Genomic DNA, 72,089 nt, shown 5'->3' on the forward strand with positions numbered 1-72,089 from the left:
GTACTACAGCTGTAGTTGCCAGAGGTTTCATTTTCAGGGTGGCAATTTACCCCTGTGAATTTTGTGGTGGGTCTAAGAAAAGTCAATGGTTTTCTGTTTGTCAGCTCTATTTAAAAAAATATATTTTTATTGATTTCAGGGAGGAAGGGAGAGGGAGAGAGAGATAGAAACATCAATGATGTAAGAGAATCATTGATTAGCTGCCTCCTGCTTTTCCCACACTGGAAGTTGAGCCCACAACCCAACCATGAATCAAACCATGACCTCCTCATTATAGGTCAACACTAAACCACTGAGCAACACCAGCCAGTATGGTCAGCTTTTTTAAAGAGTGAGGATGGAAGTGATGATTTCCAAGCTTTTTACATGATAGAGCTGAAAGCAGATATCTCTAAATCTATGTTTCTTAGAAACCAACAACTGTGCTCTTAACTACCTTGCCATCTTCCTGTCTATCCTCTCCTATGGACTTTCTGCTCTATTGATTAAATTGTTAACATTTTAAAATGTATACCAATACCTAATATCTCCCACTTATGTCTTCTCTATTAATATTTTAAAAAATATATTAAAAACTTTATTGTTTAGGAATGCTTTTAATCATTTTGTCACTCTTACAGAAACATATGACTCATCATTGATTAAACCTTCTAATGCCCTTCACAAATTTTATATCTTTATATGGTACTTTGATGCTGTCATGTTGAATTTATTAATTGTACTACATATACAAATGCCCAATTCCTTTTTAAATTTTCAAGTACTTAGGTTGATAAAGCTTGAGAGTAGTGTGTTAAGTTTCTCCATTAAAGTTTTAAAATATTCCAATTTGGAATTTAAATTTGTTACTGTATTTTAAACTTTTTTTGGAGGTTTTACATAAAACCAACCAGTTTTCTTTTTTAGGTAACTCATGATTTATTTTCATGTTTTTTATTACTTTGTGTTTTTATTTTATAGAGACATTGTCTCTTATCATACTGAGAGCATGAACTGATATGGTACAGAATAGTTTTTCACGCATTTTATAAGATATACTTTTTTATGAATTTTCAAAGTAATGCCCTTTTTCTTAGGATAAATTTTCTCCTTGATCTTTCTATAAAAATTTGACTCATATATTGTTTCTTTAACAAACATGTGCTGAGGTGAAATTATGTTCAGTCTCTGAATTATGTGCTCAAGTTACAGTCTCCTGAGACTTTGACCCAGCAGTCAGGATGCAGAGAGTATCATAGTAAAGACAAAGAATTAAAAAAATTTATAATGTGATAAATACTGTGATTGAGATATACCAAAAATTGGCTGTTAAATCTCAATTATTTGATCTATCTAAATGTCACTCCTTGTGTGTTCTAATGGGGATAAGATCAACACTTATCTCCTGGGCTTCTTGATAAAAGCAAATGAGGGTGCCTGGTTCAGAGCAATTACTTAAACATTGTTAGCTATTATTTTGGTCATGAATAGTTCATTACCAGCCCCATATCTAAAATTCTACCATCAGTAATTTTCTGCCTCAGTCCCCTTTATTATTTCTTCAAAGTACCTATTAATGTGTGAAATTTTCTTATTTGATTACTAATTTATTGATATTTCTTCCCACAAGAATGTAAATTCAAGCAGATAAAGATTATATTTTTATTATTGTCATTGCTTGCTTTATGGCCAGGGTCTGGAAAAATTATGAATAAATAATTCAACTATTTATTTCTCTAATAACTTTATTTTCTCAATTCATGCTACCTATAAAAATATGGACACTACAGAACTGTATAAAAATTAACTCTCACTTGGTTCAATTTCCAGTCAGGGTACATGCCCATGTTGAGAGGTGAGTGAAGGGGGGAACTGATCAATGTTTCTCTCAATGTTTCTCTCTCTCTCTCTCTCTCTCTCTCTCTCTCTCTCTTTCTCTCTAAAATCAATAAAACTTTTAAAAAAGATGATTTATTTAAAAAGAATTAACTCGTTTTTGAGCATTAGAGAAAAAAAATACTTTGAGCATTTGTATGAATTTTCTTCCTAATTTTCCTATTCATACACCAATTAGGTCTTATTGTGCTGCGTCCTGCTTTTTCTTACTTAACTTTGCAATCTATATATTTTCCTTATATTTCAAATTCATTTTTCATGGATTTCTACTACATGCTCATTTACCAAAACCCTAATTGCTAGATGTTAGGTGTAACCTACAAGTATAAGAAGAGTGTAATTATAGTTATCCAATCTATAAATACTAATTAAACACTTGTATATTCTGGGACCACATGAAAGAACAAGAAAACTCTGTCCTTGTGCTCAGTGAGTTTACATTCTAATTGAGAAAACACACAGTTTATTGCCAATCTCTGATTTTTTTTCTGTCATAATTGTGATGTTTCACAAAGCAGGTGTGTAAGGTTTTAAGAGTTCCTATCAAACCAGGGTGGAGAAAATATCAGAGTAAATGTGAGGAAATGACATTCACATTGAGATTGCATTGTTGATTAGAAATTGGCCAGGTGAAGAGAGGGGAGGGAGGAAAGGGAGTGGAAAGAGGAGACTTCTGAACTGAAAAGAAAACTTGAGTGAAGGCCATGATGTGGAAATGAGAAATGGATAAGAAAAAACCAACAACAAATAAACAAACAAAGAAGCAGAACATGGAGAATAAAGGAGAGTGAGGATGTTACCTGTGTATCTGTATCAATTTGATGTATTCTACATACTTACATAATGCCCAGAACAGTATCAGAGAGGTCCTGGGGAATGGATAATAAACTATAGAGTATGGATTTACTGAATGTGGGGCTGACACTTTGAACTGTTTTCTAATAGGGATGATGAGCACTGATCCATCAATCACCCCATCCTTTGACCAGTGGTAGAACATGTATGTACCAGCCTGCTTCTCATGCTAAGTAGAGCCACTCGTGGTCATAAAGCCAACCCATTTTGTATTAATCCATGCACGTAGCCATAGAGATTGCAATCTCTAATCAACTGAATACACCTATCTCAACACCTATATCTATTTATCTATCTATATTTCTTTTTAGTGAATTTCAAAGAAAGGTGATAAGTAGCCTCCACATTTTTCTTAAAGCGCTGAGAGAGATGGAGTGTGAATTGTGTCCTCCAAGAAAACTGTAGTGCTGCTGGTAAATAAAAATTAAAAAATTTAATTAAATATTTATAATGAATATTTATCACTTAGAAATTAAGGTCAATAGGAAAATACTGAAGGAAAGAGTCATTTAACATTTATATTTGATGCTTAATCATTAACAAAGTCCTCCAGAAAAACTGACCTAAAAAGAAATATTAATTAAATTCATCTTTCCATCTAGTCCTGTGGGAATTATACACATCAAAGCCATATGAAAAAATAGCAAACTCCAATTTTTCCATGAATCTCATACTTATTTAACCATGTAAATTTGAAACTAAGTTATAGCATCCAGTATAATACAGGGTGTGGCAAAAGTAAGTTTATGGTTGTGAGTATAGGAAACAGAGTTACTCTTGTGTTTTTATTTATTAATTACTAGAGGCCCAGTGCACAAAAATTTGTGCACTCAGGGGGTTGGGGGGGGGCAGGTATCTCAGCCTGGCCTGTGCCCTCTCCCAGTCTGGGACCCCTTGGGAGATAATGACCTGCTGGCTTAGGCCTGCTCCCGGGTGGCAGAGGGCACGCCCTATCCCTAGGTGCAGCCCCGGGTCGGGCTCAGAGCAGGGCCGATCGGGGAGTTAGGGCGCTGCCCCCTGTCATGCACAGAGCAGGGAAGATCGGGAGGTTGTGATGCCACCCTCAGTCACGCTCAGGGTAGGGCTGATTGGGGTTTGGGGCACCGCCCCCTGTCACACTCAAGGCAGGGTCGATAGGGAGGTTGCGGCGCCACCCACTGTCACTCACAGAGCAGGGCCAATCAGGGGGTTGAGGAGCTCCCCCTTGTCACGCACAGAGCAGGGCCCATCAGGGGGTTGGGGAGCTCCCCCCTGTCATTCACAGAGCAGGGCCGATCAGGGGGTTGAGGAGCTCCCCCCTGAAACTCACAGAGTAGGGCTGATAGGGGAGTTGGGGCACCTCCCCCTGTCACCCACAGAGCAGGGCCGATCAGAGGCTTGGGGCGCTGCCACTGTCACACTCAGGGCTGGGCCGATGGGGAGGTTTTGGCTCTACCCCGTCACACACAGAGCAGGGCCTGTGTGTGTGTGTGTGTGTGGGGGGGGGGGGGTTGGGGCGCCGCACTTTGTCACACACAGAGCGCAGGGCGATCAGGGGTTGGGGAGCTCCTCCCTATCAGGCACAGAGCAGGGCTGATCAGGGGTTTGGGGCGCCTTCCCCTGTCACGAACAGAGCAGGGCAGATGGGGAGGTTGTGGCCCTGCCCCTTGTCACACACAGAGCCGCAGGGCAATCAGAGGGTTTGGTTGCTGCCCCCTGTCATGCTGATCTCAGTGCCGGGAGGCATATTACCCTTTTACTATATAGGATAGAGGCCTGGTGCATGAGTGGGGGCCGGCTGGTTTGCACTGAAGGGTGTCCTGGATCAGGGTGTGGGTCCCCACTGGGGTGTCTGGCCAGCCTGGATGAGAGGATAATGGCTGTTTGCAGCTGGTCATACTCCCTTCAGGGTAGGGTCCCCATTGGGGTGCCTGGCGAGCCTGGCTGAGGGGATGATGGCTGTTTGCAGCTGGTCACACCCCCTTCAGGGTGGGGGTCCCCATTGGGGTGCCTGACCAGTCTGGGTGAGGGGCTGAGGGCTGTTTTCAGACTGGCAGGTGACTGAAGCTCCCAACCGCTCCTTTTTTTCTTTTTTTTTTTTTCTGGGCCAGCTTTAGCTCTGAGGCTTGGCTCCAGCTCTGAGGCCTCGGCTGCTGAAAGCAGGTATCTGGTTTGTTTGGGTTCTATAATTGTAACACTGTTGCAGTCCTGCTCACTCCAGCTCTGAGATCCCGGCTGGCTGAAAGCAGGGATCTGCGTTTGTTCTATAATTGAAACAATGTTGCTGTCCTGCTGGCTGAAGCCTGGCTGGCTGAAAGCAGGTTTCTGGGGTTTTGTTTATCTTCTATATTTGTAACAATGTTTCTTAAACTGCAAGCTCAGAGGCTGGCAAGGCAGGCGAGGAACGTTGGCTTCCTCCGTCACTGAAGCAAGCAAGCCTCCTGTTCGCTTCAAGCTGCCTTGCTGCCGGCAGCCATCTTGGTTGGCAGTTAATTTGCATATTGCCCTGATTAGCCAATGGGAAGATGTAGTGGAGGTACGGCTAATTACCATATTACTCTATTATTATATAAGGATAGAGGCCCCCGTGCATGGGTGGGGGCCAGCCAGTTTGCCCTAAAGGGTGTCCCAGATCAGGGTGGTGGTCCCGTTGGGGTGCCTGGCCAGCCTGGGTGAGGGGTTGATGGCTGTGTGCAGGCTGGTCACACCCCCTTTAGGGTGGGGGTCCCCACTGGGGTGCCTGGCCAGCCTGGGTGAGGGGCTGATGGCTGTTTGCAGGCTGGTCAAGCCCCCCCAGTGGGGACCCTCACCCCATGGAGGTTTGGCCAGCCTGGGTGAGGGGCTGATGGCTGTTTTCAGGCTGCCCACACCCCCTTTATGGTGGGGGGTCCCCACTGTGGTGCCTGGCCACTCTGGGTGAGGGGCTGAGGGCCGTTTGCAGGCTGACCAAGGTCCCGGCGACGGAAGCTCCCAGCCTCTCCTTTTTTTTCTTTTTTCTTTTTTTTATTCTGGGATTTATTTACCTTCTATAATTGAAACTTTGTTGCCTTCAGTGGAGCTCAGAGCTCGCTGGGAAGCTTGGCTTCCTCCATCACTGGAGCAACCAAGCCTCCTGCTCACTCCAGCTCCGTGGCTGCCGGCCGCCATCTTGGTTGGGTTAATTTGCATATAGTCACTCTGATTGGCTGGTGGGCGTGGCTTAATACATAGCGAAGGTATGGTCAATTTGCTTGTTTGTCTTTTATTAGATTAGATTATATTTTCAATACAAACAACTGTAAATCTACTTTGCCCAATCCTGGATTCCTTTAATTATATAAGCCATCAACAAGTATTTCTAAAGAAATCATTAATACCACTAATACATCCTTTGAGCATTTATTAGGAATCTTGAATATGGAAAGCATTGTACAGGCACTGATAGAAATACAAAGATAAATAAGTTACAGTCTTTGCTTTCAAGGAATATACAACCTGTGCCATAAAATGGGTGGCTGTAGAATAATGGTGGTAGCTTTTCATTCAGTAGAATCCAAGTTGATCATAAAATAAGGCAAAATAAAAATACTCCGGCATGGCTCAGTGCTTGAGCATTGGTTACGGTTTGATTCCTGGTTATGGCATATGTCTGGGCTGTGGGCTCCATCCCCAGTGTGGGTCATGCAGGAAGCAGCTGATCAATGATTCTCTCTCATCATTGATGTTTCTATCTTTCTTTCCTTCCTTCCTCTCTGAAACAAAAAATATATATATTAATAATCCACTTTTAGTGCTACCAGAACCAGGTGTACTCAATGCTATGATGTCATAGGATTTATATAAGAGGCAAATTGTTATACCCCAGAGTAGGTATCTTTTCATGTCACTATGATGACCCTTTGTACCTGACATGAAATCCCCCTAAACAGGGTTCCTGATAAGTGAAACAATAAGGACTGGGGGTGGAGTAAAAAAAACCCAAGTTATACTTATTTATGTAAAAAGCATTTGATTGAAAAGATGACATTTAAACTGCTTTCACTCCAAGGTTCCTGATGTCACTACTATTAACATTGTTTAATTTATCTAATTAGTCTTCAAGTCTGTCTAGACCATTATTTTTGCCTTAAGGCATGAAGTAGAACTTTAAAAGGGCTATGATGAATGCCTGCAAATGGCTCTGAAAACACTTAATTTTTTTTATAACCTTCTGACTGAGACACATAAAATGAAGCTTTTAACTGGCTTTCCTACTCCATCTTTATATCTGTACTTATACTGGTAAAAACATTATGTAATATTTATTCTATAAGATGTCATTATCCATCATATAGAGCTGGTTAAATTGAAACCCAGATAGAAATATACATGACTTTCTAGTGGTAAATGTGCATATGTATATTCTAATGATACATGTCTATATACTATGCACCTCTATCACTGGGATACAGTTTTTTTGTTTTGTTTTGTTTTTTGTTTTACCATTTTATGACATTTGTTGTAAACTTCCAGACTATATATTATGTATCAGAACAGTTTATATAATGACAGATGGTCTATCCACTCTGATACATTTAATAATCTGAGGCTTGCTTGTACAGTAGATTATTTAGTTTTACGTTCATTAGAGATAACATTTCATCACTGTGGTCTCCCCACGGACTTAGAACAGATTGAAACTGAAACCAAGTAGCACCTTATATCTCAGAAGTCTATAATGAAATAGCCAGGGCTCCAGAGATGCAGCTCGGGCAGCAGAATTCCACTTAATGGCACTCAAATAAGTTACCATCATGGTCTCTCCATTTATTCTTAGGCACTGAACTCAGACAGCAGGGAGGCAGCTTAAGGTCATCTGTCTTTTAGCAAATTGTATAAAGGCCCTTTACCAGAAGGTTTGTAGATAGCAAGGGCAGCAGCAAGCAAGAACTTAATTTGAATTATTATTGTAGTAAAATATAATTTACCAAATGAACATTTAATGATATTGGGATAAGGGGGAAAAGCAAAGCTTTCATCAGTAACATCTGGGACAGCTGCTGCCTCTCTCAAGAAGATCTCTGGTGAATTGTCAGGCTTTTGTAACATGTGACCTTGTACTTAGAGTCTTTCTCTAAGAGTCAAGATCTAAGACGTAGAGATTGGAGAGAGTATAATGAACCTCTGAAGTTAGAAAATGCTACCAATTATGACCTTTAAGCCCTGGAATGGAATCTGGTAATGGATGAGGTAGACATTTTCCAAAAAAATTAACCTAAGCCTTCCCTTCAATATAAATATCTTGCATTAATTCTAGGAATTTGTCTTTGGATTGCTATTTTTTCTCCCCTTCTTTACTGTGTGCTAGATGTCTGTGAGGTGGGTCATGATGACATATTAAGAGAAAAAATAATGACACCTACTTAATCAGCACCTGCTTCTATTTGCTTGGCACTGTGCAAGAGGCATCTCATTATTCTCTCAGCACCCCATGCGCCTGGCATTGAGCTGACTGGGGCGAGAAAACTGAGACATAGGGATGTAAGCAGTTTGTGGAGCAGGGATGTGGCCTTGGGTTATCTGGTTCTAAGGCTCATGTTTAATCACCGCCCTGTACTAATTCAAAACTTGGAAACAATCTGTCACCTTACGACTTTTTAGTCTTCCTTTTAACAAGGATTAAATGTCTGAAACTTTAATTTGGTGGCTGCTCTCCAAGTTAACATAAAAAGCAGCAGGTCATACATAATACTTCCCTGGGGACAGTGGAAAAATAAAGAAGACATATACAAGGGCTTCAAGTTGCTTATGGACTAATAGAATAAGACATTATTGATGACTACAAGAGCTGCATAAAAACAGTAAGTGGAAAAAACTGTTGGTTATAACTAACACTTACAAGGCACTTTCTAAGTGGCACGCAATCTCCTAAATACTCTTGTGGACACTCAGAGGTAGGTAATGTTATCTGAGGAGGTGATCTTAATTTTAGAGCAATGAAAGACAGTTTCTAAAGGTGGAATCTGCACTCGTGCCCTGCAGGCTCCCCCAGAGTCTGGGATCTCCACACTCTCCTGCCTGAAAATAATGACCTGACTTGACTTTCTATTCAAAGGGATTGGTTCTAGCTCTCTTTAAAAGTAAAGAATAGTATACTGGCTGCTCTGAACCTGATTGATGGGAAGAAAAATAATTCAGCTAGGAGGCCACTCTCTTATTTCCTTAGAACATCAAAGCAGGGTGTGACCAAAAATCAGAGGAGGGTGTGACATTAGCCGAGGTATGAGAAAAATTGTTCAGGAGGAGGTTTACCACCCCGTGACCAGGGCATGCCCTGAGGGATGCCATCTATATTCTCACATCAGAAATGTGACATTACAGGAATTTTCACCAAGTTTATTACTTGTCCTAGTTCCTTGTTTTGGAAACAGATACTGCTGGATTGCTTTCATTTGACTAGTTTTGATATGGTAATATATTTACATTGTTCAACATAAAAATAATTTAAACAAACAGAAATATATACATCTTTCTTCTACCTCTGATCCCCATTTATTAGTTTCAACCTGTATTTATCAGTTTCAGCCTGAAAAAACCCACATCCCCAGCAAAGCAGTGTCCTTGACCAGAATTAAACCCAGGACCCTTGAGTCCACAGGCCAATGTTCTATCCACTGAGCCAAACCAGCTAGGGAATGTTTTTGCTATTTTAAATGTTTTTCCCATTTTGTGTTCTAACTGCTTGCTTTTTGTACATAATGAATTTATTACTTTTTATTTGTAATGTTTTATCCTATTGCTTCCTTGAGTTCTCTTACTCTTTGTGGTGTTTTCAGTGATTGTATCATATTTGCAAATGTACTTTATCATCTCCACGCTGTTACAGTATAGAATGTTTATGTTTTAAGTTTTTCTTTAACTTGTCAAATTTTATTAATTAGTAATGCCAGTAACTGGTGAGATAATAGAGGTGATAGTTCTTTTGTCTTGATCTGATTTTAGTAGGAATGCCTCTAGTATATCTCCTCTGAACATAATGCTGATTTCTGGGCTGAGATGAATAAATATTTATTATGTTTAAAGGTCCACCCAATCTTATTGAACTGAATGTATTTTTGAAGAATGGCTATTGAATTTTCTTAAATGACTTTTCAGCATATATGAAAATGACTAGTTTTCACTGATATGATAAGCTTTATATTAATGTATATTCTAATAAACTTCTAGAATAAATTCTTATATGCTATTGGATTGCATTTGCTAACATTTTCTTTTGAGTGGTTCCATCATTATTTATTACTGAGATTAATCTATAGTTTTATTTCTATATGCAATATCTTTATCAGGTTTCATTATTAATGTTATAGCTCCTTGCCACAAAGATTTGAAGGTTTTCTTTTGTCTAATATTCACATAGCCTTGATGTTATTGGCTTTTAAATTTCCCTAAAGTGTCTAAACCTGCTTCTTTGCTGGGTGTACCTTTTTAATAATTATATCTAATGCTTTTATTAAAATAGTTCTATTTACATTTTCTATATTTCTTGATGTCATTTTGTGTAAATTATATTATCTTTAAAAAACTATTTTATTCAATTTTTTAAAATCAGTCTTCTTATGAATCTCTAATTTTCTTTGTTCCTATATAGGCCCCCTTTCCTGTTTACTTAAGTTTCATTGTTTTTCACTGCAGTTACTTTAAATATTCAGATTTTATCTTTACCCATTAAATTTATCATTTGTTTAATTCACTAGAATCATAAAATACAGGCCATAGTGTCTCTGTTGTAATTAATCAACTCTGCCAGTACAACACAAAAGCAGCCATACACAAAAATATAGATGAATACATATGTCTGTCTTCCAATAAAACTTTTTTATGGATACTGAATTTTAAATTTCGTGAATATTCATGTCGTGAACTATTATTTTTATTTTCATTTTTTTCAAACATTAAATAAAATGTAAATTCCGGTTTTTGTTTTTTTTAGGCCATACCAAAACACACATTAAATCAGATTTGGCCCCATGAGCCAAGGTTTGCTGGTCTCTGCTTCATCTGATATCTTTAGATATATACTTCTTTACACTGTATTTATTAGTTCCCTAAAATTGTTAACAATAATAACAATTTTTCTGTGCTTCTTCCTGTTCTTTTCTTTTCTCCACCTTATTTACTTTATCAATATTTTTTCTCATGGTTTTACTGTATATTATTAAATAAACCAATATTTTCATTATGTGAGTTATGAACATTTATTGATAAGCTTTGACCCTGAGCTATCATAGATGAGTCAACTCAGAAATGTATCTTCCTGCTTTCACTTCTCCAATTTTTTCAATATATAGTAGCTACATTGTTAAGGTTACAATAATAATTGCTTTTGCCATGCTCTATGTTTTATCCTCAAGTCTATGGGTAAATAAATTCAATGCTGACTACCATTGTCATATACTTCCCATTTGTTTCTTAGTTCACTGAAGATTATCCTCTGGTAGTTATCTTAAAAAAGTTTAGATTTTATGCATTTAAACTTGAAGGTATGTCCATCTCGATATGAAATACTGGTTTATTTTTTTCTTTAATTTAATACATTTTTTATGTTGCTCTACTGATGCTTAACTTTATATGTTGTTGTAAAGAAATAAGTAGGAGCCTGGTTGTTTTATCTTATTCTTATATATCTTAATCTTTTTATTATATTTTATCTTTATTGTTGAAAGTATTACAGATGTTCTCTTTGTTTGTTTGTGTCTCTTTTTTCCTATTGACCCCCTCCATCCCGCCCTCACTCCTCACAGGCCTTCCCCACACTATTGTCTGTAAGCATGGGTTATGCATATAGGCATATAAGTTTCCTGGTTAATCACTCCCCTCCAACCCTACTCCTTCCCCTGTCTTCCCTTTGAAATTTGTCAGTCTGTTCCACGCTTCTATTGTCTCTGGTTCTACTTTATTCAACAGTTTATTTTGTTCATTAGATTCCACATATGAGTGAGGTCATGTGATACTTGTCTTTCTCTGACTGGATTATTTTGCTTGGCATAATACTCTCCAAGTCCATCCATGCTGTTGCAAATGGTAAGAGTTCTTTCTTTTTTACTGCTGTGTAGTATTCCATTGTGTAAATGTGCCACAACTTTTTTATCCACTAATCTGCTATTAGGAACTTGGGTTGTTTCAAAATCTTAGCTATTGTAAATTGCACTATTATGAACATAGGGGTGTGTATATTCTTTCTGATTGGTGTTTCTTATTTCTTAGGATGTTTTCCTAGAAGTGGGATTGCTGGGTCAAATGGGAGTTCCATTTTTAACTTTTTGAGGAAACTCTATACTCTTTTGACAGTGGCTGCATCAGTCTGCATTCTCACAAGCAGTGTACTAGAGCTCCCTTTCCTCCACATCCTCGCCAACACTTGTCATTTGTTGATTTTTTGATGATAGCCATTCTGACAGATGTGAAATGGTACCTCATTGTCATTTTAATTTGCATCTCTCAGATGATTAATGACTTTGAAAATTTTTTCATATGTCTCTTGGCCTTCTGTGTGTCCACTTTTAGAGATATATCCCAAGAAATCAGAAACACCAACCAGAAAAAATATATGCATCCCTATGTTCATAGCAACCCAATTTATAATAGCTAAGATTTGGAAACAGCCTAAGTACCCATCAGCAGATAAGTGGATTAGAAAACTGTGGTACATCTACACAATGGGGTCTTTTTTTATTCCAGATGAATTTTTGGAGAGTTTATTCTAGGTCTGTGAAATATGCCATTGGTATTTTAATGGGGATTTCATTAAATATATAGATTGCTTTGGATAGTATGGACATTTTAATGATGTTGATTCTAGCAATCCATGTACATGGTATATTCATAATTGATTGATTTTCCTTCTGGAAACTTACAAAAGCCTTTGGCAAAGACAAATAACAGAGTAATTTCCCTTAACCTCACCCTAGTGTGCTTTTTTATTAGGTTTAGGGAAGTGAAAACAACCCAACTTATTGTTCTTGGAATGAAAAGTTTGAATTGTAGGTTGATTTTGAATATGTGACAATCCAACTTTAAGAGAGCACTTATAATCAGACTGGAGACCCGGTGTAGGAATTCATGAACTAGTGGAGTCCCTCAGCCTGGTCTGTGGGATCGGGTCAAAACCAGCTCTCCAACATCCCCCAAGGGGTAACAGATTGTAAGAAGGTGCAGGCCAGGCTGAGGGACTACACCAGTGCATGATCGGGGCTGGGGAGGGATGCAGATGTTAGCCAGCTGAGGAGGGACAGAGGGAGTGGTTCCAGGAGTGTCCGGCCCATCTTACTCAGTCCAGATGGGCCAGACCCCAGCAGCAAGCTAACCTACCGGTCGGAGCATCTGCCCCCTGGTGGTCAGTGCATGTCACAGGGAGTGGTTGAGTGGCCTTAGCATATCATTAGCATATTATGCTTTGATTGGCTGAATGGATGACTGAACACTTCACATATTAGGCTTTTATTATATAGGATTTGCTGTGTGGTGATTGTTGGGGAGCAGTGGAGAAGGATATAGAGGGGGATTAATGGTGATGGACAGAGACTTGATTTGGGGTGTTGAACACACAATATAGCATACAGGTGATGTGTTAAAGAATTATTTACCTGAAACCTGTATAATTTTGTTAACAGTGTCACCCCAATCAATTTAATAAAAAGGGGAAAAACTAAAATAAAATAAAATTTAAAAAAAGAGCCCTAACTGGATTGGCTCAGTGGATAGAGCATTGGCCTGCGGACTGAAGGGTCCCAGGTTTGATTCCGGTCAAGGGCATGTACCCTGGTTGCGGGCACATCCCCAGTAGGAGGTGTGCAGGAGGCAGCTGATTGATGTTTCTCTCTCATCGATGTTTCTAACTCTCTATTCCTCTCCCTTCCTCTTTGTAAAAACCAATAAAATATATTTTAAAAAATAAAAATAATAAGAAACCTGAAAGGAATGTACTGAGGTAATTATTTTGCCCCTACCATCACTCTTCTCCTCCAAAACAGACTAATAAAATTAAAAAAATTAAATAATTGGTTGAGTTTTTTCTAAGTTTTAAAGGTGGAAGCAATTTGTTATCTCTTAGAAAGTGTTCTTAAAATTTGATCTAACTTTATGCAACTTTCTTGACAGATAATGGATTTCCAGAGCTGTGGAAAGGATGGTTTTGTACATGATAAGCAGCAGGCTGTGGAGATGCTAGTATTAGTAAAGGGGGCTTGTAGCATCACTCTCTCCTGTCCTTCAGCCACCTGATTCCTTCATAACCACCTGACACTCTTCTGGTGGGATTTTGACTGGTTGCTGTGGTTAGCAAGAAGAGAGAATGCAATTCTTTTGGTCAGCCCCATACTGCTAACCAAGTAGAAGACTGATGAAAATGAAAGGAGAAGAGATAAAAGAGTTGTTTCTTGAAGCCTTGCTATACAGGCTTTCATCTCATCTGTAGGCTGTATTTACCTGCTTTCTTGCTGTACCCACCTGTTCCTAATCTCTTTGCATTGTGCTTAGGTCTGCAAACTTTCAGAGAATGGAGATATGGCTTCCAATTAGAAAAGGTTTTAGAGCAGCAGTTCTCAACCTGTGGGTCGCCAACCTGTGAGTCGCGACCCCTTTGGGGGTCGAATGACCCTTTCACAGTAGTCGCCTAAGACCATCGGAAAACACATATATAATTACATATTGTTTTTGTGATTAATCACTATGCTTTAATTATGTTCCATTTGTAACAATAAATATACATCCTGCCTATCAGATATTTACATTACGATTCATAACAGTAGCAAAATTACAGTTATGAAGTAGCATTGAAAATAATTTTGTGGTTGGGGGTCACCACAAATGAGGAACTGTATTAAAGGGTCGTGGCATTAGGAAGGTTGAGAACCACTGTTTAGAGAAAGGCTCTTCTCACCAAAGAGGAAAGGTCCTTGTAAGTCCCAGTCTTGTCCTAGTCTATGCTATGTTCACAGGTACTAAGGGGACTGGTTGAGATAACACAGCTGCAAGGTGCATATGGACCCTGTTGAGGAGTAGCAGGTTGAGCTGTTATTCCTATAAAAAGAAAAGGATGTTTTCTTATTCACTTCAGAACTGTATGAAAGAAAAAAAAATCACGAAGACAACAGGCTGAATACAAAAACTGCAGTTATCTTCTATTCATGCATGTCCTGTTTGGTAAAAGAAAAATTATATGCTGTTGGACTCGGTACCCTTTAAAGAATTGAAAAATCAATCAATCAATCTATCAAACAGATTAGGTACTTTGAAATTTTACAGCCGATGCCAAGGATTGCTTATAAATTCAGAACTGTTTTTCTAAAATATATTGCATTAACAACATTTTGAATTGATTTAAAGAAATACAACATAATAAAAATAAATGTGGAAGGAGAAAAACACATGCAAATCTTTACCCAATTAAATTTCAAATATGGCCCTGGTCCGTGTGGCTCAGTTGCTTGGATCATCATCTGGTGCACCAAAAGGTTGCTGATTCGATTGCTGGTCAGGGCACAGGCCCGGGTTGAGGGCTTGGATCTCTGGTCAGGGAGAGGGATACAGGAGGCAGCCAATCGATGTTTCTAATGTTTTTCTTTCTCTCTTCCTCTTCCTTCCTCTTTCTCTGAAAATCAATACAAATATTAAGAAAAATATTTCAAATGTAGTATCAGGGCTTTTTCTTTCAAAAGGAATTTCAAATAGAGGCAAGTCTGCTAACACCCCTGGGTAGCCTTGTACAGTGTGGGGGAAGTCTCTGCCACATGCTTCTTGGCTGAGAATTCCTTGTGCAGTCAATCACTACTCTCCAGGCGGTGCCCTGGCAATTCTACTGTTGGTTCCTGTATAAAGCCAAGGGTAAATGTTCCATGGACTTAGCTATCTTTGTGAAGGTAACATCTACATCCTGTGTATTTTTGTCTATCTATCCAGCGACCTAGACATGCAACTATTTGATTGTATGATGATTGTCTTTGGTGGCCATTTGCACGCATATTGTAACCCTCACATTTATCACTTGCTTTGTATACTTTCTGTTATCAGAGCTTTAGCATCTACAGATATTTATTCATTGACACTTTTTTGTACTCTTCTAGTGCAAAGCCCAACATATATAAAATAGAAGTGCTATACTATGCTGAAATACTGGCTAGCTTTGCAAGAATAAACAGGTTCTATTCAGCATAATTTTTTTTAAATATATTTTATTGATTTTTTACAGAGAGGAAGGGAGAGAGATAGAGAGTTAGAAACATCGATGAGAGAGAAACATCGATCAGCTGCCTCCCGCACATCTCCCACTGGGGATGTGCCCGCAAGCCAGGTACATGCCCTTGACCGGAATCGAACCTGGGACCTATCAGTCCGCAGACCGACGCTCTATCCACTGAGCCAAACTGGTTTCGGCTTCAGCATAATTTTAATGAAGACAGTTTTTTAGTTATATTCTAACTAGAGGGCTGGTGTGTAAAATTTGTGCACAGTGGGGGGTCCCTCAGCCCTGCCTTCACCCTCTCCAATCCAGGATCCCTCTTGCAATCCAGAACCACTGGCTCCTAACCACTCACCTGCCTGTCTGCTTGATGCCTCTAACTGCTCTCCCCTGCTTGTCTGATGGCCCTAACTGCTCTCCCCTGATGGCCTGATCCCCCTAACTGCCTATCTGCTCTCCCCTCCTGGTCTGATCCCCCTAACTGCCTATCTGCTCTCCCTTCCTCTCTGCGCCCTTCGGACCCCAGTGCAGGTGTGCTGAGAGCTCTCTGCCATGGCCCTGCCCCTGTCCTGATTGGTCATTACATGACAGCGTTAATCTATATATATATTATATTTGGAAATTCTCTTTATCAGATATTTGATTATTCCTAACATATTTTCTTAACTCTCATAATAGAGTTTATTTTACACTAACATAACATCTACTTATTTAAATAGTCATGTTTTATATGTGTCATCTGTCAAACAATATTAAGATATTTAAAAAATGTTCCTGGGTTCTGTAAGGACGTAACACAAGGGCTCTCTATGTTAATGTAAGCAGGAACATTCTGGTTCTGGGAAAATCACCATCAGAAAAAGAGAGAGAAGAGAACAGGAACTCTAAGAGAAAGGGGGAGCCCATCATCGTGGTAAAACACTGACTCCAAGAAGATGAGGATAATGGAAAAATTTCCTAGAGGCCAGAATGTGGGATTGGCAATAAATTATAAAGGAAGGGTAGCTTTCTTGATTGTTCTACAATGTAACAGCATTAAGTGCCTTCAATGATGTCTGCTGCACAGTTATCTTTCGTCAGTGGTACTCTGGGAACTGAAGGCATCATGAATTTTTCCAGTGATAAGCGAGAATGTTGAGAGGAAGAACATATTTAAGGAGTCAAGCATGAATACTGAGAACAGAAGCAGGATAAAAAGCCAGATAATTAGGAGAAATACTGTTCCTTAAAGAACCCTCCGCAGTAGTGGCTGGAATGCTGGGTTTCCCATTCTACATGAGGTTTACATTACGTTATCTCAAAATCTTTAGTAAAATTGTATTCAGGGTAATAGAAAAATGTATCCATGTAGAAAGAGATTAATTGTAACTAAAGTAAAACCTCAGTGTCATGATCATACTAATCCCAATACAAGGGGAGGTGGGTCAGAGGTCACTGAATCTAGGAACTATGGAAAAGAAGGTTGAAGTTGAAATGAAAGGGACAAGTTGTTGGTGAGACTCTGGGACCACTTTGTTCCTGTAAATGTCATTATGCATTCATTTTAACTTGAAGATGTGGGAGAATCCAACCTTCCTGCTATTATACTTCTGCCAAAATTTAAAGCACTAGTTACTTGGGGGTATGAAATGGCTGTTTTCTGATTAAATTTCAAATATGTTAGCAAACTGCAATGGATTGACTTTTGTGAGGCCAGCCTACCTGGAACTAGTAGCTGGTGACAGAGGACAAGTTACTTGCCAATCTGAGCCTCAGTTTCTTCATATGCTAAATGGTATATTGACAAGCCACACAAAGAACTGTTGATAGGATTACATGTCAGAAGTACCTAATCTTAAACCTGATTTAACAGTGATACATTTTAATCCCCTTCCTCTTTTCTCCAGGAATCTTCACCAAAAGTTCCCAAGAAGGAGGGGTTAGAATCCATAGCCCAGGCAGGAAATGATCGACTGTGCCATTTATAACTCACAGGGTATTAACTACTACAGCTGGGATAAAGATGTGAGGGCCAGGGGAGATATGGTAGGTACAAAGTAGTAATAGAAAGTAATCAATCTGTCCTATAATATGGCTGGATGTGAGGGTTCATAGTCAAGAAAGGTCTTAGAGACGTTCTGGCCAAATAATCAACGTATGTGAATCTGATGGCCAGAAATCTGAGCATGGTGGGCTCTGTGCAAGAGGGAGTGAAAGAATTTATTTAGGCTACAGAGATTGAATGCTTACAAAAATTTAAAACTTTATTCCTTAGCTGGTCTGAGGAGTATATCTCATTAGAGCTAGTTCTCTGGAAAGCAGCTACCAACTGGTTGATCAATGGAGGAAATGCACATGAACATTTTCTGAGTCGTTATCAGGACTAAATTTTATCACTTATCATGAACTCCTTAGGTAACCATTAGTATCCAATGGTTTTCATTAAATCTTCAGAATTACTCTCCAGAACCAATGGCATCCATCATGAAGTTAGAGGGCACTGGAAGGCATTTACATAAATCTATACAGGTTGGCCATAAATTTACATGCCAATAATATTTTAGCATCATTACAAAAATTTTGCTATGTGATATTTCATTGTTTAGCTCTAAATACTTTGCAAGTTCTAGTACCACTTTTTGACCCAATGATTATTTACAAGTGAATTCCTAAATGTTCAAATTTGTAACTTTATGGCTATATTTCATAATTGAATACCAATTTTTTTTTTTGCTTTAAAATAAAAAATCATGGTTTCCATTATGTGGATATTTTGTTATTTCTTGAGTCTTTTGTGACTTCATAGATGGTCAGTTTAAAAATGTTCAGTATAGGTTGGGTAAGTTTGTATAGTCACTAATTGTTGATTACAGAATTCAATATATGTCCATTAGATCTAGCTTATTAATTCTTGCATATTCTGACTTATTTTTTGTTTTACTTAGAATTTTAGAGTTTTATTTGCTTGGGATTTTTTTTGTGTGAGTTTGGTCAACATTTCTAACTTTGGATTTTTTAGTTTCTTTTTGCAATTCTGTCAATATATATATTTCTATCTTATCTAATAAAAGAGTAATATGCAAATTAACCATCACTTCATGATAAAGATGGAGGTGCTCACAGCCAATAAGGAGGGAATATGCAAATTGATGTGACAAAGATGGTGGCACCGGCTGGAGCCACAGTGCCGGCCAGAGCAGGCGGGAGGCTTGGCTTCCTTGGTTGCCCCAGTGACCAAGAAAGCCAAGCCGGCTGGAGAGTGGGCAGGAGATGGAGGCTTGGATTCCTTGGTCGCTGGGGAGACTAAGGATCTTAAGCCGGCCAGAGAGCTGGCAGGAGGCGGAGGCTTGGCTTCCTTGGTCACCACAGCCAGCTCCATGGTTGCCGCCCAGACAAAGCCATTGTGGAAGGGCCGAGGCAGAGGTGGTTAGGGGCAATGAGGCCAGGAAGGGAGGGCAGTTGGAGGTGTGCAGGCTGGCGGGGGGCAGTTGGGGGTGAGCAGGCCAGCAGGGGGGTGTCAGTTGGGGCCAAGCAGGCTTGTGGGGGTGGCAGTAGGGGGAGACCAGACCAGAAAGGGGGGCCAGTTTGGGGCAAGCAGGCCAGCAGGGGTGGCAGTTGGGGGCAAGCAGGCTGGTGGGGGGGGGGCAGTTGGGGCTGATCCCTGTGGGATCAGCCCTAAACCAGCAGTTGGACATCCCCCAAGGGTTCCAGATTGGAGAGGGTGCAGGCTGGGCTGAGGGACACCCCCCCCCCCCGTGCACGAATTTCATGCACCTGGCCACTAGTAATATATAATTATCTAATTAAAATTAGGCTGTTTTGTGCCCAAAGAACTTTACATTGTTATGTAAATCTTGTAAACATTTTCTTTTATCATTAAAATAATTCTCTCTGTCCTTAATAAGTTTTTCCAGGAATTCTATTACATCTGCTATTAACAGGGCTAAACAGGCTTTATTTATGACAATGTTTTCTCAGATATATTTTTCATCCTTTAATTTTCAAACCACATGTATACTTATGTTTTAGGTATCTCATAAAAAGCATATAGCTGGATTTTATTCTGTATTTTGGTTATTGATAAAAATAGCAAGCAATTTAAATCTATATACTTTTATGACATTACTAATATTTTTGGAATCTTTTTTCTTCAGCTATGTTTTTCTTTGCTTTACTCTTCTCTTTTTCTGCCTTTCATTAAATTAACCAAACTTCCTTCTTTCCTTCCTTCTTACCTTTTTCTCTTTTTATACTGGGTTGGAGTTTATACATTTATTGATGTTATTTCTATTTTCTTATTATTTTAAATTCAACAATTTCTAAGTTTAAACAATTTCTTTACTGTACTCCAACAGAAAAAAGACATTAATATGCTTAAAAATTTCCACTTTCTATTTTGTTATAACTATTTTGTGCTTTATTTCCACCTTGTTGACAAACCCCGCCAATATTATTTATTTGAATTGCTATGGCTATTTAGAACTGATGTACCTTTAGTTTTAAACATGTTTTTTGCTAATTTTTGCTTTGTGATCACTTTTGCTTCTTGAACTTTTGCTTCTTTCTTTGGACTGGATTTCCCTTCTACTGATATTCATTATTCTATAGTTTTTACAGAGTCCATGGATGGTAAATTTTCCCAATAATTTTTTTCTAAAATTACGATCTCACTTTTACTTTTTGAAAACTTTGGTTAGTGTTGAAATTTAAGTCCACAATTACTTTCCCTCAGTCCTTTGAAAAATCTATTTATTTGTCTTTTGGCATCTTTGTTGCTAATTTTTGTTTATTGTAAGTAATCTAATCTGCTTCATTTCTATGTTTGCTTTTATGATGTTAGAAGACTTGTTTCTTCAATTTTTTCACATATGTTTAGATGTAGGATTATTTTAAAACATTTTTTATTATGCTTCTTCAGTCTGGGAACTCATGACTTTCTTCAATACCAGAAAAATCTCAGTCATTCCTGTTTCAAATAATATCTTTGTTCCGTTCTTTCCAAACTTCTTTTTTTTGGAAAACCTTTCATTTGTAATTTGGTCATTCTCCTTCTGTCATCTATATATTTTGGCCTCTCTTTGCTGTTTATTTTTATTATTTGTTGTTATATACAATAGTCTGTGCAATTTACTCCTATTTATCATCCATTTCACTAATTTTCTCTGCAATTGTGTTTTTCTGCTGTTTTACCATTGACTGATATATTTTATTTCAGTGACTGATATTTTACTTGGATACTTTACAAAAATATTTCCCTCTCCCCCATGGAATTATATTCTTTTACTACAGTGTTTATGTTCTTTTTTTGTGTCTTTAATCATTATGCTCAATGTATTTGTTGTATTACCTCTTTTATTTATTTATGTATTTATTTAAAATATATTTTTATTGATTTCAGAGAGGAAAGGAGGGGGAGAGAGAGATAGAAATATCAATGATGAGAGAGAATCATTGATCGGCTGCCTCCTGCATGCTCCACACTGGGGATCGAGCCCACAACCCGGGGATGTGCCCTGATTGGGAATTGAACCATGACCTCCTGGTTCATAGGTCTATGCTCAACCATTGAGTCATGCTGGCTGGACTTATCTCTTTTAGATATTCTATTATTTAAAGTGCTAAATTTCCTGTCTGTTTTGGCTAACACTTTCTCATAGCTTACCATTTCCTTGGGTGATTGCTAATTTAAAAAAATTTGGAACTCATCTTCCATGAAGCTGTTTAATCTGTTAAAGATTCATTCACATTGGGTTATGTCTTCATAGAACAGTTTTATTTTCTTCTCTTATAGATGGAGTTATATTCAACTTAAGATACATTTTTAGGCATTAATTTATCATTTGTGATTCTTGTATTGGTTGGTAGCAGAAATTCAGATACTTCCCCACTCCCTCCTCCGGTAGAGTCGCAGGATGAACTTTTCTAGTCTAGTTTCCATAGAAGAAGCAACTCTTCCAAGGACAGGTCTTTACATTGAGGTCTCAGTGATAGGTCTTCACCTTCTGTGAGCTCAAGGCCACATCTCCTAACTCCAACAGGGGCATGATAACTCTTTTAGCTAGCTCTGTTGTGTGTATTCTTAAATAATGTTTCTTAGGCCTCCTTAGTATTATCTGAACTTGAAACTTTGGCTTTGACATTCTTATTTATTTCAATAGCATGAAGATTTTCCTCCCTTTCATTTTGAGCTTTATTAAACTAAAAGAATCACTTTGCTATATTATATCCTGTATTTCTGTGTGTTTGAAGGAAAAGACAGGCGCACATTCCAGCTCAGGCAAACGTAATGCTTGATATTAATATATTTGACAACTTTGTGAGGCAGTGATATATATATATATTTAAAATTGATTTTAAGAGAGGAAAGGAGAGAGAGAAAAAAAATATTGATGTGAGAGAGAAAGATCCATCAGTTGTCTCCCATATTCTCCCTGACCAGGGATCACACCCACAATCTAGGTATGTGCTCTGACCCAAAATCGAACCTGCCACCTTTTGGTGGAAGGGAAGTCGCTCCAACCAACTGAGCCACCCTGTCAGGGTGAGGCAGTGATATTATTACTGCCTTTTATAAAACCTCATGGAACATCTATAATATGCAATGTTCTAAATTCTGGGAATATAGAGGTATGCAGAGGTAACTAAGATGCAATCCATAATCTCAGTGACATGCAAATAATCATAATTATGGGTGAGAATTTTTGAAATAGAGGTATGAATAAAACAATACTTGAGCACAGAAAGAAAATCTGACTTTTCATTTTTTAAGAAGAGGAGAATTGAATTTCAAAATACTGATAATTGCCCAAGTTCAAATAGCTATGAAAAGTAGAACTAGAATATCCATTCCACTTTTTTAACCCAAAATTCCATGCTTTAAAAGCAGCAAGAGCAGCTACAGCTTCAAGATAAGAATTAAATTGTGAGCAGTGGGAAAGCTAACTTAAAGTACTGGTTACATGTCAGATTTATAAATAAACGTTTATTAATTAAACACTCTTCAGAAGGTCTCGCACACCTCACTCTCACCCACATTTTAGAAAAATATGTTTTGCTCTAAGCCTGGGCTTTCTTCTGCCACTGCTTACTGAGCACCGAAGACAAGAAATCGGGCTAAATGAAGGTGGTTGTGAACTAGAAATTGAGGTTCTAGAAAGTCTGAAATCATAGACATAAGCAGAAAAGAAGGCCTAGTCTGATGAGAATCTAATTCCAGAGTAGAGACTTGGTATAGTTTTATGCTCAGTGGGAGGGAAGGAGGTAATATCTGGGACAGCTTATAGCCTCACTAAACAAAGCCTTTCTATGAAAACCATCTAGGGAACTGCAGCCAAGCCTCCTGCTGTTCCTCCTACTGATGAGACTTTTCAGAGACCTCACCTTCATTTCCTGCCCAGTTGGCAGCCTTTGAGTTTTTCAATAAGTTTTATGTTAAATAAAGTTTTTTTTCTCCTTTAAATGCCAATTTTGTCATGTGATTATGTTTTTGAGCTGAAAAATGCTCGGAAAGGCATTAATTGTTCCATCTGATATTAACTAGAAATGAGAAAAACAAACAAAAGGGGGGGGCAGCAGATTTGCTACACTGGCCATGTTTTGTAGCTAATTTGGTTTATTGGGTAAGAAGTTATACCAGGAAAAATTTTAAGTTTTCACTTTAGCAGCTATGTCCAAAGCCTCCTATTTACTCACTACCATTTTCTTTTCAGAAAACAACATACGTATAGAAATATTTCTGCTTAGCAACCTATGGCTTTCTGTGTGTCCGGCTAACTTAGTTCAATAATTCAATGTAGTTGACCGTGAGATTTCACAAACCTGCCCATTGGTGCCCTGTTTCTTAGGGTCTTAAAGAATTTCAGTTTTCTTAACATTTACAATTCCCTTGCCTTTAAATGACAATTCATCAGCAGCTAATAATTTAGGAGTTGACACCTATGGGTGAAAGAAACATGGAACAAACAAAAGGAATTTTTCAGAATAACGCGGGACAATGAAAAGAGAAGCGGGGGGCCTTATTTTTATATCGTATATGCATTAAGTTGAAAATATATATTCAGCCCTGATCTCTCTCCTTCAACCTGCAACTGCTCCATTTTTGAGGCAAGGAAACTGCAACTGCTCCATTTTTGAGGCTGGGAGAGGTTCATTACCATGCTCATGATCACACAGCCAGTAAGTGGCAGAGTCTTAATGCATTACTTTCAGTTTCCTGACATGCTTTACATGGTGGCCTGGACTTCCCTTCTCCATCTCTTTGTCTGACTAACCCTTTCTCAGTTTACTGGCACGACTCAGCTTAAGAGGCATTTCCTCCATCATTCCTGATCTTCCAAGCCTGGACTTGATGTCTCTCCCATTTCCATGTCATCTCTCTTCCTCTGTGATTGTGCTTACTGACTGCATTATAGCTTTGTTCAATTACCTCAACCTACCATTATATTGTAAACCTTATGGGGGTGGACAAGGGGCTATTACCCTTGCCATCAAATTTCTAAGCATAGCATGAAGCAGATGCTGAGTATTGATTTTGTTTTCTTTTTTATTTTAAAGAGAAAGAGAAAGGGAGAGCAAGAGAGATAAGACACGTAGGTTTTTTTGTTCCACTCATTTATACATTCATTGGTTGCTTCTGGTATGTTCCCTGACCAGGGATTGAACCCACAACCTTGGCGTATCAGGATAATGCCCCAACCAACTTAGCTACCTGGACAGAGCAGTATTAATTTAAAGAATGGAAGAATGATGAGGAAATGAGAAACACAAATTGTGTTGATTTCTGAATAATTGCCTAAGGCTGGCCTTTAATATTTTCCATTTTCTAGAATTCCTGGTTCTAGAGCCATTCTATCTTAGTTCTCATATTTTAAATTCATTGCCAGATTTTACAAGTTGGTCACTTGCAGAGAGCAAGTGCAGGTATTTACATTGTTTATTCAACAAAGCAAATGTTTTGCTTTTTGATGTTTTATCATGTAAGTTTAGAAGGGACATGGCTTTCTTGTTTATCCTTCCTTTATGGTACCACTTCACAGGATCATAGTGTGTCAATGTTCAAACGGAGCTTAGAGACCATGTAATTAAATCCCCCAGAGGAAACAGAGTCCCAGAAAGATAAAGCAATTTCCCTAAGATCCTGCTGCTAGCCAGGAGTAGTCTATTTCTCTTTTATGTACTCTGTGTCTCTCCATCGCTTTGTCTTTCTTGGGGTCAGGCTGAAATGAGAAGGTAGCTACACCAACTAGTCCTGCTTTACCAACCTGCCTCTGGACACTCAGAGGACTTCAACAGTGTGCTTCAGCACCTCAAGGTCAGCCAAAATGCTGACTGCAGGAGTAAAAGGCCTTCCCTTTATCCAGTGTTATAACCTTAGAGCAGCCAGCAGAGTGACACGCTAAGAAGCAAAACACTGAACAGAACAACAGCCAATTCTGTCACCCGTCCAAGGATTTGCAGCTCAGCCATGACATCTGGCAAAAGTATTTGCAGAGTCCAGCATCACACCCGCCGAAGTCATGTACTCACATCTGGAGTCTAGACTAAGTGGCTCTCTATTTGGGCTCCAGCCTCTTCACACCTCCTGTACCTCTCTCTGGCTCTCTCACTCTACCCCTTTACACTTTGCCAAAGCTTTTTTCTCTTTTTCCCTATCTGCCTCTCTCTTTTGATTTTTTTTCCCTCAAATCACTTCTTGATTAAGTTTTTTTCCAGATACTTCTGACAAACATCTTAGAGAAAAGATTTTCTGGACAGTGAGGGATATAATGTCTAAGAGGATGGTTTCTTAGCAAGATGCTGGTACCAGGTTTTTTACTAACAAGCTGCATGATCTTAAAACTTTTTATCACTGGAATTGATCTTTCTTATTTTTTATAACTTTTAAAAAATATATTTTATTGATTTTTTACAGAGCGGAAGGGAGAGAGATAGTCAGAAACATCGATGAGAGAGAAACATCGACCAGCTGCCTCCTGCACATCTCCCACTGGGGATGTGCCCGCAACCCAGGTACATGCCCTTGACCTGAATCGAACCCAGGACCCTCCAGTACGCAGGCCGACGCTCTATCCGCTGAGCCAAACCGGTTTCAGCATAACTTTTTTTTAAAGCTACAGAATTCTTTCTTCAAACAAAATCTAATGAGGACATAACATGAGAAAATATTGAAGAAAAGCTTTAGTTAATATGGAAAGGACACGGCATAACCGTTCTATCCCCAGGAGTTCCTAATGGATGCTGAAAGCACTAGAGTTCCTGCAGTACACAGCTGGAAAGCCCCTGGCCTGGATGACCTATTTGATAGGTATTGCAAAAACAATAATGATCATCACATAGTCTTTTTGCCCTCTTATACTCCTCTGCCTCTTGCAGTTAGCAATGCATTGTGAGTGGTTCTGGCCAACCTGGGAGAACCATGTTGAGGCAAAGAAAACTTCTGTATGATTTTTCATAATCTTTCCTTCCTCCTGTAACAAAAGAGGCTGCCTATTGTACAAGGTGTAGCTATAACATGGCTGATCCCTTGTCATCCCAGGTTCTTGAATGACTATGTGGAGCAGAGATTCTTGTGCTGGTATAAGGGACATGGTGTGATTAAAATATAAGCCTTCAGTATGTTAAATCATTGGGATGTTAGGGTTAATTTTATGCTGGAATAAAGCTAGTTTATATCGATTAAGGTAGCAGGCAGGGGAACAAAATTAGGAGAACAAGAACAAACACTTTCATATTAGGTCTTATTCAAGTATCTGCTGCATACAGCCATTTCTTTTTACTGGGTTGACCCATTAGACAAAAACAACAGTCCCCATACTGGTTTATTTAAGTGAAATTCAGCAGAAAAGGACCTCCTGAACAACATAAAAAAGGAACAATTTGAATATAATTTAATTTGAGAGAGAGAGAAAAGGAGAGCAAGAGAGATAGTGAGACGTCGATATGTTGTTCCACTCATTAATGCAATCTTTGGTTGCTTCTTGTATGTGCAACCAAACATTAATCTAGAGCTCTTTGAATCCAAATAACAATCTTTAAACAAAACTTTTTCTCAAAATAGAAGCCCATACATTTTTACAGAATCCTATACCTTGAAGGTAAGTTGTTAGGGCTACCTGGGCATCTTTGGGGAGGAGGGCATCAGAAGAGGCTGGAGCAGAGGCTGCCTTCCCGTTGTAATGTGTGACACTCTTCTGAGCCCTTCTCTGTCTCTCCACCCCTTGTTGCTCCCCATCTGCTACCACCGGGAGGGGGGCACTCCTAGGTGAGGATTACTAATAGCAGATATAAATACTCTAGCTCTTTCCTGGGGCAAAAGGGAAGGGGGTATAACTCTGAGTCACATGATCTACACTGAATCTCTGAATTCCTCAGTAGGATTAAGCTCCAGTTACTCAATGAGGTAATTGGTATAATAGCACACTCTTCATTGGCTGACTTCCATTCTCCGTCTCAACCCTTTTTTCCTATTGTTATTTCTTGGTATCACACCCAAATAAACCACTTGAACTTGATTCCTTATCTGAAGAGTTTGAGGGAACTCAAACTAAGACAACATCCACTGAGCTCAACCACTCTGGCTTCCTTAGTTAGGTTCAGATGATATCTCTCTATGAGATTTCTAAATGTCATGGACTCATTGGATAAATGGCAATTTCAAGCAAGTGGGTAGGCTTTTTTTATGGCCATCACAAGAGGGTAGAGAGTTTTTAACAAATATTCTGTTACACCTTCCATTGTGGAGCCATCGATGTACCTCCTGATGTGTTTTGCAGTTAAAGAGGTTGCTTGAATTTATCTCTCACTTGTTGGAAAAAATCTTAAAAGAAGAGAATGCACTTGTTTTTATGCGGATTCTAGCATTTCTGTTGGTTTATAAGTAGGGTATTGTCACATGGCCAAGACCCCCAATGTGGGCCAATTTGTTCAAGGTTCTTGGGAGAATGTTGGACTTTGGAGTGGAAAGAACTAATGGCTAGAAAAAAAGGGATCAATGTATCGAGGGACTCAACATCAAATAGTTTTTTGAACTGGAAACATTTGAGTGTGTGAGATGGGAGAAATGATATTAATGTCACTGAACATAACATTAGACTTTATGATTTCAGGAGGGGCACAGTAACAGTTTATAAGAAATTACAAGGTATGACCACAGAAGGCAGCAGCTAAAATTAAGTGGTGACAATGGAGATAAGAGATCAAAGAAGTGTATGGTTTTGAGTAGGGTTATATTTCTAATCTGTTTTAGTAATAAACTTCATGTTTCTAAATGCAATGTGCACATTTCAGCCTTTAATTCAACTGAAATCTCAGAAGGATTATCATTGTCTATTTTCTTTTTCTGGCAATACACTTCCTTTGGCTCCACAGAGTTTCTGCCCCCCCCCCCCATTTTCTCTTTCCATACTCCTTGGAAATACATTGTTCCTTAAGTATAAGTTCTACACTCTCAGTATTTCTCAGTCAGCATTTTCCCCTGGGTGGTTACAGCTACTCCCATGATGTTTGCTCCCATCTGTATACTGATCAGTCCCAATTCAATGTCTCTGGTCCAAACATATTTCCTGAGCAATTTCAGTAAATCTCTACTTGGATATCTCAGTGGAACCTCAATCCCAACATATTCAAAGCAGAATTTTATACAACTCCATTTTCCTTCCCCCACCGAACCCCATACAACACTGTTTCTATTCTTCTTTTCTGTATCTTAATAAATGAAAATGCTAGGACTCAAGTTCCATGAAGCTAGGGGCTTCTTAAATTTTGTCTACTGAGGTGTCCTCAATAGAAACATGCCTAAAAATATGTAGTCATTAAAAAATTACTGGAATGAATGAATTCTTTACTCCTCCATCCTCTATAAAATCTATTAAAAAGTTCTATTTAGCTCTGGATCTGATTGGTTACTTGATAAATTTCTGTCTCCTCATTAGAGTGCAAGAACTTAGTAGGAATCAAATAATAGGAAATAAGTTTACCACATCATTATTAGTAGCACAAAATTTGGTTTAAATATATATTACTTTCAATAGGAAAATAATTAAACACATAATCATGGTATGACTATGCAACATCATTCCATGATTAATGATAGTACTTGAAAGTAACTGAATATTATGGGGAAAAGAACAATATGTAAGGTTACATTTTTAAAAAGAAGCATGATTTATTTCAAATGTAAGATATCCTTATATGTATAGTTATGTGTTTAATGTGTAAACTATTGATTAGGAGTAAATGTAACAAAATTTTAATACTGATGATCTCTAGACTAATCAGTGATTTTTATTTTATTCTTTATATTTTGGCTCTTTCCAAGTTTGTCTAAAAATAAACATGCTTTACTCTTATAATAAGAAAAATACATAATCTAAAATGTTTTTATGTAATGTACAGGCAGTCCTCGGGTTATGTTGGACTTGACGTATGTCGTTTCATGGTTACGTCGCCATCTCCCATTTATTTATTAAAAAAAAAAGTTCCGTTATTTCATCGTATGTACATATGTGCTTTATGTTTTTTATTATTTATTTACCACAAGTAAAGGTCAGGAATTATTTTTCTTTTAATTTTTTTTACTGTTTCACTTCATTACTGCTGTGTATGTGCTCCATGTGAGTGACGTAGGTGCTTATGTAGGTGGGTTCCAACTTACGGCAAAAATAGTGTTACATTGTGCTGTAGGAATGGATCTTCGACGTAACCTGAAAACCTACTGTAATCAAGTCTAAACATTTTGTTCTCCATAATTTTCTTTTATTAGTCAGTGAATTTTACTGAAAATACTTTCTTTTGATTTCTAATATTGGAGGAAAAGGTTTATTTTGCTATAGCAGTGTTAATAGTTTGTTTTATTTCCTGCGTCTCATTGTTTTTTAAAGCACTAATATATAATGGAGAATGGTATGTTTTTTATTTTGTATAACTAGTTACAAAATACCTAAGTCCTAAATGCTTCTGTAAAAATTATAGAGCCAGTCAATAGATCAATCTTTATTTTTATATTAATGAAGACATGGATGAAGTATCATTATCCTGAATTTTAACAGCCATTTATGGACTTTAAGATACTTGGGCATAAGTAAACACCGGAGACTGCCGCCGTGGACAACCAGAAATACAACTAAAAGTCGGAGCGGACATCAACCAGAACCACGGGAAGGCTGGCTGAGGAGAGTCTCTTCAACTAGAAGCAAAAACAACAGCATTCCTACGCTCAGCGGAGGCGCAGTGTGGAAAATTTAAAGGTAAGGCGGTGCGGTGGTGAGGGTGCGCGCGCAAAGCGGGCTGGCGGCTGAGGGCGCGGTTGTCGTTTTCAATCAGGAGCGAGTCTCAGACTCTGGGCTACAGATCCGGGCGAGTCTCTAGGGACCCAGACTCAAACGGGAGAAGCGGGACTGTCTGGCTACGGCCCCTCCGAGGTTTGCAGCGATTGCTGGGACAGAGAGGCAGAGCCCCTGGGGACGGACTGAGAGCGGCCATAGCTGCTCCCTCCCCCGCCCTGTTGAGCCCGCCCCGCCCAAACCCTGCGCACAGCCATTTGCCGATCGCCTCAGGCAAGGGCTGGACTAGCGCCTCCCCAGAGGACTGAAGTTTTCCCACAGCTGATTTCCACAGCCAGTCGGCCTGGTGGTCAAATCCCTTTAGTGTTAACTACAACAATTAAGGCTTGGCTAGAACAAGACTGCGCACAGAGACCACAAGGGGGTGCACCAAGAAAGCATAAAAGATGCGGAGACAAAAAAACATGACAGAAATGGAGGATATGGAGCTAAGAATCGCAATTTTGAGGGCTTGCCATAAATTTGTGCAGAGCCTCACGAAAACTAATGAGACCCTCGATGCTACGATAAAGAAATTAGAAAGTAAGCATACACGGACTGAAATAAAGAATATTATACCCAATAGCAGACCAGAGGAGCACAAGAATCAACCAAAGATTCGACAAAAAACACCCAATTGGAAAAGCAAAATGAAAAAAGAATCCGAAAGTGTGAAGATAGTGTAAGGAGCCTCTGGGACAGCTTTAAGCGGACTAATATCAGAGTCATTGGAGTGCCAGAAGATGAGAGACAGCAAGATATTGAAAACCTATTTCAAGAAATAATGGCAGAAAACTTCCCCCACCTGGAGAAAGAAGTGGACTTACAGGTCCAAGAAGCGCAGAGAACCCCAAACAAAAGGAATCCAAAGAGGACCACACCAAGACACATCATCATTAAAATGCCAAGAGCAAAAGACAAAGAGAAAATCTTAAAAGCAGCAAGAGAAAGAGGCTCAATTACCTACAAGGGAATACCCATACGACTGTCAGCTGATTTCTCAACAGAAACTTTGCAGGCCAGAAGGGAATGGCAAGAAATATTCAAAGTGCTGAATACCAAGAACCTACAACCAAGATTACTTTATCCAGCAAAGCTATCATTCAGAATTGAAGGTCAGATAAAGAGCTTCACAGATAAGGAAAAACTAAAGGAGTTCATCACCGCCAAACCAGTATTATATGAAATGCTGAAAGGTATCCTTTAAGAAGAGGAAGAAGAAGAAAAAGGTAAAGATACAAATTATGAACAACAAATATGCATCTATCAACAAATGAATCTAAGAATCAAGTGAATAAATAACCTGATGCACAGAATGAACTGGTGACTATAATGAATCAGGGACATAGAAAGGGAATGGACTGACTATTCTTGGGGGAAAAGGGGTGTGGGAGATACGGGAAGTGACTGGACAAAAATCATGCACCTATGGATGAACTCAGTAGGTGGGGAGTGAGGGTGGAGGGTGGGGTGGGAGCTGGAAGGAGGGGAGTTATGAGGGGAAAAAAGAGGAACAAATGTAATAATCTGAACAATAAAGATTAAAAAAAAAAAAGATACTTTAGCAAGTCAATCTATATGTTGCAAAGCAGTAGTGCCTACCACAATTTTTTCTCCATCAATATTGAAATATGATTAAATGTGCTATTTTAAATGAAGATATGATATGCTACGAGGAAAAACTTTTTCAGAGAGTAAAGAAAAATATGATAATGGAAAATTTAGAAAGATTGTAAATCTTTCCATCTCTATAAAATTTAAGAGTGTACATGACATCTTTAAATGTAAATCCATGTTAAACGTGATTCACATTGTGCACAGAGGAAAAGAGTTATCTGGATTTTAAATATCTTGGATTTCAGAGAAAAACAGCATCTGGTAACAAAAAGACTATCTTTTGTTTCATCTGGGTTTAATACTGAGAAAGAAGATGGAACAGATTCCTTCTTTACTCTGTTCTCTAGCACTACAAACTTAGCCATATATCTCAAACAAGCAGAGTTTTACATAAGCCTCTTCATTGTTTCCACCAAGCTCTCCAGCACACATTCAATCACTCGCCTCTCCTATTTTGGAATAAGCAGTCATGGAATTTTGCTGAAAATTTCTTACTGTGCCTTCGAGATTAATTCTCTCTGTTAAGTGAGGACGGATGGAAATAATTAACCTTTCACTTGGTATTAATAGAAAAAAAGTAGAATATTGGTAGCGCTAACCTACTTTATAGGCTATTACTTCTATAGTCTCCATCTTGTCTCTGTTCCCACATGTGACCATCTGCTTCACTAAGTGCAGCTGTTCATTTGTGTCATTTGCATGACTACACGTCCAAAGAGCATAATAAGAGATGAAGGAAACATGCACATGTTGGAAGGGGAGAGCTGAGTTATGTACCCCAGGAGTTCTCATTTGGGTTAATTTTGGAAAATACATAGTATATCACTGCTGGGCAATGTGATTGCTAAATCATTGTTTTGACCTTAGAAAGGGAGTGTGGGTACAATGACTGGTATTTGGGAAAAGAAATGTGTTTATGATATTATATGTTCAAATGACATGTGAAATTGAGTAAGTATGGATACAATATCTTCTGACTTTACTACATATCTACTCTAATCTTGGGAAATGAAATCTATATAATATGGTGCCTGCCATTAAGTGTTAGGTGCATAATTCTACCTTCTGTGGAAACTTGAGGACTTCTTAGCCCCTGTGATTCCCTAGCATAAGGAGAAAGGACTTTAGATGGGGACCCAGATATTTGTGTTTTAACAAGTCCCAAAGAAAATTCTGTTATCTGCTTGAGTTTGAGAACCACCACTGTAATGCTTGGACCATTAACGCCAAGTGATGTTTCTTCCTACTAAGACCCAACTGTGCTGGGTTTGTTGTTGTTTTAACCTCTTCCATTTCTTTTGCTTTTCTAGATGTTCAATACCTCCTCCTGGAAAATTGAAATAACCCGTAACATTTTTTTTCTGCCTTTAATACCCACTCCTCCTTGATCTTTTAGTCTTTCTTAAACATTCATCTCATCACAGTCTCTTACTTCAAACCCCAAAAGTTTCTCCTCAGCCAACTGGATGAAATCTAGTTGTCCTGCCTTGTTCTTTAGCACTCCACATTGTACAAGCTTCTGACCTAACTTGGTTTATTTCTTCTTCCCTCCCTACTTGATAGTTACACTGGTGAGGTTTATTTTCTTAATTCCCATACCATTCTTGTACATATTTTTCTCCAGTATTTTTGTATATGCTCATCTTCCAGGTCTAGATCTTTCTTCCTTCTACTTCTTTCTTCTGTTTTTTAAAAATACTAATCACCTTCAAAGTCCACTTCCTCTGGGAAGATGTTCCATAACCCCGACAACTCTCTTCCTTACTATTCATTCCTTTCCTCTATCAACTACATATATATGATCTTGTATTATATATGTATTGTCCTAATGAATAAATCTTTTGTTTCCTACTTTGTATCTTTTCACCCAGTCGCTCATATGGCATAGACTTGTGTCACCTATTTTTCAAAACCTTCGAATAACTCCAAAGTTTTGAAAAATAGGTGAAAGACTTCTCTTCAGCTTTAGCTAACCTGTTATTCAGATGATGAAAAATTATTTTTTGCTTCTTCATCATAATTCATTGTGGTAAGTGGAAATTATGATAATGCTTTCGGATAAAGGTAGTTGTGCAAGGAGAGCTTCCCTGTAGGAGCAGAGAAGATCTGATACCCTCTGGTAGTGAACAGCTTTGAGGATGACTGATCAGACCAGGATAAGGAATATAGGTATGGTTTTCAGGTGTGTCAGAGACTTATAAATAGTCCTGAGACACAAAGATAATATTCCCCCCCCCCTTCCTGCCCCAATAATTATAAAGACCAAAGAGGAAGGAAGGAAGAGAAAAAAAATGAGAGAGAGAGAGAGAGAGAGAGAGAGAGAGAGAGAGAGAGAGAGAGAAAGGAAGGGAGGGAGGAAGGAAGGAAGGAAGGAAGGAAGGAAGGAAGGAAGGAAGGAAGGAAGGAAGGAAGGAAGGAAGAAAGAAAAAGAATTTCTGCTTGCCTTTGCTGCTGCAGAGGAAAAGTATTTTGGAAAATGAGAAAATAATAAACATCAACTATGTGCCATATGATAAAAGAATTCCTAATTGTAAATTCCAGATAAAACCCTGACTTGTTATTTAATGTTAATCAAGTCACTTTATTCTTTCATTTTCAGAGTTTTTATCTATCACATGAAGATCATAATACCTGTTCTTTGGGTTGCTGTAAACATTCAAGAAAATAATGGTTGTTCCTGGATCAGAGTATGGACAATTAAATCCTTGTCATTCTGGGGCTAGTTTCAAGACAAGGTGTGAAGAGTGGGGCCCTCATCACACCAGGGAGTATGACAGCCTTTGTTTCTGTATTATACATTCTACCCTTACTAATGAAGCTTTCAGGCCCACAGGAGCTGTGAAGAGAAAAAAGCTAAATGCTTGAGTACATATGAGAAAAATAGCATGGCTATACCTACCTGTATTAGAAACAACAGATGTTCTCCCTGGATACAGAAACAACCAAGGTCCATTTATTTTAGAAGTTATCATGGAATAGTATCTATATATCTGCAGAATGCCTGCTATATACCAGGCAACATGCTAAGTGCATTCATCTTTGTTGTCTTTTTTCATCCTGGTCACAATTTCATGATGTAGGTAGCCAACCATGGTTATAATTCCATCCATGTTGATAGCTGTCACAATTCCCTGAGGTAGGGAGAGGGAAAAAGTCAAAAGAGTATAAGCAGATTTTCTAATGGCCAAACATACGTTTTATTTCAAAGATGACGTTCTTTCCACCATACCAGAATGCCATTCGGAAGTCAACCTGACCTAATAGAAGAAGCCATGCACAAGAGAAGGCGAATTTATGCCAATCGTACAGAATACTTACTACAAGTAGAAACTGCATTATTAGAACTCCTAGCTCCCTAATTTATTTGGAATAAGCTATGCAAAAATATATAGGCTAAGAATATTGAAGAATGGAAATCAATACATATGTAACATCTGTGCCCAGAATTTAGTCACAAAATTGTCAAGGAATAGAATACCCATTATCTTCTAATCTAGCTTCAAAAATTACTAGCATAGATTACTTCATCTCACAAAATACAGGGTCTTTTGCTCCTCCATTGCTCTATTAGGTATGTAGTGGTCTTGCTTCTTCAAAGGGGGTCTTCACATGGTGGTTAGTCAACTATTAGGGAAGTATGGAATAAGTATGAGATAGATCCTCTAGTCTATCCATTGGTCATAAGTACTAACATGGAGTCTCTTTTGCATGCTTCACTTGGTTCATTGATTCAGCATGCCTCTGGCCTTAGAAAAGTATCACATATCCTAAACCTATCTACCCTGGTATTTTTCCTATTCTATCCTCAAGTCCTGCAAACCGTTGATTTTTTTTGAGGTTCTCATCAAGAGCTCTTTCATGCCTTTCCTCCTTCAAAAGAGCAGGTTATTCCTTCTAGAAGAGATTGATGACCCATTTAGAAAGGCCCAATTACCATAAATACAGAGCATGTCTTTTGTCCAGCTTGGAGAGACTAACAAAAAGGTTTCTTGCTATAGTTATGAAACATCAAATACAAGATATATTCTCAAGGCACACCATAAGACAAGCCTTTGGCAGCATGCCTTGCTTAATTAATATTTCAAAAGAGCCTATTTTTTCATATAAATATGAATATAGGGAAATCAAAAGAAGGAAAAGGCAAGGAAAAGATGGGTGAAGTAGTAAAAGAATCCAAAAGGAAAAATTTAGATCCTATTAATAATATATCTCAAATTTTGTTCTATTTGTTCTTAATTTATCTGTGACTTAGTCACGATAAACACTTGCTACTCTACCCTTGAAATTTCAGTGACTTAACATAGTAAAAACAAAATTGCCTCAAACATCACGATCAAATACATTTCAGCCTTTGGGAAATGTGGCATGTTCTGTTCCACACAGTCATTCAGGAGCCCAGCTCCAGCTTGTACCTTTCCATCTTCAAGAATCTCAGGTTCTTCAATTATATTATTTGTTTTTGTCAAAGTGAAAGAAAATCAAGTGCAAGAGGAGAATATATCAGGAAGTTTCTAGGAATCAGGACTGAAAGCAGCATATACCACTTTCTCCCACATTCCATTGGCCAGAACTCACACACATGACCATATCTATCTGTGATTTAAGCTATAAATATAGCTTAGTTGTGCAAAGTGGAATAAAAGAGTTTGAAGAAAGCCAGCATTGTCTGTGTAACAACTTGGTGCTAGAGCTAGGAATGGTTTCCCCATCAGTAGTATCCCAGGCTGAATGAGAAGAGAATGCCCAGCCAACCTATGAAAGTCTCTGGATAGATTTCATGTTGAAAAAATAATTTTGACCCTCTTTTGTACTTTGTGCAAATACACAAAGTATACTATTAATTTATTTTCAAATGTAGATGAAGAGGTTTTTATGTACTAGTTCAAGTCTTATAAAATTGATAGTGTATGAAAACATTTAATAGGTGTCTACATTTGTACTGGCTTTGAAATTTAAGACATTTTCCTGGGAAATTATACTTTGGAAAGTACATGGAATAGATTTTTACCAGATTTTAACCTTGAATAGTATCAAAACAAACAAACAAAAACTTGTATATTATTTTTTTCCCAAAAGATTTTAAGTTGCAATAGAATTACTTTGTAATTAGTATGGCAATTAAAAATTCCTTTCAGCAAAATATATTTTCTTCTACTCAGTCAAAAGTGCATAAGGTAAAATACCCAATAATTAGTTACATTTCAACATCATGGCAATAGTTAGGTTTGTTATTTTCCCGTACTCCTGTAGGTTGACATTAAAAAGCACTAAAATAACCCTAAATATATTATTAACACTCTGAAGAATATTATGTTCATAAAGGTGTATAGGTCAGGGTTTAACCAGAAAAACAAAAACCTACACTAATATCTACACTCATGAAATTGATTATACAGTTAATGAAGAAACTGAAAAACCACACAAGAAACAATAAGGTAAACCAAGAGATTCCATGAGCAGGAAGTAACTCTCACTCCCAGGCTGGAGAGACAAAGGGATAGTGTTTTCTGAGCCTAAGGACAAGGGTCACTTGGTGGAAGCTGAAATGAGAGCAAAAATGTCCAGCAGGAGCTAGTGATGTGGAGTTTATGAAGCCAATGCCCCCAAACCTGTCTAAGGGAAAGAAGAAAGGTAAGAAATACTTGGCTTCTATTCTCTCCTCACCTCTCACAAGATTCTGCCTTTGTTTACCATTGGTCAAACCCTGGTGAAGGCTGTCTAACAGGCAGATTGGAAAATGTTCAACACACTTTTGCACCGATCACACAGAAGGCAGAGGAGTGATAAGGACTACACCTGAGAGTAGGCAGGCCCCAAGATCAGCACATGTAATGAATGGACCAAGGGAGAGCAGAGTTTATGATTTATGTTCTCCATTGATTTACTTCAATCAACACAAAGTGATGACCTCTCTCCATGTAGCTTCTTAAAGAAAACTTGCTATTTTAAAAGAATTCCTAATCCATTGAGACATATATTTGAGTAAAAGTAATGTTCAGTTTAAACAATTTGCTACCACGTCTTGGAAGTTTGAGTTTTCAGATGTGTGACCCTGCTGGGGAAAATCAAAATGAAACAGAATAAAACTAAAGTATCTGGACAAATGCATCTAGATTCAATATGTAGGTCTTCCCCAAAACTCTGAGAGATGAATATGAGAAGGAGATGAGTTTCCTGGGAATCAGTGGAAAATACTTTGAACTTAATGTCAAACGGACAGACAGGACAAATTGGTAAATAAACCCTGGGGAATTAGTCTCCAGACAACAGGTAAGAATTACACACACATCCCACACCTTCTACCTATCTCTAAAAATCTGTAACTTTTCTTTGGAGTTAATTCATAATAATGCAAATAACCTAAAAAAATAAATTTCAGACAGACAACTCTTTGAAAACTGATAAAAACGAAACCGAAGTAGCAGAAATAAAGGAGTTGGGTCCAGGGAGAGTCTCAGGGCAGTAATGAGTATGACACATTTTTAACCCAGAAATGCTAAATCTTATTAAAGAAACTAAAGGCCTGGTTCATGGATTCATGCTCTGGTGGGGTCCCTTGGCCTGGCCTGAACCCACTCAGAATTTGGGACCCCCTTGGGGGCTGTTGGAGAGCCAGTTTCAGCCTGATACCTGCAGGCCAGGCCAAGGGACCCCACCGGTGCAGGAATATGTACAATGGGCCAGTTTTGGCCTGATCCCCGCAGGCCAGGCCAACGGGTCTCTGGCATGCATATAAGATCTTTGGTTAATCTCTTCCCTCCCTCCCCTGTTCCCTCTTTTCCTCTGAATTTCATCAGTCTGTTCCATGTTTCCATGCCTGTGCATTGAATGCCTGCCCCATGGTGGTCAGTGCATGTCATAGCTACTGGTCGAATGATCGAATAGTGTTGAACTGTTGCTTAGGCTTTTATATACATAGATGTCTAAAAAGATGTAAAATGCTTTAATAGTTCATAAAAATAACTTTAGCCAAATGGCTGTCACAGGAATTCTTTAAGAATGGTGTCTACTAGATGTACCGATTAATAATGTGGATTTTTTTTCAATAGATGGAGTTACACATATGTTGATATATATGCTATTTGATATGTATGCTATTTTGTTGTATTAACAACAAGCTTTAAAACTTCATATGTCAAATTTTTTGAAGGTGTTAACATCATAGATATTTTTACACTTAAAAGTGTTAAATTTTGTGCAAAAAAAAGAACATTTGAGGGAAGTTTTAATTAATTACTTTATTTTGAAGAAAAGTGCTGCTGAAAGTTATTGTATACTTTGGGAAGCTAATGGTGAACATGCTCTATCTCAAGATACATATGAATGCTGATTTAAATGCTTTAAAAGTGATGATTTTGATGTGAAAGACAAAGAATGTCCAGGTCAACTGAAAAAGTTTGAAGACCGACAATTACAAGCATTATTGGATGACGATACGTGTCAAACTCAAAAACAACTTGCAGAAAGATTAAATGCTGCTCAGCAAACAATTTCCAATCATTTACAAGCAATGGGAAAGATTTTAAAGGAAGGAAAATGGGTGCCACATCAACTGAACAAAAGACAAATGGAAAACCAAAAAGTCATCAGTAAAATGTTGCTTCAATGGCACGAAAGTCCTTTTTGCATTGAATTGTGACTAGAGATGAAAAGTGGATTTATTTTGAGAATCCCAAATGCACAAAATCATCAAAATCATAGGTTGATCCAAGTCTACCATCAACATTGACTGCAAGGCCAAATCGCTTTGGAAAGAAGACAATGCTCTGTGTTTGGTGGGATAATGAGCTTCTAAACTCAGGTGAAACCATTAATACTGATCGCTACTGACAACAAATACTCAATTTGAACCAAGCTTTGATAGTGAAATGACCAGAATGCCAGAAGACACGGCAAAGTAATTTTGCTTCATGATAACACACCATCACACACTTCAAAACCAGTTAAAGACACATTAAAAGATCTTGCCTGGGAAGTATTAACCCACCCCCTGTATTCACTAGACCTTACTCCTTCAGATTACCACTTGTTTCGATCAATGGCACACACACTTTCTGAGCAGCATTTCAAAACATACAAAGAAGTGGAAAATTGAGTCTCTGAATGGTTTGTCTCAAAACAAGAAAAGTTCTATTGGGATGTTTATCCACAAATTACCTGAAAGATGGGGGAAATGTGTAGCTAGCGATGGACATTATTTTGAATAAAGCACTTTTGATGTTTCTCTTGAAATTATCATGTTTTCTTTGATTACAAAATCTGCATTATTAATCTATACACTTGCCTTTCTCTTTCTCTCCAGCCTGACCAGCAGCGGTGCCTCTCTTTTTCTCAGGCCTCTGCTGGGTCTGCTGATCAACCCCATCTCTCTGATCAGGCCTGTTGATAGGCTCAGAGATGCCGACTAGCATAGAAACCAACCAATCAGAACCAAATCTGGGTGAACTGTGAGGAGCCAATGGCTGCCTAGGAGGCGGAGCTTTTGATGCTGACTGACATAGAAACCAAACAATCAGAACCTAATCTTGGTGAACTGTCACCGCAGAACCTAAGGCTGAGGAGAGGTTTGAAGGGCAACAGCTGTTTGGTGTAAGGTGTAAGAAAGTGGTTCAATTTTTTAATGACTGGTTTGGCAGTACAGTGCATATGGCTGGCTATCAGTCCTGATATAAGGATTATGTATTTTTGTCTGCCAAGAGCATCTCCTTCTACTGAAAAAGGCCCTCCCCCCCGTCATTTAAGCAATCCTATCCTATATAATCTATCTATACTATTAAAAGAGTACTATGCTAATTAGACTGGGTCGATTGGCCATCTTCTGGATGTCCGACTTCCTTCCTGACAAAGCCATGGTGGTGGGAGCCAAGGGAAGGGCAGTTTGGGGCTAGATCAGGCTGTCAGGGGAGGGCCATTGGGGGTGAGATCAAGTCTATAGGGGAGGGAGGTTGGGGGCGAGATCAGGCCAGCAGAGGAGGGCAGTTAGGGGCGATCAGGCAGGCAGAGGCAGTTAGGGGTGAGATCATGCTAGCAGGGGAGGGCCGTTGTGGGTGAGATCAGGCTGGCAGGGGAGGGCAGTTGGAGGCAAGATCAGGCTGGCAGGGAGGGTCATTGGGAGCGAGATCAGGCCAGCAAGGTAGGGCAGTTAGGGGCAATCAGGCAGGCAGGCAGAGAAGTTAGGAGTGATCAGGCAGGCAGGCAGAGGGGTTAGGGGCAATCAGGCAGGCAGGCAGAGGCAGTTAGGGGCGATCAGGCAGTCAGGCAGGTGAGTGGTTAGGAGCCAGTGGTTCCAGGTTGTGAGAGGGATGTCCGACTGCCGGATATCCCCCAAGAGGTCCCTGATTGGAGAGGGTGCAGGCTGGGCTGAGGGAATCCACCCCCTCGCCCGGTGCACAAATTTTGTGCACAAGGCCACTAGTATATATAAAAACCTAGTATGCAAATTGTCCCCTCAGGAGTTCAACCTGGAGTTCCATCGCTCGCTATGACATGCGCTGACCACCAGGGCTCAGCATGGAATGAAGGAAGGCCCTGACTGGCAACCGGAAGGCCCTGATCGGCCCTGATTGCCATTTAGGCCTAGGGACCCTACCCATGCATGAATCTCATGCACCAGGCTTCTAGTGGTCTAATGGAAAGAGACTGAGCTATATGGTCAGAAAAATATAAAATTAAAATTCTGATTTAGGCATCTGTTAACACTTGGAGTGCAGGAAACGAGTTAAGTCGGCTCGCGTGAATTGCGCGTACTCCGCGGGAGCCGTCTTTAACTCGGTTCATATAGATTTGCGGTGGAGTGCGGGAAACGTGTAAACTCGGGCCGATTGTAACTGCGTATTACCAAATATTTGTTTGTAATCCACCCTTTTGGTGGATGGAACAAAACCAAAAGACAGAGCCGTCAGAACAATATAAAATTAAAATTCTGATTTAGGCATCTGTTAAATGTATGTTCTTGGAACAAGGCATTTCACCACTTCAACCTCAGCTTTTTCTTTATTATAAAGATGATATTACTTCTTCCATGGTCTATAATAATAATTAGCAACAATGCTTATAATGGACTTGACACACAGTTTTCCATAATTCTTGGTTGTAATTATTTTCTTATTATATGAGCATTTGCATACCAGATCTTGACAAGCTGGCTTCTTTTAATATCACAATTTCCTTCTCACCAAGAAAGGTATTTACTTTCTTGGAAACCACTTAAAAAATGCAATCATTTTGGGGGAAGTTACTCCTTTAAATAATATCTGTGAATATTGTGGTTATTTTTTAACACCTTTGCAAAGATCTATTGACAGCCACCTACTTGCAAATTTGGGAGGGTTAGTTGGGTGAAAGAAGGAGGACTTAGAGAAAGCTTTATTTCATATATTAATTGAAGTTCTTATCAAAAGAAGGCAAGTAAGTGTCATGTCCAGTGTGTCAAAATCCAGTAATGTGCATATGTAATAAGCAAGCCAGCTGAATCTGATTATATGGTGTAAAATCCCATTTTACAGATCATTGCTTTAAAGACAATATAAGGAACTGTCAAGCAGGCAGGATTGAGGTGCAAGCGGGTAGTGGTAATCCCGAATAGAATGCAGCTCCTTTATATGATGCTACTGGATGCAAATTTTTCTAAGCTTCCTGGTTCTACACTGGTTTGTTTATAGGTAAACGAGAAGGGAGTCCAAGAAATCTTTAAATGCTAGGCCCTGAGGGTGAGGGTTATGTAAAATTGCATATTTAGAATTGCATTTTGCAAGATAAAATAAAAAGTCACTGTTCACAAAGCATAATAAATTTAACAGTGGAGGGATCCCATATTACCATGGAATGGGCAGCCCTCATTTTGGGCAGAGATGAAGGGTTAGCAAGCTATTCTACCCCTGATTCACACATGAGGATGATTACTTTCCCTTTTCTCTTGCCACTTAAACTTAACCTTTCTTTTCCTGCTTTCTATATTTCTATCTGACTCCCCTCTTCTACATGTTGTACTCCCCACACCCACAACCCTTTCTCTTTATCTATTAATGACTTGAGTTGGCCTGTGGGTACAATGACCTCTTCTATACATCCTAGTCTAAATGAAGAACAAATTCAACTCCAGGCTTTCTAATAATAAAATTTTAACAGTATTACCAGTTAATAATAAAAATCATAATAGTTTCCTTTATTCATACTCCTGCCACTACTAAGGATATAAAAAGGAAATAAAACACATTCTAGGAAAATCAAAAACAATTTTAAACATAAGGATTCTTATTATTATTATGTCATGCTATCCCCATTAAATTTTTGAAAAAATATATAGGTTCATTATTGTAAAAGCATTCTTCAGTGCCAAAATGATGAAACTTTTATAAATTCATACCAGATTTAAAAATAGTACTCACTTGTAGCTTGCCCGGTGTCTTCTAATATCTATCTTTTTGATTGCTTCAGACCTGTGTGACTTATAGAACTGATAGTAGATTTTCAGAATCAAAAGGGACTAACAACTAAATTCTTATTTAATCTGAGTTCATGGAAAGCCTTCTTTTCCTTTCAGTCCAGAGGTGCGTGAAGCATAAAACCTGAGCTTTGTCAATCTTGGTTGGTGTAGTTTAGTAATTTTACATACCAAGATCAGTTTCACAACTGCTTTTCTTTCTTGCCCTCAAAATGAAGAAATTGTAAATTTATGACTGATTTTTAGTATGTAGGAAGCAAATACAGAAAATCCACACTGAAACATGACATCTATATATATAAAAGCCTAAGCGACCATTACAACCAAACAACCGGAAAGACCAGTCGACCAGTCGCTATGATGCGCACTGATTACCAGGGGGCAGAAGCTCAACACAGGAGTTGCCCCCTGGTGGTCAGTGTGCTCCCACAGCCAACCTCCTGCAGTCCCTCCCCCTGGCCAGTCGGCCCCCCAATAGGCCTCGATTGCCGACCAGGCCGAGGGACCCGACCCATGCAAGAATTCGTGCAACGGGCCTCTAGTATTATAATAACTATTTGATAATGTTTGATAAAACCCTTAAATCCAAATATAGCCACTCATTTTCCTCCTTTATCACAAAATATAAAGGTTTCACTATGGCTTAAGTTATAATAATAAAACCACCATTTATTGATTATCAGATGCTAAAATGTGTATATGTTGATTTGTTTCTTCCAGAAACCCTATCAGGTAATATGATCAATACCTTCATTTAACAGATCAGACAACAGTGACTTAGGGAGCTTAAATAACTTGACCATGATCACCCAGCTATATACGGCATATCTAGAATTCAAAGGCACCAAATCATTCCAGAAGTGGAGGTCACAACTACCTTGTGACATTGTCTTGATGTTCCCCTCTAAAAGTTCTGACTCTTCACCTCAGTGGGTTTCTCTTCCAGGCTCGTGGTAAAATGACAATGATGGTTCTGAACCTCACATATATTCTAGTAGTCTTTATAAATCAATAAATCTTTTTCTCAGGTGATCTTTTAAACTTCCTCCTCCCATCTCATTGACATACTTGAGTCATATGCCTATTGAAGAGGGTCATATATCATTCCTAAAAACATCCCAATAGACGGGAAATTATGAGTGCCAATTGGCTTTGATATAAGTACCTGAATCAGTTACTGACTAGAGCATTGGTATTGACCTTAGAAACATACAGCAGCTTGAGCTGCGGGTGGTCAGATTCCCCTGCATGGGGTGGTGAAGTAGGAAAGATACCTGTCTGGAAAGAAGCAGGGCTTTCACTAACAGACAACAATTTCCATTGCGTCTTTTTACACTTCTCATATTATGTTCCACCTTCCAGCTTCATCGGTGTACTTTCCTTACCTTTAGCTAAATTGGACTATCACTGTTCCCAAACATGCTCTTGATAAACCACCTCTGTGCCTTAGCTACTTTGTAGAGACATTAAACATGGGCTTTTGAGGTAGAGATACCTGGTTTCAAATTGTGGCTCAACTTCATGTAGAACAAGTAACTTACTCTCCCTTAGACTCAGTTTCCTCCATTGTAAAAACCAGAAATTAATCTCATAGAGTTATGCTAAGTATCAAACTAAAAGAAGAACTTATTTTAATGCCTGTGGTAAGAAATAATAAATGATCCTTCTTCTTTTGAAATATGTCCTTGCTAATACTGCAGAAACATGTTCTGGCTTTTCCTTCCCACCCTTTTCTTATTTTAGGCAAGAGTTAAAAACTAACCAAAGTATGGCAAGGGAAGGATACAGCAACAAAAGATTTTTCCTTAAAGTTTGATTTTAGATTTGGTAACATGGACACCTAAGCATGTCCTGAATACTGGCAATGAACTCTAGACAAGGAAAGGAGCTGCCTTCTTAACTCACCTTATGTCACCCATAAAAGCAGCTCATGGTGCCTGAAATGCCTGACAACCCCTCCCCAGTTATTTCCCATCTGGCCACTTTATTTCTCAGCAAAAACATCACTTCCTCCGGGAGGATGTTTCTGATCTTCCAATCCTCCAGGCTAAATTAAGTCCTCTGTCATTGGTTCTAAAAACACCCCATCTTTCTCCTTTTCTTCCTCACCACACTGATTTCAGGTACTCTCTGCTTTGCTCTCTCCCTGTGATCTCTTCCCGTGATATTAGAGGACCCAGGAGGCTCTATGTGTTTCACTTCTGCAGCCCCAGTGCCTATCTGGTACTTGGCACACACACAAGGCACTAAAAAACACCCCATGACACTCTTAATTAAATAAACAACTACAACATGGACTGAAAGGTGACAATTTTCTAAATGCAAAATATGAGACATTTATTTGCTGTTATATGTCTGGAAAAGGGTAAAAAATGAGCAGATATAAAATATTTCTAAAAAACAGCATATGGACCTCTTTATTGCCTTATGGGAATACTCAAAATCCAAGATGTTTTATGAAAAGTAAAAGGAAAACTACATTGGACAAGTGTTGCTTCCAGTGGTAGATACATTCTTATATAAGCTCCATATCATTCTTATTGAAGAAAACCATATTTTACAAATGCAAAAAAATGGAGCAAGAAGAAAATATGAAAAGACATATTTCAAGAGAAGAGGGATCATTTATTATTTCTTACCACAGGCATTAAGATAAGTTCTTCTTTTAGTTTGATAATAAAAGGGTAATATGCTAATTAAACCAGATAGACTAGACATCTTCCAGTTGTCTGGTCCTCCTTCCTGACAAAGCCACGGTGGCAGGGTTCAAGGCAGGGGCGATCAGGCCAGCAGGAGAGAGCAGTTAGGGGCAATCAGGCTGGCAGGGGAAGGCAGTTAGGGGCGATCAGGCAGGCAGGCAGAGGTGGTTAGGGGCAATCAGGCAGGCAGGCAGGTGAGCAGTTAGGAGTCAGCAGTCCCGGATTGCGAGAGGGATGTCTGACTGCCAGTTTAGGCCCAATCCCACAAGTCTTGGATTGGAGAGTGTTCAGGCCAGGCTGAGGGACCCCCCTCCCATGCACGAATTTTGTGCACCAGGCTTCTAGTCCTATCTAATAAAAGAGTAATATGCAAATTGACCATCACTCCAACACACAAGATGGCCACCCCCATGTGGTCAAAGATGGCCACCACAAGATGGCTGGCAGGGGAGGGCAGTTGTAGGCAATCAGGCCAGCAGGGGAGGGCAGTTGGGGGGGACCAGCCCTGCAGGGGAGAGCAGTTGGGGGCAACCAGCCCTGCAGGGGAGGGCAGTTGGGGATGATCAGGCCTGCAGGGGAGCAGTTAGGCTTCAATTAGGCTGGCAGGGGAGTGGTTAGGGGGTGATCAGGCTGGCAGGCTGAAGCAGTTAGGGGCAATCAAGCAGGCAGGCAGGCGAACAGTTGGGATCCACCAGTCCTGGATTGTGAGAGGGATGTCCGACTGCGCATTTAGGCCCGATCCCACTGGGATCAAACATCCCTTGAGGGGTCCCAGATTAGAGAGGGTGCAGGCTGGGCTGAGGGACACACACACCCCCATGCACGAATTTCGTGCATTAGGTCTCTAGTAGAATATAATAGAAAATGGAGGTAGACATGACAAAAAGTTATTTAAATTAAAATAAAACATGAAAAGCAAAATTCCCTCAAATACCCTTTAAAATTCCACAAAAATATTTTTAAATGCCTACAATTATTGAAATACAAATAAGGTGACTGATCTTATTAATATTTGATTTTAGAATGGGAAAAGTGGACTACTAAAATATGTCCTGAATACTGGCCATGAACTGTAGACAAGGAAAGGAGTGTTTAAAAAGTAATGTTTATAAGCCCAGCTATAAGACCTGATGGATGATTTTTACCTGTTCCTGAATTATAGCACTGAATTTGAACACTCCAAATGATTAAAGCTTCCAAATTCAGCTCACTGCAAAACTGATAAAACGAAATATACCACTGGATACAGCTCCATGAATTTTGGCATTTTCAATTCTCCATGAAAGGGGAAGAAATATAAACACTATAGGGTGACTCTCATCAAGAGATCTACAAAATGTGATTAGTATAAACTTTCTATTCTGAAAAGTTGAAGCCTGGGTGAAATGCGCTCAGAGAATATTTATGGTGAAAGAGAAATGTTATAGACTACTAGCTTTAAGTTTAGATTTTTCTGAGCTTAAATTCTAATTTTCAGTATGGTTTTCAGTCACCTATTTAATTATTCCAATATTGGTTTTGAAGCTATTTAATAACAACAATAATGTTTGACTCAGAAATAATACACACAAAGCACCTGACACATAAATAGTATGCACAGTAAATAAAAAGTTTAATTTTATTTGTAGGATAATAAGCAGCCACCTTTTGTCAATAAGACAATAAACCATTTCCTTAAAGTGAAACCTACTTTAATATTATGGTTAAAAACACCAACAGTTACAAATGCCCAAGTAAAGAGCAATATATTTACAGGTGTAGAATAAAGAAACAGCTCTTGTCTGCTATAAGTTATATTTGTCATAAATCCTGCTGATGGCTTTGGTAAGAAATCTTCAAAAGAAAAATATTTGCAAAACTAAGAGGACTCAAAGGAGAAAAGGACACTATGCCAGCAAAAATGCAACAATCTCCAAACCACCAGTTTCTTCTATCAACTGCAAAAACAAATAGATGAGTTCAAAGCCAGATTTCTTTGAGTCTGTGACAGCAGACTGGTTTCAGGGATAAGGACTGCTCCTTCAAGTTATCTGATTTCCTGAACTTAATTTCACAGTCTATCAGTTTCCTGAGAGACATCATTTTCTTCTGCCTGGTCAAGTCAAAAGCAAGATTTCACAGATCTAAATAAAGAGAAGGAATAATGTATTCTCTCAAGGGAATATTAACCTCTAGGAACATGAACCAATTTCTTATAGTTCCTTGAACCTCTGGTGTTTTCTAGGACTTGGTTAAATCATGGAATACCTTTAATAGTTTTATCTTCTCCATGTGGAAAAATAGATCCAATGATATTAAAGGTGCAATTTTACCAGTGGGTAAATTATAATATCAGTGGTGTTATTCTTAGGTTTATTAGCATGCCTTTGGAAAACAGATCCCCTTAGCTAATACACACTGTACAAAAACAATTAAACAATTTTCAGAAGATATAAACCTTCTATGGAAGATTTATGGACTGTGAAATGTAAAAAGACCATTGGTAGAAATTTTGATGTCTTTGCATATTAATTCATATTTATGTACGTATGTCTTATCTTGTTCCACAATGGATTTAAAATGCCTAAAAATATAACATAATTTTTAGAAATTAAAAAATTGAACCATAGTAAGGATATCAAGACAAATAAGAGTAAGAAAGATAAGATAGCTTTGAGGCTAATACAATAGCTGCTGAGCATGTAGACTTATATATGTGTTGCTTTTGTCTGTGATTCAGAATTAATTTCCAGTGGGTAGCCAGTTAACTAAAAAGCTATGGGCCAGTAGAGATTTTACTTTTCAAAGACTCACAAATCAGCCCCTGGAAACTCCTTCTTGGTCCCCACCCTAATGATCAGTGGCCCAATCTGTTTTGTTGGGTTACTGCATTTGACAGCCTGTATGTGCCACAGCTTAATAACTGGTGAGAATTCAGCAGAGGAAAAAGGGGATCCTGTAGATAATGAAAGCTAAATGTCTTCTCTATTATGTTCTTTACCCTTCATGTGGTCACCACAGATGTGTGCGTGTGCCAGAAAAGCATCAAAGGTTCTTGAGGCAAAGTCAAATAGAAAAAAAATCACCTCAGAAATATTGTAAATGGCAACTTCTATTGCAGATATGACCACTTATACCTACAGAGAGATTTCCAAGGTCAGGAGTATCTGAAACTTTTCTTTCCCTCTGATTCTCATCCAGGGATCTTCTATGTCAGGAAGGACAAATGGATTTTAAATTTATTTACAATTTAGATCAATGGCTGATTGGTAGTAAATACATAAAGCTTTATATTAAGAACAATTCTTTACTCATATCTGGGCCCAATGGGAAAAGTTAATGTGATCAATAATGGTGTTGGCTAAGAGAGTGGGAAGAAGAGTGGTGACAATGGTATTGAGCATGTCTTATTTCAAGTGCTTTCTGGTGTGTTGCTTCTGTTTATACCCCAGAGTTGTAGGAAATGAACTCCGGTCCCTATATTCCTCTCCTAAGATGCTTTCAGGAAGGAAAATCAAGAGTCGAGCATTTTTCCCCTCTATACAACAGGAAAAGACTGATTGATGGTCCTCCCTCATCCTGTGATAGAGTCTATGTGCATGTATTATTGTTAAAAAGCAAAATGCACAGTGGTATATTTTATATATTAAAAAATCATAATTCAAATAGAACTAATTTGGAATGCAGATGAAGAGTGAGAAAAGCAATCCCAAAGGCCCATATATCCAGGGCTCTGTCTTTTCTTTCATTACCTTGCAGATCCTTTGCTTATATTAATTTGCCCTTGAGCCAGAAATATGCAATTCTGACAATCTTCTGCTTCCAGTATGTAAGTGTCTTTAATATTAGACTCTTCCTATTATGGATGCTAGAATGATTGCAGGTCCAACATAAGTCATGTTTGCCTTTTAAGATTCTGAAGGTATTACTCATGCCTTTCGGAATATGAAAAGTATTGTGGACATTGACATGATTAAAAGGGTAAACACAGATGTGTGTTGCCAGTGAATTTTTGAGCATGCATAGTGTGAGAACATCATCAGTGGAATTCCAAGAACTTGAAATGCTGTGGGAAACTGGCTTCCAAGGGGTTATACAACATCTGACATGCAGCTATCCTCCCACTAATCATTTCATTAAGAGTCAAAGTCTTTATAAGGCTAGTTGGTTGTTGACAAGTGTTTATGGGTGAACATTTAAACTACAGTGAAATTGTAACTGTAGATTGAACATTTTAATTGACGATAATAATAGAATTATGACAGTTATTTTATAATTTTAATGTATAAATATGTAGCATACTGCTTTATTACTGGAGTCATCTGTAATGCTGTTGTAAAAAAATCAAACTTGCTCAGAGAGTTAAGGCATCCCCAGATTGGTACGTGAGTTTCTTTTACTGATGTATTGGAATAGAAATCTGTTTGGTAGGATGTAAACAGGTGTCTCTGAAGAGATATCACAGTGGGAACTGTTCATGGAATTTCTGTACTTGGTTTCAACCCAATAGTACATATTTCATAACATTTCAGCTAAATTAGCACATCCATTTTTGTGTTATATGGGGGTGGGAAAAATGACCTTTTCTAGCTCTTGAAAATTAATCAGACTTTTTTTTTAGCTTGCAGGGTTTTTTTAAATGAAAAAAAAGCAGATATGAACTTCCACCTTGGCAGAATTAAAAAACTCATTCAAGCATGAAGAAAATCAATGTCAAGTCAAGAGAAAAAGGAAACGAGGAGACTCAATTTCGAGTTTTTGAAATATAACTCCTGTGCACAATGAGTCCCATCTTTTAAATGTCATTTCTGGTAGCTTGTGATCCCTACAGGGACATGGGCTTAAGAATCAGGAAGCGTAGTACAGCATGGTCGACAGGAAACTCTCCAGGGGAGGGCCTCTTCATGGCTGCGGGGCTTTGAGGGAGTCTCATAGCCATCATTGATACCTCTACACTGGGTACTTGGGAGATGGGAGCTTGACACTAATGTCTGTGCCTCACATTCTTTCCAGTGCAAGTATCAAGGGAAGCCGAAGATTGTACCTGAGATTGCTAGATGATTGGCAAACCCATTTTTTATTTTTCTTGGACACACCGCTAGACTACATTTCCCAGTCTCTCTTGCAGTTAAATGTGGCCATGAGAATGAGTGGCAGCTAAAGGGATATGCTACTTTTAGATCTGATCTATTAAAAAAGAAACCCTTCCTTCCTCTTCCCCTTTCAGCTTGATCCTGAAAACAGCATCCTTAGAAGCCATTTGTTGAAAGAGTCGAAGCCCCAGGATGAAAGGAGACTGGGCCAGGAATTAGTACTTGGAGAAAAGCCACTTGACCAGAAATATAAATTAGATTGTTACATGAATAAGAAGTAAACTTTTATTGTGTCAAACCACTGAGATTTTGCAATTTGTTAGTTTTAGCTGCTAGTATCACTTTAAATAACATAGACCATTCTCTTTATAATCTTCAGAAATTCCTCCAAAGTTTCTCAAAATAAACATGCAACTTAAATAAAATGATGTACAGGCTAGGTAAAGACAACTTTCAGGTGAGTATCCTTATCTCCCAACACTCTCCTATACAGAAATTATGGACTAGCCTCCAATTCCCCCACCTCTCACATGCTTCCAATAAGGGGCACACAGTGAAGAAAATATCAAACACAAAGGTAATACCTCCAACTCAATTCTGCTTTTATTTTTCTACTAGAGGCCCAGTGCATGAAAATTCATGCACTGGAGAGGGGGGTCCCTCAGCCCAGCCTGTCCCTTCTCATAGTCCGGGAGCCCTCAGGGGCTGGAGGTGACAGGCGATCAGGGGAAGGCGATGCCCCCATCGCACCTCTGCTGCTGCCACTGCCAGCAGTGCAAGCCTTGGTCGGCCCTGGTTACCTGAGCCTTGGGCGGCCCTGGGCAGCTGGGCAGCTGCCATCCAAGACTTGCCTGTGCCTCAGGCTGGCCCTGGGCGGCTAGGGGACTAGGGGACTGAGGGGACTGGGGGGGCTCTGGAGGCAGGCATACAGAGCAGCCAGGCCCTCCTGGGGCCAGGCCCGGCTTTGTCGCATGCCTGTTGCCATGGCAGGACTAATGGGACTGGGCGCTGCCATCTTGTGGCTGTGGGAGTTGCCATCTTTGAGAACATGGCAGTCAATTAGCATATTCCCTCCTAATTGGCTGTGGGCGCCGCCACATTTGTGATGGTGTGAGGGTCAATTAGCATATTTCCTCTTTATTAGATAGGCTAAAACAAACAATTAAAACACCTTAACAATGAGTACTACCTTAGGACAGTTTAACCAATTTAAGGCTAAGAAAGTTAAGATGCTTTGTCTAAGGCAACAGGTTACATATTAAAATTAAAATTCCTGGATATTTTATTTGCTTGCTTGCTTGCTTCTTTTAGTTTTTTGCATGGAGTATTGAAGCAATGAAAAAAATCTTCATGGCAGGCTAATCATGTGGTTGAAACATGAAAGTCATAGAAGTAACAAAAGTGACGATTTATGCTCCAAACCTTTTTTCCCTGTTTATTGAATTTTTGGGGGGTGATACTTGTTAGCAATGTTATGCCCCAAACTTAAAGGGTAAACCCACGAGACTGGCAGATTCAAAAGTCAAAATTACTGTCAGTCATCTGGAAGTTTCCAAATATTCAGATGTTTGGCAGTAAGTAAACAAAATTTTTAGATGAGTTATTATTTTTTTTTAACTTTTGGGAAATTTCTTTTGGTACATAACAGACATTAACTGAGATCATGTATTTCATATGCATTATGATTTTATATGAATGTAGTAGCTACCACTGTATAAAAACCTTCAGAAGTAGTTTTGATACAAGGGCTATTCAAAATATACTTTACGTTTTTATTTATTTAAGAGATTCTGCCCATACATTTATAAAATATCTCTCTAGAGATATCCCAATGGAGTAATTTTGCTGAAAGATTTTCCTATTAATGTTTTGGTGTTTCCTGGTATATTCTGAACAAGCAAATGGGAATATGAGAATTGGTATTAAAGGGTGATATTTCCACCAAAAAGCTGAGTTTTTGAGGTTGATCTTATAGCTTATGATGAGCATGAATTACTAAAGGGCAGAGACACAGAGTACTGACTGTAATGGAATGAGACTGGAAAGGAATCACAAGTGTAAATTTACATTTACAGAATCTTTCATTTAGGTGAGAGTTTAATTTATCTCAAGAATGCAGCATCTAGGTTTTTTTTTAAATCATTTTCAGCAGATTTTTTAGTTCATAATTTTCCTCTGGCCCTGGTTGTAAGATATTTATGCTTGACTGTGTTCATTGTTTTTTGTGAACTTATAAAAATTGCTTTTTTATTAGTCTATAAAAGCCATGTTTGGAGACAGCCTAAAATAAAAATTAATGCAACTTATCAGCTTACAGCATGGAACAAGTGCTTGCTTCAGTCTCTTATTTAAGCTCCGCAGATGCATTGAAATCTAATAAAAAATGTTCCCTGGCCCATCAATGCTACCCAGGGAGCAAGAAGCTGAAATCTGTCAATTGCCCACAACCAAGTAGGAAATCTTTTGGGAGCTGCACTGTTAAAACTCTGAGAACTGGTATGTTATGACCAGAGGCATAATGCCTGGGCTTTGAGAAGAAGCATATATTTCCCATTTAATAAACACTCTTCCTCCTCTATCACCTTGACTTCTTTTCTTTAATTCATCCTGTTGATTGAGATATGCCTCACTTTGGCTTTGAAATCCATCTTATTGAACAAAAAGAGGAGGCTGCAGTCTCTCCGGTCCTTAAATAATTGCAAGCACGGAGACATAGATTTGCTAAGCGTAAGCCATGTTCAATAGCTATGTCCCATGCCCATGAGGGTATTCAAAGTGTAATAGGAAATAAATCAAACGGGCCAGTTTTACAAAATCATGGCAACAACCATAATTATTAGTACTAGCATTAGGATATTACAAAAATAAAAACAGAGCTCATAGCCCCGCAGATGTGATTGTTTACCAGGAGACAGCTTGGGCCTCCCCATTCGCTTCTGAATGGTGTCCAGCGATGCAATGCAGCTTGTCAGCACCTGCAGTGGGAGCCAGATCACTGGCACACAGAACACTGAAGGGTGAGAGGGAGAGAGCAAACTACAATCTGTCTTCCCCAGCCCTTCCTAGCATACTTCTCATGAGACAGGCCAACAACTCCCTTCATCATCCCCACCTCCCTTGGTCTCCTGCCCCTGAGCTGGGTCAGGCATCTTAATGTGAACATTGTGCCCTTGTTTTCATCCAAAGCAGCCCTGGGGGGCACAGAAGAAACTGATAGAAACATACCACCTCCACACTTTTCCCTTCAGGTATACCACCCCCACACTTTTCCTTTCAGGTGCTTTTCAGACATATTCTCAAGGACATACCATCTTTAAATGAGTATTTTCATGCCTGGACTCCATTCTTTTTCAGCTGGTTCTCCAATCCCATATTTGAACTGTGAAAATCAAAAGCTGTGTCTGGTTAATCTTTAGGAAAAGTATGCTGGCCCTCCCCAAAGTGATAAGAAGCCAGTTAAAATGATCTCGGCATTAAAGCAGCCACAGTGGAAGAATTCTAGCTAAATAGATACCATCTGTACCCCTAGAGTGAGCACGTCATGTCCAGATTCCAACTCCATCATCTCTGAGCTATTGTGCTGTGGCTCAGCCCCTGCATACATGCCTGGGGTTCCCAGGATGCAGACTGATTGGTTGTGCAATGAAGACTTTATGAGAAACTCCTTTTCCCAGCTCTTCTTAAGGGCCTGAAATCAGCAAGCCAAAAGCTTTTTATCCTAATATAGAAAAGAACCAGGCAGCGGATGCTTCTTCAGAGAAGCCGGAGTGCTGGGGCGGCGGGTGGGGGGTGGGGGATGGCGCAGCCCTCCCTCTGGCAGGAGCCAGGGCTGAATCATCAGGGGAGTGAGTGTTTGTGGTAAAATCATTTTTCTTTGAGATAGTGAAACTATTATCACTGGGCTATGGACAGCTAGTCTGGAGTGACTTTGGTGAGGTCTACTCTTTCTCACTATGTAAAGAGTGTGTCTTGGCTCCCAGGGAACAACACATCCAAGAATATTGCTGAGGGAGGAGAGTGGATAGGAGACCCTGGAAAAAAGTTGGCCGGAATCAAAAAGTGAGGCGAGCCAACAAAATAATGAAGGGGATTTGTTTTCTTTTTGAACTAAGGGTGGAGATTGGGTCATATCTCCACAACCATATGGAAACAAAAGGTCACTCCAAAGAATTATTTTCCCAGAGGCCTCCATGAAGCAAGCTACAAGATGAATTCTATTTCACCCAACCAAAGGCCACCACAGGGGACTGGAATAAGTGCTCAGCCTTGATGAGTGAAAGAACAATTTTATCTATATTACCCCATTACCCAGAGGCTTATTCAGAACAGGAGGGGGAAGGAGGAAAGAGTTAGTAGGGAACCTTCAGTATTGAAGTATTTTTTTTTAATGTTTTAGGTCTTCGCCTATACCTGACAATTGCAATAGATGTCTAAGTTGACTCTTGCTACTAGTCTCTCCTTCCATGTAATCAATTTTCCCAATTGGTCTTTGATCTTTCTAAAAGATTAAAATTGTCATCTGTAATCTCTTCCTATGGCTAACTCCTCAAAACTATCAGGAAAATCCCATCTTCTTCAGCCTGAACACCACCTCTAAAGTATGGATGTCCCTCACTCCTCCAGTCCTACCTCCCACTAATGCTGCAAACATTCCCTCTGATCCAAGATGACTTTCTTCTCATTATTACTGGAAGATACCACCTTCATTTCTATGTATTCAATACCTTGATTATCATGTTCCCCTCAAAAGTGTGCACTACCTTCTACCCACTTCCCTATTCCAGTGTCCATTCTCTAAGCCTCTTTCAAGATCATCTCCAGTGCTCCTGCAGTTATAGCTCGTGTATCTCTGTATTCCTATAAAAGCCAATGTTCACACTTTTGTAATTTTAGCACTTTATATTTGAGTTTTTACATTATTGCATATTTATACAGATGACTTCCCCATCAAGAGTGAAAACTCCTCTGTGACATGGACTAGGTCATAGACATATTTTTGTTCCACATGATGTCTCAGTTTATATAAATATTCAAAATATTTCCCCCAAATCCTTTCAATATATGGCCTTTAAACCTCATTACCAGCCTTTGGGAATGGGAAAAAATAAGTCCAAATGAGGCAAACCATCAGAAGCTCTGTTAGAAACATTTATGCCTCTATCTCTCTTGTCCCTACTTAGGCAAGAGATTATAGAAACCTTTGGACTAGCCAGGACCCTAGATAACATCAAGCCAAATACTCTCATTTTAAACATAAGTACTAATGTTTAAAGAGGGGACTGAGAAATCACATTTCCAGACTCCCTGTCAAGGGTGCGTACCTCAGTACTTTCTTCCCTATTAGTTAATTGCCTTTCATCCTAGCCTTCCCATGGCTTCTGAGCCAATAAATATTGTTAATTTAATTTCAGAAGGAAACTAAAGAAACTAAAGCAGTAGGGAGAAAAATTAAAATTTAGGGATTGCCTGAACAAGACAATCAGCTTCATTTTCAGGGTTTCAGGAGTCTAGTACGTGCTTATCAATTATGATTGTGTTTGTTGTCACTTTGATTCTATTTGAGCTTTTCTTTTTGACATTTTAGGAGTTGACTTGGATCTAATTCGCCACTTTACTAATCACTAATTATGCTCCATTGTGAAAAATATGCCACATCCTGTCCTCCATGTTGCTGCGTAGCTTTTTCGTTGTTCTGCACTCAATTTGAGATAGAGCAAAAGTCACAGTACTAGGCCTAATGAAGATGCTACCCAAAGGGGATTCCTATGAAAATGTTGATGAAATATTCAAAAATAGACAAATGCTTGCAATGTAGACATATGATGCACTTCAGAAATATTTTAAGGTCACTACTTTTATGTTTTGGAATGCCAGGAGACATTTATAGAAGGAACACAATTAAATAAATTTGATTCGAATGAGATAATTTTAAAGCAAGTTTCAAAAGTATCAGAATCCAGCTCTTTATGAAGACCTCGGTCATTAATTTCTTGAGTCACAGTTTCCCCATGAGATAAGAATCATACCTGTTCTGTACAACTTATATATTTGCTTTATTGTTGGAAGTATATATAAAAGTGTGTTAAAATTTTGTTTATATTCCTGACCAGCATTTCTCAATGGTTAAAGCATTTCCCTGTGGATCAAAGGTTCTATTCCCTGTCAAGGGCACATACCTCAGTTGCAGGTTCAATCCCCAGCCCTTGTCAGGGTGCATGATGGAGGCAACCAATTAATGTGTCTCTCTCACATTGATGTTTCTCTCTCTCACTCTCCCCTTACCTTTCATTCTCTCTACAAATCAATGGAGAAAAATATCCTCAAATGAGGATTAACCAAAAATTTTTTGTTGTTTTTATGCTGAATTTACTTTTTTGTGGATTTAAAGAAGGATTGTCCCTGAACTGAAATGTATTCTACTGGCTGTGTTATACAGATTTTCCATGTGCATTAGCCAGGAAGAAAATAATAAGATTTCTATTATTTAAATGTAGAGCTTACCAATCAAGCTAAAAGGCAGATGTAATCAACCATATAACGTACAACATTTTTTTTATGCCCAATGTTGTCTTCCCTCCATGTCTCTCCACTCCCTCCATCCCATCATCCCATTCTGATTACTATCAAAAACGGTACCATTTTTTCCTTGTTCTTATACCCTAACCAGATAGTTTCACAAATGACAGGAACTACTCAGGAAGGATACAGCTCCTCACAACACACAAACCTTATATGAACCTGACAGTCCCTATTGGAGGTAGATTCACAAAAAATGATAGAGCAGCAGACAAATAAGTAGCAGTTTCGCTTAATTATATTGAAAGAGTTTTGCAAGGTGGTGTAGCTACCGTGCCCAATTATTGTACCTTTATTGTAGCCAGAAAGAATCTGTATTAATCCACTTAATCCTATACTTTCAGTTTTGTTTAAAATGCCCATACATGGTCTCAAGGTAAGAGAAATTCTCAGAACTGAGCAAAAATCCCTCACTTTCTCATAATCATCTTTAGGATCACTACAGGGTAAATATAATTAGTAGTTCCACAGAGCAACATTTTTTTTTCATATGTACAAAGTTAATTCTATTAATACAATAGTTACTTATAATCTAAGTATAATCTGATAGTTACTTATAATCTCAATTTCCACTTTCACTTAAGATAATTTATAGTAGACCAAAGATATAGTATACCTTTTAGTGATAAGATATGGAAAAGTGGATCAAATGAAACTAATAATAATAAAATTGAAATTTACAAATAACATTTCATTTGTAACAGTTCAAAAATTATCAAATACATAAGAAAGATATGTAAGACCTCTGCACTGAAAATTAAAAACATTATTGAGAGAAATTAAAGAACATCTAAACAAATAAGGCATATTCCATGTTCAAATGTTGAAGACTCAATGTTTGCAAGGTTTCAAATTTCCCCAACTGATCTACATAGTTGCCACAATTTCTATGAAATTCCCATAAGGTTTTATTGTTGTATGGTTGCAGTAAGGGGGAGAGGAGTTTGTCAAGCTTATTTAAAAACATATATAAGTGAAAGGCTATTTTGAGGGAAAACAAAGTTGGAAAGCTTATACTATCAGATACCAAGAATTATTTTATGCTTTATAATTAAGATAGTGTGGTAATGGCTTAATGACTGATAAATCGACCAATAGAACAGAATAGAGAATGCAGAAATAGACCCACAAATATACAGTCTCCTGAAGTGTAATGAAGGTGTGAGTGTGGTGCTGTGAGAGAAAGGATTGAATTTTCAATAAATGATATTGGGTGAAATGTATATTTATAGAGAAAAAACAATCTAATTCACAATTCAAGGTAGCTTAGTACAAATGAAAAAAAGTAAAATCCCTAGGGCCCCTGGAAGGTTACAAAGAATATTTGTATGAAATTTGCATAATAAATAATTTCAAAAACAGAACCATAAAAGCACTAATCATAAAAAATGGTAAAATGGACAAAATAAAAATACATGTTTATTAAAGATACCATTAGGAGAGTAATAAGGCAAGCTATAGAGAGGGGAAAGACATTGGCAATGCATATATATCTATATATACAACAAAAGACTTTACTAGAAATATTATAAAAAACTTCTACATATCAATAATGAAAAGATATATCAGTAGAAAAAATGAACCCAGGCTTTTAACAAGCACTTCCCAAATAATATATCCAAATGATCTATCAACATATCACCTTCAGTAGTTGTCAACGAAATTCTAATTAAAACTAAAAAGTGAAATCCCTATACACCCCATCAAATTGTCTCAAATAACAAAGAGACTGTGAGGATATAGGGCAACTGAAAGCCTTGTACATTTCTAATGGGTATGTAAATTGGTGTAGCTGCTTTGAGAAATAGTTTGGCAGTAACTACTAGTGTACAATATGCATACTTTATGACCCCAAAGTATATGCTCAACAGAAATGCCGTGCATACATGCCAAAGCAATGTTGATCATAGTATTCCATCAAATATTAATGGGCATTTGATATATTGTAGATACAAATAAAAGGATACTACACAGCAATGAAAATGAACAAGCTACTGTCACATGCAACAACCTAAATGAATCTCTGTAACATACTATAGAGTGGAAGAAGCCAGACACAAAGAACACACACTTTATAATGTCATCTATCAATTTCAAAAACTGACTAAACAAGACCGATGTGACAGAAGTCATGGGAGTGATTACTTTTGGGGAGGGCTGCTTGGGTGCTGGTCAATGTTCTGTTTTTTGATCTGGTTGATAATTAGGGGAGCATTTTCATTTTGGGCAAATTCATCAAACTGAGCAGTTAAGATTTTTGTATTTTCTGTATTGCATTATATTTCAATAAATGTTTTCCTAAAAACAACCCAGATCTCCTATTCCCTTTGCTTATATGATTTACTCTAAATCATTTACTTCAATTACTGTAGTTCTCTGAGATTGCCATGCAGGATCTGTGTAGTACACAGAACATTGCCTGAAATCAAGAAATTTCAACTTCAAAGGTTTCATGCTGTTGTCTTTTAAAAATCAACACACATAAAGTCAAGCTGTCAAGGACCCGGCTTGTGTACCAGAGATAGGGAGATTCAGACCAAGCAGAGAATTTTAATATGGTCATGCATTATCTATAACCTGTAGGATGAATAAAGATAAGATTTAGAGTGGACTTAACTGAAAATAGCCTTGTGATAAAAACAAGTCACTTTATTTTAATGACACTCACTTCCACTGTGATTTCTATCTCATGCTTATTTAGTTTCTAGGTACAAACCAAGAGGGCTTGTTTTTTTCTTTTCATTCCTTTTCTTTTTTGATTCTTCTCTTCTACAAGGTCATTATAACCTATGGAGATGGAATTCACCTTTTAGTTGCTTTGCACAATGTCACTGATGACATAGTTGAGAAGGAAAGCAGGTGTGAAGACAAAAGTATTTGTAGTAGGAACTACTTGATCTGAGCTTGAATTTCAAAACACTGTTGAAGTGACTATAATGTTATTTTGATTTACTATCCTTAGAAACAACCCTTTCTCAGTTAGCTCAGACTTGCAAGCCAGTCACACAAATTAAACAAAACAGAGTCTCATGGGAGGGTTGATGAGGGAGAGAAGACACAGGTATAATCCTGCAGGCAAGCAGTATATGTGTTAGTCATTGCAGTTTAAAAGTTCTTGTCCTTAATTTTCAAATGGAACTTTCCTCAGTCAATTTATTCAATGCAAATTTCAATTCATTCAGATGCATCACCTACAAGAATCATTTGATTGCTGCTGCATTCCTTCTGGTTTATCTTGTCACTCACACTTCATAATTGGCCATCAAAATAGAAAGACAGAGACATCTTGAAACAATATCCTAAAAAGAATGGAAATAAAATTATTTAGGTCATTTTTAAATGTTAGCTTGAAATTTCTAGGTAAGGAAATATAAAACAAATTGGAGTGAGAGGCGAGAGGGAGAATAACCATACGTAAGCTAATCCTAAGGGAGTAAAATGATGACATATTGTAGCGAGGATTCTTTGAAAATGTGGTGAGGGGTGAATAAATGGGTTGTTGCTGGTCATTTAATGTAAGACTGTTGGCTCCACTGTGGTTTAATAGGTGCCTTTAGAAAACTTTAGTTTCCTAGAGACAGTGGTAAATATGAATGAGATCATGTTAAACTAGTCAAATTGCTCACTGCCACAGTCAAATTCTAGGTGAATTGAAATTATACTCCTCTAATTAACAAATAATAAATTGGAGTTGTCTGAAAAGGACAAAAATGATATCTATTTAGTTAAAAAGACATTTCCTAGGAGGTCTGTTCATAAATAAATATAAATTTAATTTTTAAGATATTTTTGTGGCTAAAACTGCATTAAAACTCACACCAACAGCTTAACTTTGTTCACTGACAAAGCAGTTTCCACCACATCAGAGACACCATCGATTCCTTTTATCTGCTTGCTTTCTAGACAGAAGTCCACTTTCTCTGAATTAGTCACATGTTTGAAGTCATAGCACGTTTTTCTCTCTACCATCTTATTGAACAAACTCAGCATGCTAACTTGCTCAAATATAAACCATGGTATGTTCTAAGAAGATTAATATAAGTGCCTCACCCCTTACCCTCACCCTGACAGTGTTTGATCCTATAGCACAAAGATAATGCTGGCATGAAGAAAGACACAGGTGTGTTCAGCTATTGATATAAAAAATGTCCTCACTGCAGGTGGAATGGTTATACCAAGGCTGAAACCATAGGCAGAAATGTATGGTGTATCTTTCTCAATGAAACACAGAAAAGCTAATATGCTACGGTTATGAATAATGCCTCCTTGTAGCCAATCTGGCAATATTGTAAGTTATTAGAAGGCAGATTTTTCCAGTGCTAGTACACATGCATGAGCACCTTTGCTTGAGTTTTTACTGTGTCCCAGTCCATGAAACAAAGACTTAGAAAATAATGCATTCTGCTTCTTGTATCTATCTACTGTGTAAGTTTTTACTTTTGATCTTTTTAATATTTTATTGATTTTTAGAGAGAGGAAGGGAGGGGGATATATATATATATATATATATATATATATATATATATATATATAGAGGGAGAGAGAGAGAGAGAGAGAGAGAGAGAGAGAGAGAGAGAGAGAGAGACATCAATGTGAGAGTGAAACATCAATCAGCTTCCTCCTCTACGCTCCCTACTGGGGATCTGGTATTGAGCCCGAAACCCAGGCATGTTGTACTCTGTCCAGAAGTCGAATGGGCAACCTTTCTGTGCATGGGATGACTCAAACCAACTGAGCCACACCAGCCAAGGCTGCCATGTAAAATTTTGATCAAGCATATGGCTTTATATTTATGAATCTATATTTTCAAATAATTAGTATTATTGACAAACCAGAAAACTAAAAGTGCCTCCTGCACATATCCCTACCAGGGCCAGGAAACCTGCAATTAAGGTATATGCCCTTGACTGGAATAAAACCTGGGATCTTTCAGTCCCGCAGGCCAACACTCCCTCCACTGAGCCAAATCGGCTAGGGCGTAAATCAATTGTTTCTGACTAGATTTTACTGATGTGTTAGACAAAAGAAGTTATTCCATTAAGTGGACAATGAAGAGCCTCTGGCCCCAGGTTTCTCATGCTGCACGTGGCTTAGGATGCACAGAAGCCAAATCATATACACTTTCATACTCATGTTTGCATCTCATAATCTGTACATTAGTAAAAATTTCCCAACAAAATAAAATTCAGTTAAATTTCTCATAATCTATGTTTGCAAAGGGCAAAGTTACAAGTATGTGATCTGGTTCATCAGAGTAGAATTATATGAATTTAGAAAACCGGAAAATTCAAAGATGGAAAAGAAAGTTATGGTTTATGTCTCAATTTCCAGTCCAGTGTTTGCACCTCTACACCACTCATTCTTCCTCTAGAATATTAGATTAGATTTTCATATCAATAGTAACACACCTTGCCGAAACCGGTTTGGCTCAGTGGATAGAGCGTCGGGTTTATGTCACAGGGTAAGAGACTGAAACCCAAAGAAGCTCAATTACTTGTCCAAATTCATACAACTATTTAGGGGCAGAAGCTGATCGATGTTTCTCTCTCATCGATGTTTCTAACTCTATCTCTCTCCCTTCCTCTCTGTAAAAAATCATTAGATTTTCATATCAATAGTAACACACCTTGATCATATATTGTGGAATTTTTCCTTAGTGATTTTTAGGAAAATACATTTCTGTGTAGAAGTCACACTATTTCACTGTAATTGTTCTAGGCCTCAAAAGTAATAGTCTCCAGACTCCTCTGCAACTCACATTCAGAATGTGTTCAGTCCCCTGGAGACCACTTTGCGGCGAGGCCTTAAAGAATTTAGGCAGTCAGTAATGAGTCCCGGAATAAACTTGGCAACTAAAGGATGGTGCCTGGAATCCCCACAGAAAGGTGAGGATCTATGTCTTCTGTCAAGCGTGGGGTCTCTGATGTTTAGCTCTAAGTTTTAGCATGATAAAATCCAGGGCAGGGAGGACTTCTGAAGCCCTCTTGAATTTTAACTATATCCTTTTAAAGTTTCTGACAATTTCTTAAACTCTTATTAGTCACATTGCCATGTGATATGGGTCGAGCTCCTTACATTGGGAACTTGAAAGCGAAAAGAGACCACACATCTTCCTTTCAATTAAAAATATGTACCCCAAGGCATGTAGCTACATTTATTCACTCTAAGACCTGTCTCTATCTCAAGCTGTTTATGTAAACTAGACAAAAAAGAGGAAATTCTCGAACATGATGCTTGGCTCAATAGACTATTGCTAGTGACTGTCTGGGAGGGAGGACCTTCAGGAAAACGGAACAGGAAGAGGAGCAGGTCAGTGTGGGAGAGGTGTGGCTGGGCCACGCTGACACATTCTTCTATCCAGCTACTACTTATTAAGTAAATGCTATTTTCTTTCAAGGAGAAATGGTAAAAAATAGTCAAGGGGACAAATAAACAGGTGATTATTTCCAGGTGAGTATCCTGGTGGAGCTCTCCAGCAGACAGGTTGAAAATGCTGACCTTGGAGGTGAAGAAAGAACTCATAGATCTGCTCATATGGAAGGGGGTAAACGAGGAATGTAGCAATTATTACAAATGGCACAGAATCCCTTTTAAGGTGGCAATTATGTCTCTTGGAAAATATAACAAGCACAGTGCTTGGGGGAGAAGGTGGGATCCTTATTGTTGGCTGGCACAGTGTCACAGAGAACAGGGCTAAGTTGTTCTGTTAGATGAGAAGTGGCATATGGGTGACTTGGTGAGGGGAGGGCTGGGTAGGATGGGAAAGACTGAGAGATTCTGGGCTGTAGAATTCTAGGGGCCCAGACACCCTAGCAGGGGCTCTGAAAAGCCTAAACTATTTACAAAGCACTGTTTAAATATTATTCATTTTTACACACTGCATTGACACTTATACTATTGGTGCAAAAGCAGTGGTAGGTAAAACTGCTGGTGCTTAGCACAAATCCAGGCAGTGGCAGCAAGCATTGTTTTAAAAAGCTGATGTCATTTAAGAATGTCTTGCATGAGACATTAATATTGGTAACATTAAATCGTGATTCTTGAGTATTAATCTTCCTTTCTAAATACATAGGTCTGGGAATGGCCAGATTTTCCTCATAAGCCCAGTCAAAACTATTACAATATAAGAATCAGTCATCATTATACCAGACAGACTTGACAAAGGTTTGCAAAAATGTAAAATAATGCTGCACTTCACATACTGTAGGGCTGCTCTGCTACCCAATACAGAGGCCATGGTCACATGGGAATGTTTGAATTTAAATTAACTTAAATGAACATAAATTACATATCTGTTCCCAGCCTCATTAGGCTTACTTGGAGTGTTCAAGGGCCACAGTGTGGTGAGAGGCTACAGTAGTGAACAAATAGCACAGAAACATTTCCCTTGTCACAGGAAGTTCTAGTGGACAGCACTCATATAGAGTATATATGCAAGGATATATTTTTGCTCTGTGTTCCTATACTAAAAGCAAGTTTTACAGAAAAAAAAAGAATGAATCCTGTTTCCATTTGAGTGTATGAAAATCAGCATTATTTCCATAAGACTGGTCTCTGTTCTCTTTAACTTCTCTTCCTTTGAACACTTATAATCTCAGATCCCAATGGTCAAAGTCACTTCAGACCAAGGCTCAGAGGAAGCAGGAACCTTCTTTTACTCCACAGCCCAGAGGGTGTCAATGTCAGGGTGTTCATAAGCAATGAAGTCATCTTAGGTCAGGAGTCCCTGGACTCAAGCGGCCCCGTGGCCAGTAGAGCTCATATGCAGATGAGAGGAGAGAAAAAGCAAGTAAACCTTTCTTTCCAGCATGAATTTAAGTCCCCCCCACCCACCCCAGCTGAAGCTTCTTGAATACACAGTTACCTCTTCTCTGGGTGAAGTCTGCAATATTTTTAACACCCATTTCTGATAGTACGGCCGTTGGAGTTTGCAAGCTTGTATAGAAACTGGGATGGGAGAATGCCTGTTAGCAGATGCCAATGCTATACTTTCCCAATATTTTCTCTTCCTGTGATAACAGCCATCATCATTCTCTTTTTAGGAGACAGGAACCCATGCACAGAAATTTGTGTGCTGTGATTCGCAAGGTAACGATATTTGAGTGTTTACTCTCACGCTGGTGTTAATTAGTTCACAGCATATTTAAGCTGGGAACAATGCAAGGCAGCTCACATCTCCGAAGGACATCTTTTACACAGCTACATTATGTTCTGACAAAACCGAAGCAGCATTGCCAAGACACCAATGGTGCCTGGTAAACACGGTTTTGGCAAAGAGTGCAGAGGGATTTTTCTCAACTGGCAACTCAACTGGCAACCTGGCAAATCCAGGTTTGCAAATATGCCACCCTTGGTTAATTAGTGACAGTGCTGGCTTTTAATTTAATTTGAAGCAACATGAGAGAAAAAAAATCAAGAAAAAAGTGGATAAACAAGCCCACTAGTCTCACTGCTGGAGAAATGAAGTCACACAAGCATGAATGATCCCGTCCCGCAAAGAGCTTGATGGATGCGGTTGCTTCTGAAACACAAGAACATCTGGCCACACTGCACAGCTGAGGGGGAAAAAAAAGAAAGGTCCAAATTCATGGACACATTTCTGTCAGAGACATCCGGCAAACAGATGGCACTGGTTCCAAATAAAGTCCCATACATGGGCTGAGAGGTTTTTGAAAGCTGGTGTGTTCATAAATGCATTCTTTTTATCCCTTTATTTCCAGCTCAGTAACTTGTCAAAAGCTCTTCTCTACTCTATCTTCAGAGCAGTGATATTTCTGAAGACCGAGGCCTAAGGAATGTCTGTACTATATTCCTGACCAAGTCTGTCCTGATGTGATGTGGAAGAACGATCCAACATGACCTGGAATCTTCCCCTAGGCTATGACTTATTGTTATGAGAATTAAAACACTCTGCTTAAATGATAGGCTAACAAATTGTAATGACCAGTGTTTATTGAACATTCATGTGCCAGACACTGGACTAAATGCTTGCCTTGTCTCATGGAATCTTCATTGCAATGGGTTTGTAATTACTGCCCTGCACTGTTATGAATAATTTGGGGAAATGATACACTTTTCATGTGAAGTGCGCAAGTCTCACTCAGGCAATCAGAATATGAGATGCAGCTTCAGAGAAGGAAGTTGCTATGGTCTCTTGAACAGAGGAGAATATATTGTTTGGCAAATACATCTACAATCTGAAAGCTAAGAGGGGTTTTTGCTTAGTGTTGTGATCTGCTTCTTGTCCAGAAGATCCCTAAGGCATGGAGAGGAGATGGGAATCTGCATGGCCTGAGGGACTTGCAGGGTGTGACCAGAACCCTGAGGACTCCTGCATTGCCCCCTGCCCCTCAACCCCCAGCTGAAACTAAACAGGAACATGGTAAATACTCAAAGAAAGAAAACAACCTCAGGTTTACTTCCTCCCTTTCTCATAGGTAATTATTAATGTTCATAAACATCAATGTCACCCACGCAGACAAGATAAAAGAAAAGTTAAAATCATGAAAGCATAAGGGAGAAGGTGTAAAAATACCTTGAACTCACTCAGGTATGAGGACATCATGCAATCCTGCAGTTCTTAAAATCACATGAGATGCTGGCAACTGATGATGCTTTCAGTAAGTGTGACTTTTATGATCTAATTCAGCAACCAAAGAGAATCTAATAATAGACCTTCTTCAGAAAAAAAGCCCAAAAAGGCAAGAGCAGTCATAGTATTATTGCATTATGTATGGCAGACAATTTTTTGAGACACAGACTTGTGGCCTAAACTGATAGTGGACTCTACAGAAGGCAAAAGACTATTTCACATGTTTTCTGATTTCTGAGGCAGTGCAAAAATCCAGAGTAATTTGGTTCACTTTTCAAACTATTAGAAGACTTGGATTTTAGGTCATAAAAATAATTTCAGAACTGTAAGAAAAAGACTATCCTCTCAAGATTCATGTTGTTATCCATGTAATAATACATGTGAAAGTAAAAAATTGCCTTTTAAATGTATATGGCATGACTTCAGAATACTGGTTATAGATTTTGATGACCCTGTTTGTTGTTGTTACTTCAATTTCTGTCCTCACTTCAGATTGGGCCCAGGAGCTATGCGACTACCATGGAGCCTATAGTGAGAATGATGTTGGGATGAACCCAATTGGATGCACAATTATTAATGGCACTTCTTACTATCCCTAACACCAGGGGAAATGTCACCTGGGGTGTTTTGACAACAGGAAAGAGGCATTCCCCTTGGAACTTGAAGAGGTCATTAACCGTAAAAACAAAACAAAACAAAAAAACTATAGCTTCAAATAAATCCCGGTCTCTAGATGGAAGATGACAGCAATAATAATGATAATACTTACTGGTAGCATTTATCTAGTGTTTCTGTATGTCCCTTTCTGGACATGACAATCAGCTTATTCAGGAAGTTCTTTAGTTATTCTCCTTTATCAATTGGGGAAACCAAAGCCCAAGAAGTTAAAATTTGCCCAAGAACAAATCTTGCCAAAACTAATTCCCTAAATGTCAGAATCTAGATTCAAATTCCAGTTTATCAGAATGTCAGAGCCCTCAAAGTTCACTATTATTTCTGATGATTGTATGAGAGTGAGAGACCTAGGAGTAGAGTAAACATGTAATTTAACATCCACTCTGGGACATGTTTAAAAACAAAAGGAGGTGCTGTTGATTATACCATGACAGAAGGGCGCACTGGGATATATAACCTCACTACTTAAGAAGGGAGCCAACACTGGATATGCACCTGCCTGAGAGATGAAATGACAAATCTGGATCCACTTGGATGTTAATAGATGTCAACTCATCCCAGATTTTCATAGAAAATTTTTCAAAAGAAGAGACCACTACTCCTAGACAGGAGTTTTCTCTCATCTGCTTGAGATGAATACCTGCTTAAAAAGACACCATCTGTTTGCCTCTGCCTAGTTTTTATCACCTTTCTTTTAGTTTCATTTTGTACTGTCACAAGTGTTTTTTTTTAATCAAGGATATTTTGTTTTTAAAGCATGTATTGGCTTTCTAGCTTAGGTTCCCATTAAAATGAGTTGTTTTATGTAAAGACACTAAGGCAGAATTACCAAATCTTTGCACCCAAATGACCATTTTCAAATGGTTTGGTTTGGTTTTAAAGTCTTGGCTCTAAAGCAAATGTGCTCATAGCACTTGGCTTAAAATGTTAGTTATCCCAGGACACAGGACTGTGGGGGAAATATCAAAGAAAGCAGTATCATGCTGGCTGTTTCTTTCCACACATTGCCTGTCCCAAGGTAATATACACGTAGTAGTGTGTCCTTCGGGCAGGGCTCTAACGGCATGGACCTCCTGTCACATCTGACACTGTGAACCACTCCCCTTTCTTCCTGAAGCTTTGTTCTAATGACTTTCAGGTGATTTCTTCCTCCTTCTCTTGTCTGTTCCTTCTTTTCTATCTTCTCTCTCACCCCCTCTTAACGTTGTCCCTGATTCACGGGTCTCTTTTCCCCCCTCATTTTTTTCTCTATACAGTGTGTCATTTGACAAGCTCATCCAATTTCATGAATGCAATAAGAATTTCCATGTGGTACAAGACTTCCAAAACTATATTTCCAGCTCTGGCATTTTCTCTAAAACTCTATGTAAAACGTCCTATCAAGGTGTTTCTGGCCCCTGAGAGTCAAGGCATCCCAAGGTGGCCTAACCAGCTCTCTCTCCAAAGCACAGTCTCCAATGCTCCCTCTATTCCAAGCATGCCTCCTCCCTGAAGTTTCCTCTCTTCAAATGACACAGGTTAGCTAAGCTCACAGTCTTTTCTTCTTTTCTCAACCAAAATAAAATCAGTTGACAAATTCTTCTAGGTCTATTGCTTCAATACTTCTAAGAACTGTCTATTTCTTGAAATTCTCCTAGCATAACTTGTTTAGACACTTCCTGTCTCCCACCTGAAATATGCTAACTGATCTCCTCTACCCTTAATTTCTCTCTTATTCACATTCATTCTGTGTAGAAGCCAGATTAAATGTCCCAAAGAACAGTTGGATCATATCATTTTGTTCAAGTTTCTATGCAAGCAGCATAACTTATTACATACTGTTCAAATTTCTTAGCCTGCCATCCAATATTGGCATGACCTTACATGATTATTCAGATATTACTTGGAATGACACTTCTGAGGAGTTTTTCTCTGAGCCCACAACCCGGTTGTATAGCCTTGCTCAGAGCTTTCACAGCATCTTGCTTCCATCATACCCTTCATCAGACTTCACTTTAAAGTTTCTTTTACTTATTTATCTTCCCTTAAGCTGCACAACATCCACAAGTGCAGAGAGAATGGGAAACTTATTTACAGTTATATTGCAAGTCCTGGCCCATGTGAGGAATTTCATAAATGTTTTTAGGATTAACTGACAAGTAAGTGAATCTACTCACATTAAACAAATGAATAGTTCTACTCACTCTAAAGCCCTTTGGTTCTAGAAAAGTCACTCATTGTACCAGCTCCTATCATGATGTGTTCCTTAGCTGTTCCTAACCACCAGTATTTACATAAATAAATTTAATCTACTGTGACAGAGTGTGACTCAAAATGCCCCTACACATGGAACCTTTCTTGAGCCTCTTAGTTATGAGTGACTTCTTCCACTTCTAAACTCTTGCTGTTTTCTTTGTTCCTCTTTTATGATACTGAATATAATTTTAAATAAAAATTGTATATATTTAAGGTATACAACATAATGATTTGATATACATACACATAGTGAAATGATTATTACAGTCAAGCTAATGAATGTATCATTTCACATAGTTACCTTTGTGTGTGTGTGTGTGTGTGTGTGTGCGTGTGTGTGTGTGTGTGATGAGAGCACCTGATATCTATCTTGTAGTAGGTACTATTTAGCTCCCCACTAGCTCTGTAAGCCCTGAGAAGACATGGTCTTTGCTTATTTTATTTTTAACAAAGTACCTAGTATAATCCTTACAGAAAGGAAAAGCTTAATAAATCAGTATATATTGCTTGCAATAACTGAATGAATTACCCATATCAACAAATGAAATGTCTTTTCTCAAATCATTCAATCTATATTTCTCAGGACTCTTGTAATTTTTTTCCAGACGTATTTTTGATTTGAGAAATAATGATGTTCCTTCTCTGAATGATTTTATGACTTGCACTTGACTCTTCAGTAAAGATCTTCTAGTTGGGGAATTAATTTCTGTGTGTGTGTGTGTGTGTGTGTGTGTGTGTGTGTGTGTAAATTATATTAAGTTATAAACTACAAGCAAAAATTCAAAAAATCACATGTACTGTTTGATGAATTTTTATAAAGCGACTACATAAATGTAAACAGCACCCAAATGAAGTCAGGAAATTTCCAGTAGCAGAAGTCCCCTCATGCTCCTTTCCAGTCACTCTCTCCCCAGCTGTAACCAGAAATCTTGACTTCTGATATTATAGGTTACTTTTTCTTGTTTTTAAACCTTATATAGATGGAATGCCGTATTATGTCTGTTTAGCATTTTATTTGTAAGATTCATCCACAATGTTGTGTGTAGTTATAGTGTGCCCATTCTCATTCATATACAGAATTCTATTGTATTAACATTCCATAGTGTTTTTATCCATTCCACAGTAAGTTACACGACAGTGACTTTATACACTGTTCCTAACATCTCTTATCCACCACTTCAGTTTACCTATGGCTTCAGTGACCACTTCCATGCTGCCTTTGTCTAGGTTTGCACAGGTACAATAGGTAAAGCCCTACCTTAGGCCTTGACTGCATCTCTCCCACTTCCCATCCTGGGACTTCTCTGATGCCAACTAGGAAAGCCTCATGTAAACCCACTTAGCACTCAGACGTGTGCAAGCCAGTAGCACAGGGGAGTTCATGCATGCAAGTATCAGTTGCTGGTGGTTAAAGGCTTCACTCCTCTGTATTTGGATGGACAGTTTGAGACCCATTTCATAGTGTTTCTGTGAAGGTCTAGTGGACAAAATTCTTATTTTTCCTATTTTATTGAACTTATTGGGGTGACATTTATATATATAAAAGCCAAGCGACTGGAACAATGGAACGACCAGAATGACCGGAATGACTGGTCACTATGACGCACACTGCAGCGGCCAACTGGCCGGATCAGGGCCCGGATCAGCACCCCCAACCTCCCTTGGCCCATCCCCCAGCTGACCTGGCCCCTGATCAGCTCCCCACACCCTGATTGGAGGTGGGGCTGGCTGGCCAACAGCTCTCAGCTCCTCCCCATAGATGGCCCTGCCACAGATGGTCCCCCTCACCCCAACCAGAGGCAGGACCGGCCAGCCAACTTCCTGTGTCCCCTCACCCCCACCAGCCTGGCCCTGATGCCCCCATCAGGGTGGGCCGGCCGGACCCCAACTCATTCACGAATTCGTGAACTGGGCCTCTAGTTAGTTAATAAAATTATATAAGTTTCAGGTGTACAAACCTGTAATGCATCATCTATATA

This window comes from Myotis lucifugus, unplaced genomic scaffold, assembly GCF_000147115.1.
Source record: "Myotis lucifugus unplaced genomic scaffold, Myoluc2.0 scaffold_122, whole genome shotgun sequence".
NCBI lineage: Eukaryota > Metazoa > Chordata > Mammalia > Chiroptera > Vespertilionidae > Myotis > Myotis lucifugus.